Source organism: Bos grunniens, chromosome 15 (assembly GCF_055505025.1).
Source record: "Bos grunniens cultivar Pamir isolate PY7600 chromosome 15, Bosgru_T2T1.0, whole genome shotgun sequence".
In the NCBI taxonomy this organism is placed as follows: domain Eukaryota; kingdom Metazoa; phylum Chordata; class Mammalia; order Artiodactyla; family Bovidae; genus Bos; species Bos grunniens.
In genome coordinates this window covers 29,267,968-29,339,210 of record NC_141179.1, presented here as the reverse complement: position 1 = coordinate 29,339,210, position 71,243 = coordinate 29,267,968, and the positions used below count along the sequence as shown (strand labels likewise).

Sequence of the window (71,243 nt, the reverse complement as noted above, 5' to 3'; positions counted from 1 at the left end):
TAGACAAGAAACACAAAAACGGTATATAAACTCGAACCCAAAACAATAAAGTAAATGGCAACGGGATCATACTTATCAGTAATTACCTTAAACGTAAATGGGTTGAATGCCCCAACCAAAAGACAAAGACTGGCTGAATGGATACAAAAACAAGACCCCTACATATGTTGTCTACAGGAGACCCACCTCAAAACAGGGGACACATACAGACTGAAAGTGAAGGGCTGGAAAAAGATTTTCCATGCAAATAGGGACCAAAAGAAAGCAGGAGTAGCAATACTCATATCAGATAAAATAGACTTTAAAACAAAGGCTGTGAAAAGAGACAAAGAAGGTCACTACATAATGATCAAAGGATCAATCCAAGAAGAAGATATAACAATTATAAATATATATGCACCCAACACGGGAGCACCACAGTATGTAAGACAAATGCTAACAAGTATGAAAGGAGAAATTAACAATAACACAATAATAGTGGGAGACTTTAATACCCCACTCACACCTATGGATAGATCAACTAAACAGAAAATTAACAAGGAAACACAAACTTTAAATGATACAATAGACCAGTTAGACCTAATTGATATATATAGGACATTTCATCCCCAAACAATGAATTTCACCTTTTTCTCAAGCGCACATGGAACCTTCTCCAGGATAGATCACATCCTGGGCCATAAAGCTAGCCTTGGTAAATTCAAAAAAATAGAAATCATCCCAAGCATTTTTTCTGACCACAATGCAGTAAGATTAGATCTCAATTACAGGAGAAAAACTATTAAAAATTCCAACATATGGAGGCTGAACAACACGCTGCTGAATAACCAACAAATCACAGAAGAAATCAAAAAAGAAATCAAAATTTGCATAGAAACGAATGAAAACGAAAACACAACAACCCAAAACCTGTGGGACACGGTAAAAGCAGTCCTAAGGGGAAAGTTCATAGCAATACAGGCACACCTCAAGAAACAAGAAAAAAGTCAAATAAATAACCTAACTCTACACCTAAAGCAACTAGAAAAGGAAGAAATGAAGAACCCCAGGGTTAGTAGAAGGAAAGAAATCTTAAAAATTAGAGCAGAAATAAATGCAAAAGAAACAAAAGAGACCATAGCAAAAATCAACAAAACCAAAAGCTGGTTCTTTGAAAGGATAAATAAAATTGACAAACCATTAGCCAGACTCATCAAGAAACAAAGGGAGAAAAATCAAATCAACAAAATTAGAAACTAAAATGGAGAGATCACAACAGACAACACAGAAATACAAAGGATCATAAGAGACTACTATCAACAATTATATGCCAATAAAATGGACAACGTGGAAGAAATGGACAAATTCTTAGAAAAGTACAACTTTCCAAAACTAGACCAGGAAGAAATAGAAAATCTTAACAGACCCATCACAAGCATGGAAATTGAAACTGTAATCAAAAATCTTCCAGCAAACAAAAGCCCCGGTCCAGACGGCTTCACAGCTGAATTCTACCAAAAATTTAGAGAAGAGCTGACACCTATCCTGCTCAAACTCTTCCAAAAAATTGCAGAGGAAGGTAAACTTCCAAACTCATTCTATGAGGCCACCATCACCCTAATACCAAAACCTGACAAAGATGCCACAAAAAAAGAAAACTACAGGCCAATATCACTGATGAACATAGATGCAAAAATCCTTAACAAAATTCTAGCAATCAGAATCCAACAACACATTAAAAAGATCATACACCATGATCAAGTGGGCTTTATCCCAGGGATGCAAGGATTCTTCAATATCCGCAAATCAATCAATGTAATACACCACATTAACAAATTGAAAAATAAAAACCATATGATTATCTCAATAGATGCAGAGAAAGCCTTTGACAAAATTCAACATCCATTTATGATAAAAACTCTCTAGAAAGCAGGAATAGAAGGAACATACCTCAACATAATAAAAGCTATATATGACAAACCCACAGCAAACATTATCCTCAATGGTGAAAAATTGAAAGCATTTCCTCTAAAGTCAGGAACAAGACAAGGGTGCCCACTTTCACCATTACTATTCAACATAGTTTTGGAAGTTTTGGCCACAGCAATCAGAGCAGAAAAAGAAATAAAAGGAATCCAAATTGGAAAAGAAGAAGTAAAACTCTCACTATTTGCAGATGACATGATCCTCTACATAGAAAACCCTAAAGATTCCACCAGAAAATTACTAGAACTAATCAATGACTATAGTAAAGTTGCAGGATATAAAATCAACACACAGAAATCCCTTGCATTCCTATACACTAATAATGAGAAAACAGAGAGAGAAATTAAGGAAACAATTCCATTCACCATTGCAACGGAAAGAATAAAATACTTAGGAATATATCTACCTAAAGAAACTAAAGACCTATATATAAAAAACTATAAAACACTGGTGAAAGAAATCAAAGAGGACACTAATAGATGGAGAAATATACCATGTTCATGGATTGGAAGAATCAATATAGTGAAAATGAGTATACTACCCAAAGCAATTTATAGATTCAACGCAATCCCTATCAAGCTACCAACAGTATTCTTCACAGAGCTGGAACAAATAATTTCACAATTTGTATGGAAAAACAAAAAATCTCGAATAGCCAAAGCGATCTTGAGAAAGAAGAATGGACCTGGAGGAATCAACCTACCTGACTTCAGGCTCTACTACAAAGCCACAGTTATCAAGACAGTATGGTACTGGCATAAAGACAGATATATAGATCAATGGAATAAAATAGAAAGCCCAGAGATAAATCCACGCACATATGGACACCTTATCTTTGACAAAGGAGGCAAGAATATACAATGGATTAAAGACAATCTCTTTAACAAGTGGTGCTGGGAAATCTGGTCAACCACGTGTAAAAGAATGAAACTAGACCACTTTCTAACACCATACACAAAAATAAACTCAAAATGGATTAAAGATCTAAACGTAAGACCAGAAACTATAAAACTCCTAGAGGAGAACATAGGCAAAACACTCTCTGACATACATCACAGCAGGATCCTCTATGACCCACCTCCCAGAATATTGGAAATAAAAGCAAAAATAAACAAATGGGACCTAATTAACCTTAAAAGCTTCTGCACATCAAAGGAAACTATTAGCAAGGTGAAAAGACAGCCTTCAGAATGGGAGAAAATAATAGCAAATGAAGCAACTGACAAACAACTCATCTCAAAAATATACAAGCAACTCCTACAGCTCAACTCCAGAAAAATAAATGACCCAATCAAAAAATGGGCCAAAGAACTAAATAGACATTTCTCCAAAGAAGACATACAGATGGCTAACAAACACATGAAAAGATGCTCAACATCACTCATTATCAGAGAAATGCAAATCAAAACCACTATGAGGTACCATTTCACACCAGTCAGAATGGCTGCGATCCAAAAGTCTACAAATAATAAGTGCTGGAGAGGGTGTGGAGAAAAGGGAACCCTCTTACACTGTTGGTGGGAATGCAAACTAGTACAACCACTATGGAGAACAGTGTGGAGATTCCTTAAAAAACTGGAAATAGAACTGCCTTATGATCCAGCAATCGCACTGCTGGGCATACACACTGAGGAAACCAGAAGGGAAAGAGACACATGTACCCCAATGTTCATCGCAGCACTGTTTATAATAGCCAGGACATGGAAGCAACCTAGATGTCCATCAGCAGATGAATGGATAAGAAAGCTGTGGTACATATACACAATGGAGTATTACTCAGCCATTAAAAAGAATACATTTGAATCAGTTCTAATGAGGTGGATGAAACTGGAGCCTATTATACAGAGTGAAGTAAGCCAGAAGGAAAAACAGAAATACAGTATACTAACGCATATATATGGAATTTAGAAAGATGGTAACAATAACCTGGTGTACGAGACAGCAAAAGAGACACTGATGTATAGAACAGTCTTATGGACTCTGTGGGAGAGGGAGAGGGTGGGAAGATTTGGGAGAGTGACATTGAAACATGTAGAATATTATGTAAGAAACGAGTTGCCAGTCCAGGTTCGATGCGTGATACTGGATGCTTGGGGCTGGTGCACTGGGACGACCCAGAGGGATGGTGTGGGGAGGGAGGAGGGAGGAGGGTTCAGGATGGGGAACACATGTATGCCTGTGGCAGATTCATTTTGATATTTGGCAAAACTAATACAATTATGTAAAGTTTAAAAATAAAATAAAATTAAAAAAAAAAAAAGTAAAGCAACTATACCCCAATAAAAATTCAAAAATATGCTATAAAATTATATTTTTATTGAAATATAGTTGATTTGCGATGTTGTGGTACAGTGAAGGGATTCGGTTATGTATATATGCACTCTTTTTTAAATTTTAATTTTTTAGTTGAATGGTAATTGCTTTACAGAATTTTGTTGTTTTCAGTCAAACAGCAGCAAGAATCAGTCCTAGGTACACCCATGTTCCCTCCCTCCTGAACCCCCCTCCCATCCCCCTCCCACTCCCATCCCTCTGGATCGTCACAGAGCCCCCGTTTGAGTTCCCTGAATCATTCAGCAAATTCCCACTGGCTGTCTATTTTACATATGGTATTGTAAGTTTCCATGTTACTCTCTCCATGCATCTTACCCTCTCCCTCCTCCCCTCCTGCTATGTCCATAGGTCTGTTCTCTGTGTCTATTTCTCCATTGCTGCCCTGAAAATAATCAGTACCATTTTTCTAGATTCCATATATATGTGTGTTAGTATACGATATTTATATTTCTCTTTCTGATTTACTTCACTCTGTATAATAGGCTCTAGGTTCATCCACCTCATTAGGATTGACTCAAATGCATTCCTTTTTATGGCTGAATAATATTCCATTGTATATATGCACCACAGCTTCTTTATCCATTCACCTGTCGATGGACATCTAGACTGCTTCCGTGTCTAACTAGTGTAAATAGTGCTGCAGCGAACACTGGGGTACATGTGTCTTCTTCAGTTTTGGTTTCCTCAGGGTATATGCCTAGTTGTGCAATTGCTGGGTCATATGGTGGTTTTCTTCCTAGTATTTTAAGGAATCTCCATACCTTCTTCCACAGTGGCTGTATCAGTTTACATTCCCACCAGCAATGCAAGAGGGTTCCCTTTGCTCCACACCCTCTCCAGCATTTATTGTTTGTGGACTTTTTGATGATGGCCATTCTGACTGGTTTGAGGTGGTATCTCACTGTAGTTTTGATTATATATGCACTGTTTTTAGTATTCTTTTCTGTGATGGTTTATCACAGGATATTGAATACAGTTGCCTGTGCTATACAGTAGGACTTCGTTGTTTATCTATTCTATATATAATGGTTTGCATCTGCTAACCCCAACCTCCCACTCCATCCCTCCTCCACCCGCCCCCTGCCTTGGCAACCGCAATTCTATTTTCTATGACTGTGCTTAACTCTTTACTTTAAACCTTTGGTGTTGGAGTTTTTTATAACTATGTAATACATTCTTGAGAGTCCCTTGGTTTGCAAGGAGATCCAACCAGTCCATCCTAAAGGAGATCAGTCCTGGGTGTTCATTGGAAGGACTGATGCTAAAGCTGAAACTCCAGTACTTTGGCCACCTCATGCAAAGAGTTGACTCATTGGAAAAGACCCTGATGCTGGGAGGGGTTGGGGGCAGGAGGAGAAGGGGACGACAGAGGATGAGATGGCTGGATGGCATCACCGACTCGATGGACATGAGTTTGAGTGAACTCCGGGAGTTGGTGATGGACAGCGAGGCCTAGTGTGCTGTGATTCATGGGGTGGCAAAGAGTCGGACACGATTGAGCGACCGAACTGAACTGAACTGAATACGTTCATAATAAACACACACTTACACACAGAGTTTTGAGTCAGATGTACTTGCCTCTAAAATCCTTTCTCTTCACTATGGTGTCATCCACATCTCTCCTTTCTACTTCCCATTCTGTCCCCGCTCATACTGTTCTCTAAACACAGGGCTTCTTCCTACCCCTTCCTTTGTGCTTGCTGTTCCCTCTAGCCATGCTCTCCTCCTGGGCTGGGTACAGCCTATGGTCTCCAGCTCTATTTCAGACGTCACTGTCTCATGGCATTTGTACACACTTGTATTGTGCTGTTTCCCATGCCATCCTTAAATTCTCTCCTGAGTTCCCCTAAGGGGCTGGGCTGCCTCTTTACCCTCTCCCTCTGCCTTTTCTAGTTCCTGACCCACATTCACACTCAGGGCTCCATCATGGTCTCTGTAACGACTTGCTTTTAGGTGGGGAGTTTCTAGTGTAGATGGCCCTGGACAGAAGCTGAGAGCACCACAGAGCCAGGCTCATCTTTCTGGGGTTCAGGTCCCATCCTTCTTAGTGGGAAGGGGACAGGGGTCTTCTCTCCACCAACCCGCTCACCACACCCTCCCTTCCAGAGATGGTGAGGGTCACCTTTGTGAGTCTCAGTGCTAGTCACTTTATAGCTTCCTGTTGTTTCTCTCTTGATTCCTCTCCCCTTGTCTAGTGGAACCACTTATACTCTGAGTGTCAAGTGCAAATATTGGTCCATCTCCAAACAAATCCAGATCAGTATGAGCACAAAGACTTTCAGGTTAGCTGCTGAATGTCACTCTAAAACAATCTATGCATATGTGCTTGTGTCTGTGTACATCTTTACATATATTCTATATCTTTCATTATCATTCTAAGTAAATTTTTTTCTTACAATTTCTGCTTTGACCTATGAATTATTTAGAAGTGCTGTTAAACATCACATACATTTTATATTTAAAAATTACTGCTTGCTGTTGTCTTGTAACTTAATGGGGTTGCAATCAGAGTTTCATCGGCTTGATAGTCAGACCAGGTTTCTTAGAAAACTTAAGTTGTATAAATTAAAGTTAATCTTAATGCTTTTTTATGGGGTTCAGTCTCAGGGAAGTAGCATTTCGGGGGAAAGGACAGAATGGCAGATAAAGAGAGAAAGGAAACACAAAGCAATGCAGCCCTGAGCTGACACAGCTCTATCAGCAACACGCCACTGGTTGCTGAATCACAGGACTGTCTCTGGAGAACTAGGGCTTCTCTGAATAGTTTCATTCTGGGGAAGAAGGTAGAATAATTTATCTTCTGGCTCCTTCCTGTCTACTGTTTTCCATTATTAAACATTTATACCATAGACAATACCTTCCATATTTTACCCAGTCCTTCCAGACAGCCCTGGGGAAGCAGAGCCTTGTGGGTATAGTCTGCTGGTGCTGAGTGCTGGTGGGTATGATGAAGACCCTTCAAGCCACACACCATCCCTGGCTCCAGGGGAGGTGGAGACCAACGTGGTGTTAGGAGAAGAGGCGGTGACAGTTGAAAGGGCTTTAGAACCAAGGGAATGAAAGGAACCAGAGCTGGGGCAGGAAGCCAGGCCAGTGACTTCATCCAAGTGGTGAGAGGATGGGGGATGCAGACAAGGCTGAGTAGAAATTGATGGATGTGGTGGGTGCCCATACTGCCTTTGAAACAGGTTGAAACTTACCTTATGAACCAGTATGGAGTTAATTTTTTTTTTTTTTTAACAAATGTGCTTGAGAAGGATGTTTACTTTCTAAGCATTGAGTGCAAGGTCCTACACATGTGTATTAATCAAGTATGCTAAGTATATTGTTTACACATCTATGTGTGTATGTGTGTGTGTGTGTGTGTGTGTGTGTGCACACACTCAGTGGTGTCTGACTTTTTGCAACCCCATGGACTATAGCTTGTCAGGTTCCTCTGTTCATGGGATTTCCCAGGCAAGAACACTGGAGCAGGTTGCCATTTCCCACTCTAGGGATCTTCCCGACCCAGGGATTGAACCCATGTCTCTTGCATCTCCTGCATTTGTAGGCGGATTCTTTACTACTGAGTCACCTGGGAAGCCTTTAGCATCTATACTTCACTAATATTTTACCTGTTTGACCTAATAATCATTGAGAGAAGTATGCTTCAAGTTTGCTTTATGATGGTGGATTTATCCATATCTCCTTGAAGTTCTTTCAGTTTTGAGATGGATTTAAAACTGTGCTTATATGGTTTTTTTTAATCTATTTACTGAGAAAAAATTCAGATATACAGAAAAGTAGGAAGAATAATAAATATCCATCACCTAGATTCCACACTTGTTGACACTTTTCTATCTTGTTTCAACTCTTTTTTAAATGAATTACAACATTGTGTCATTTTATCCCAGACACTTCTATATGAATCTCTAAAAATTAAAGGTATTTTAAAGTAGAATATTATAATGAAATTAACAATTCCTTGTTATCATCCAATATCCGGATGGTATTCATATTTCCCCAGTTAGCCCTTAGCTCAGATGTCTTTTGGGATTCCCAGGTGGCTCAATGGTGAAGAATCCACCTGCCAGTGCAGGAGACGAGACACAGGAGACCCAGGTTTGATCCTGGGTTGGGAAGATCCCCTGGAGGAGGGTATGGCAACCCACTCCAGTATTCTTGCCTGAAGAACCCTATGGACAGAGGAGCCTGGCGGACTACAGTCCATGGGGTTGCAAAGAGTCGGACATGACTGAGCGACTGAGCAAATGCTCAGGGAGGATCCAGTCGAGGTCCACACTTTCTATTTGGTTGTTACTCTCTTAAGTCTTTTTTACTTTTTACATTGTTATTATTATTATTTTTACTGTTTACACTGGCTGTGCTGGGTCTTCGCTGTGGTGCATGGGATCAGCAGTTGCAGCCCATGGGCTTAGTTGTAGTATGTGGGATCTGTGTTCCCTGACCAGGTCTCTTGGTCTTTAGAATGTCCCACCTTCTGGATTTGTCGGTTAGGTCCCAAGAGTGTCATTTAACTTATTCCTCTAATTCTTATATTTCCTATAAACTGGAAATTAGATGTAAAGGTTTGACTTAAGCATATTTGATAAGTCACCTTTAGGTGACAAAACATGAGGTATATGTTATCTTCATGTTGGGAGGCATATAATCTGGTTGTTTCACTGTTAGTGAGTAGATGATGATCTTTTGATTATATTTTAGCTTTTAAATTTGAAATATTTTTCTGTTCAGAATTTTCTCATTTTTATTTTTTGTCAATTTATATTTTATTTATTAATTTTTGGCTGTACCGTGTGGCTTGTGGGATCTTTGTTACCTGACCAGGGATTGAACCTGTGCCCCCTGCATTGGGAGCATGGAGTCTTAATTACTGGACCACCAGGGAAGTCCCCTCTTGATTTTAAAACTAGGTTTTACTCTTGAGATTAGCAGGGAATCTGTGAGGGTTATACTTGGGCTTTATGCAAATATCCTGTTCTCTTTCAACCTTTCATTTAATGGTTTTAGCATGTGTTGATGATACTTGCCTGAATCAATTATTTCATTGACGATGCAAAAAATGATTTTTTATCATTCATCTATATCAATTTGCTATATTTTTTCTTTAAAGAAGAGCTTTCCCTTACCACCTTGAGTCATCTTGTTAACTGCAAGTAGATTTTTATGGCAAAACAGAATGATGCTCCCTTTTTTCTCTCTAAATACAATTTCCAAATAAAGACTTGGTGTGATAGCTAACTCCTGTGGTGACAAAGAGATGGCATTTTTTCATTTCTTTTTTCTTCTCTTTGTTTACAAGTTTTTCTTTTTAATTTATTTTTTTATTGAAGGATAATTGCTTTCTAGAATTTTGTTGTTTTCTGTCAAACCTCAGCATGAACCAGCCATAGGTATACACATATCCCCTTCCTTTTGAACCTCCCTCCATCTCCTACACCATCCCACCCCTCTAGATTGATACAGATCCCCTGTTTGAGTTTCCTGAGCCATACAACAAATTCCTGTTGGCTATCTATTTTACATATGGTTATGTAAGTTTCCGTGTTACTCTTTCCATACATCTCACTCTCTCCTTCCCTCTTCCCAGGTCCATAAGTCTGTTCTCTATGTCTGTTTCTTCATTGCTGCCCTATAAATAAATTCTTCAGTATCATTTTTCTAGATTCTGTATATATGTGTTAGAATATGATATTTGTCTTTCTCTTTCTGACTCACTTCACTTTGTATAATAGGTTCTAGGTTCATCCGCCTCATCAGAACTGACTCAAATGTGTTCCGTTTTATGGCTGATATTCCACTGTGTATATGTATCACAACTTCTTTATCCATTCATCTGTCAATGGACATCTAGATTGCTTCCATGTTCTAGCTATTGTAAATAGTACTACAATGAAAAATGGGATACATGTGTCTTTTTCAATTTTGGTTTCCTCAGGGTATATGCCTAAGAGTGGGGTTGCTGGGTCATACGGTGGTTTTATTCCTAAGTTTTAAAGAATCTCCATACTGTCTTTCATAGTGGCTGTATCAGTGTACATTCCCACCAATAGTGCAAGAACGTTCCCTTTTCTCCACTCGCTTTCCAGCATTTATTGTTTGTAGCATTTTTGATGATGGCCATTCTGACCAGTGTCAGGTGATATCTCATTGCAGTTTCGATTTGCAGCTCTCTAATAATGAGCGCTGTTGAGCATCTTTTCACGTGTTTGTTAGCCATCTGGGTGTCTTCTTTGGAGAAATGTCTGTTTAGGTCTTTTCCCCACTTTTTGATTGGGTTGTTTTTCTGGCATTGAGTTGTACGAGCTTCTTGTATATTTTGGAAATGAATCCTTTGTCAGTTGTTTTATTTGCTATTATTTTCTCCTATTCTGACAGTTGTCTTTTCACCTTGCTTATAGTTTCCTTTGCTGTGCAAAAGCTTTTAAGTTTAATCAGGTCCCCCTTGTTTACTTTTGTTTTTATTTCTGTTACTCTAGGAGGTGTGTCATAGAGGATCTTGCTTTGATTTATGTCATCGAGTATTCTGCCTATGCTTTCCTCTAAGAGCTTTATAGTTTCTGGTCTTATGTTTAGGTCTTTAATCCATTTTGAGTTAATCTTTGTGTATGGTGTTAGGAAGTGTTCTAATTTCATTCTTTAACATGTAGCTGTTGAGTTTTCCCAGCACCATTTATTGAAGAGGCTGTCTTTGCCCCATTGTAGATTCTTCCCTTCTTTGTCAAAAATAAGGTTCCCATAGGTGCATGGGTTTATTTCTGGGCTTCCTATCTTGTTCCATTGGTCTATATTTCTGTTTCTGTGCCAGAACTATATTGTCTTGATGACCATAGCTTTATAGTATAATCTGAAGTCAGGAAGCTTGATTCCTCCAGCTCCATTCTTCTTTCTCAAGACTGCTTTGGCTATTCGGGGTCTTTTGTGTTCCCATATGAATTGTGAAATTTTGTGTTCTAGTTCTGTGAAAAATGGCATTGGTAATTTGATAGGGATTGCATTGAATCTGTAGACTGTATTTGGTAGCACAGTCATTTTCACAATATTGATTCTTTCTACCCAGGAACATGGAATATCTCTCCATCTGTTTGTGTCATCTTTGATTTCTTTCATTAGTGTCTTATAATTTTCTGTGTTCTTTTGTCTCCTTAGGTAAGTTTATTCCTACATATTTAATTCTTTTTGTTGCAATGGTGAATGGGATTGACTCCTTAATTTCTCTTTCTGATTTTTCATTGTTAGTATATAGAATTGCAAGTGATTTCTGTGTATTGATTTTGTATCCTGCAACTTTACTAAATTCACTGATTAGCTCTAGTAATTTTCTGATATTATCTTTAGGGTTTTCTATGTACAGTATCATGCCATCTGCAAACAGTGAGAGCTTTACTTCTTTTTCTCCAATCTGGATTTCTTTTATTTCTTTTTCTTCTCTGATTGCTGTAGCTAGGACTTCCAGAACTATGTTGAATAGTAGTGGGGAAAGTGGACACTCTTGTCTTGTTCTTGATCTTAGGGGAAATACTTTCAGATTTTTACCATTGAGAATAATGTTTGCTATAGGCTTATAATATATGGCCTTTACTATGTTGAGGTAGGTTCCTTCTATGCCCATTTTTTTGAAGAGTTTTAATCATAAATGGGTGTTGAATTTTGTCAAAGGCTTTTTCTGCATCTATTGAGATTCTCATATGGTTTTCATCTTTCAATTTGTTAATATGGTGTATCATTGATTGATTTGCATATACTGAAGAATCCTTGCATTCCTGGAATAAACCCAACTTGATCATGGTGTATGAGCTTTTTGACGTGTTGCTGAATTCTGTTTGCTAAACTTTTATTGAGGATTTTTGGATCTATGTTCATCAGTGATATTGACCTGTAGTTTTCTTTTTTAGTGTTGTCTTTGTCTGGTTTCCTGGTAGCTCAGACGGTAAAGCGTCTGTCTGCAATGCGGGAGACCTGGGTTCGATCTCTGGGTCGGGAAGGTCCTCTGGAGAAGGAAGTGGCAACCCACTCCAGTATTCTTGCCTGGAAAATCTCATGGATGGAGCCTGGTAGGCTACAGTCCATGAGGTCGCAAAGAGTCAGACACGACGGAGCAACTTCACTTCACTTTGTCTGGTTTTGATATCAGGGTGATGGTGGCCTCGTAGAATGAGTTTGGAAGTGTTCCTTCCTTTGCAGTTTTTTGAAAGAGCTTTAGAAGGATAGGCATTAGCTCTTCTCTAAATATTTGCTAGAATTCTCCTGTGAAGCCATCTGGTCCTGGGCTTTTGTATTTTGGGAAATTTTTGATCACAGCTTCAATTTCAGTGCTTGTAATTGGGTTGTTCATAGTTTCTATTTCTTCCTGGTTCAGTCTTGGAAGATTGAGCTTTTCTAAGAATCTGTCCATTTCTTCCAGGTTATCCATTTTATTTCCATATAGTTGTTCATATTAGTCTCTTATAATCCTTCGTATTTCTGCATTGTCTGTTGTAACCTCTCCTTTTTTATTTCTAATTTTGTTGATTTGATTCTTCTCTCTTTTTCTTGATGAGTCTGACTAAAGGCTTGTCAATTTTGTTTATCTTCTCAAAGAACCAGCGTTTAGTTTTATTGATCTTTACTATTGTTTCTTTCATTTCTTTTTCATTTATTTCTGCTTGGATCTTTATAATTTATTTCCTTCTACTAATTTTGGGGGGTTTTTTGTTCATCTTTTTCCAGTTGTTTTAGGTGTAAAGTTAGGTTGTCTATTCGATGTTTTTCTTGTTTGTTGAGGTAAGTATGGCTATAAACTTCCCTCTTAGAACTGCTTTTGCTACATCCCATAGATTTTGAGTTGTCGTGTTTTCATTGAAATTTTTGATTTCCCTTTTGATTTCTTCAGTAACTTGTTGATTATTTAGAAACATGTTGTTTAATCTCCACGTGTTTGTGTTTCTTACAGTTTTTTTTTTTTTCTTGTAATTGATATCTAGTCTTATAACATTGTGGTCGGAGAAGATGCTTGACATGATTTTGATTTTCTTAAATTTACTGAGGTTTGATTTGTGACCCAAGATGTGGTCTATCCTGGAGAACGTTCCATGTGCACTTGAGAAGAAGGTGTATTCTTCTACATTTGGATGAAATGTCCTGAAAATATCAATGAGATCCATCTCATCTAATGTATTATTTAAGACTTGTGTTTCCTTATTAATTTTCTGTTTTGATGATTTGTCCATTGGTGTGAGTGGGGTGTTAGAGTCTCCTACTATTATTGTGTTACTGTCAATTTCTCCTTTTACGTTTGTTAGTGTTTGTCTTGTGTGTTGAGGTGCTCCTATGTTGGGTGCATAGATATTTACAATTGCTATGTCTTCCTCTTGGATTGATCCCTTGATCTTTATGTAGTGTCCTTCCTTATCTCTTGCAATCTTCTTTATTTTAAGGTCTGTTTTGTCTGATATGAGGATTGCTACCCCAGCTTTCTTTTGCTTCCCATTTGCATGGAATATATTTTTCCATCTTCTCACTTTCAGTCTATCTGTGCCTTGAGGTCTGAAGTGGGTTTCCTGTAGACAGCATATATATGGGTCTTGTTTTTGTATCCATTCAGCTAGTCTGTGTCCTTTGGTTGGAGCATTTAATTATTTACATTTAAAGAAATTATTGATATATATTTTCCTATTGCCATTTTTTAATTGTTTGGGGTCGATTTTGTAGATCTTTTTTCTTCTTTTGTATTTCTTGACTATATAAGTCCCTTTAACATTTGTTGTAAAGCTGGTTTGGTGGTACTGAATTCTCTTAACTTTTGCTTGTTTGAAAAGCTTTATATTTCTCCATCAATTTTGAATGAGATCCTTGCCAGGTACAGTAATCTTGGTTGTATATTTTTCCCTTTCAGTACTTTAAATATATTCTGCCATTCCCTTCTGGCTTGCAGTTTCTGCTGAAAGATCAGCTGTTAAGCATGTGGGGTTTCCCTTGTATGTTACTTGTTGTTTCTCCCTTGTTGCTTTTAATATTCTTTCTTTGTGTTTAGTCTTTGTTAGTTTGATTAATATGTGTCTTGGTGTGTTTCTCTTTGGGTTTATCCTGTATGGGACTCTTTGTGCCTCTTGGACTTGATTGACTATTGCCTTTTCCATGTTGGGGAAATTTTCAACTATAATCTCTTCAAAAGTTTTCTCATACCCTTTCTTTTTACCTTCTTCTTCTGGGACCCCTATAACTCGAATGTTGGTGCATTTGATATTGTCCCAGAGGTCTCTGAGACTGTCTCCAGTTCTTTTCATTCTTTTTACTTTATTTTGCTCTTCAGAAGTTATTTCCACCATTTTATCTTCCAGCTCACTGATTTGTTCTTTTGCTTCAGATATTCTGCTATTGATTCCTTCTAGAGTATTTTTAATTTCAGTAATTGTGTTGTTTGTCTCTATATGTTTATTCTTTATTTCTTCTAGGTCTTTGTTAATTGAGTCTTGCATTTTCTCCATTTTGTTTTCAAGGTTTTAATCATCTTTACTATCATTATTCTGATTTCTTTTTCAGGTAGTTTGCCTATTTCCTCTTCATTTATTTGGACTTCTGTGTTTCTAGTTTGTGTAGTATTTATTTGCCTTTTCATTATTATTTTTTTAACTTATTGTGTTTGAGGTCTCCTTTTCCCAGGCTTCAAGATTGAATTCCTTCTTCCTTTTGGTTTCTGCCCTCCTACGGTTGGTCTAGTGATTTGTGTAAGCTTTGTATAGGGTGTGATTTGTGCTGAGTTTTTGTTTATTTGTTTTCCTCTGATGGGCAAGGCTGAGTGAGGTGGTAATCCTGTCTGCTGATGATTTGGTTTGTATTTTTTTTTGTTTGTTGTTTAGATGAGGCGTCCTGCACAGGCTGCTACTGGTGGTAAGGGGATGCAGGTCTTGTCTTCAAGTGGTTTCCTTTGTGTGAGTTCTGACCATCTGATACTCCCAAGGGTTAGTTCTCTGGTAGTCTAGGGTCTTGGAGTCAGTGATCCCACTCCAAAGGCTCAGAGCTTGATCTCTCTGCATCTAAGAGAAGATGAGGGAAGGCTGAAGTCAGTTAGAAGCTGTTTTCTGATGGAAGAGGAGGAAAACCTGCAGTGACTTAGATGCTCCTGGAAGCCCTCCGTGGGGCAGCCATTTGGTTCCGGGACTGGAAGGAAAACAGCAGCAGCCGCTTTTACAAGTTTTAACTTACTGTGTCTTCCTGGTGAATTGAAGCTTTTATGATTGTGTAGTAACTCTCTTTATCCTTAAGTATTTTTTCCTTTTTTTGTCCTAAATCCCTATTTTAAAAAAATATTTAGCTTCTCCAGCTTACATTTTGTGATGTGCTTGCTTTTTGTACTTTTTTTCATCTTCTTGGTTTTAACAGTCTGTAACCTAACATTCTGGTATGTCTCTTATAAATAACATGTAGCTTAATTGTACATTTTTATCCATTTTGCCTATCTCTATGTATTAGTTGATGAATTTAACATTTATTGTAATTATTGATATTTTATCCTATCTTTGTATATTTTATTTATTCCGTGTTCTATACTTTTTTAATTTTAGCTCTCATCCTTCTTTTGAGATTGCTTGATATTTAGTTTGTTTTTCCTTAATCTACTGGAAAATGTCAGTTTTCATTTCGATCCCAAAGAAAGGCAATGCCAAAGAATGCTCAAACTACTGCACAATTGCACTCATCTCACATGCTAGTAAAGTCATGCTCAAAATTCTCCAAGCCAGGCTTCAGCAATATGTGAACCGTGAACTTCCTGATGTTCAAGCTGGTTTTACAAAAGGCAGAGGAACCAGAGATCAAATTGCTAACATCCGCTGGATCATGGAAAAAGCAAGAGAGTTCCAGAAAAACATCTATTTCTGCTTTACTGACTATGCCAAAGCCTTTGACTGTGTGGATCACAATAAACTGTGGAAAATTCTGAGAGATGGGAATACCAGACCACCTGATCTGCCTCTTGAGAAATCTGTATGCAGGTCAGGAAGCAACAGTTCGAACTGGACATGGAACAACAGACTGGTTCCAAATAGGAAAAGGAGTGCGTCAAGGCTATATATTGTCACCCTGCTTATTTAACTTCTATGCAGAGTACATCATGAGAAACGCTGGGCTGGAAGAAACACAAGCTGGAATCAAGATTGCTGGGAGAAATATCAATAACCTCAGATATGCAGATGACACCACCCTTATGGCAGAAAGTGAAGAGGAACAAAAAAGCCTCTTGATGAAAGTGAAAGAGGAGAGTGAAAAAGTTGGCTTAAAGCTCAACATTCAGAAAACGAAGATCATGGCATCTGGTCCCAGCACTTCATGGGAAATAGATGGGGAAACAGTGGAAACAGTGTCAGACTTTATTTTTCTGGGCTCCAAAATCACTACAGATGGTGACTGCAGCCATGAAATTAAAAGACGCTTACTCCTTGGAAGGAAAGTTATGACCAACCTAGATAGCATATTCAAAAGCAGAGACATTACTTTGCCAACAAAGGTCCATCTAGTCAAGGCTATGGTTTTTCCTGTGGTCATGTATGGATGTGAGAGTTGGACTGTGAAGAAGGCTGAGCGCCGAAGAATTGATGCTTTTGAACTGTGTTGTTGGAGAAGACTCTTGAGAGTCCCTTGGACTGCAAGGAGATCCAACCAGTCCATTCTGAAGGAGATCAGCCCTGGGATTTCTTTGGAAGGAATGATGCTAAAGCTGAAACTCCAGTACTTTGGCTACCTCATGCAAAGAGTTGACTCATTGGAAAAGACTCTGATGCTGGGAGGGATTGGGGGCAGGAGGAGAAGGGGACGACAGAGGATGAGATGGCTGGATGGCATCACTGACTCGATGGACGTGAGTCTGAGTGAACTCCGGGAGTTGGTGATGGACAGGGAGGCCTGGCATGCTGTGATTCATGGGGTCGCAAAGAGTCGGACACAACTGAGCAACTGAACTGAATCTATTTCTTGTTTTTATTGTTTTGAAGTTAAAAACTTTATTTCCATTCTTTTGGTGGTTACTTTTTTTGACCACTTAGAATATGTATGGCCCAATATTTTGGTAGTTTGTACCATGAACTCTGGAGTGAGAATGCTTATGTTCAACTTGCCAGTATGCAACCTCAGGCAAGGTATCTACTCTGATTATGCTTAGTTTTCTTATCTATAAAATGGGGATAAGAATAGAACCAATTTCATAGATTTGTGTGAGTATTAAGTGACTACCTACATGATGAAGCCATTAAAGAGTAGTGTCCATCACACAGACATACTCTATCATATATATATGATATATGATACAGTATATATATATACTATATGTATATATATATATACATTCTATGTCTATATGTATAATAAAATATAATAATTATTATAATTATCTATAATTCTAACATCTAAAGTTCTTGAGGTTTTATTTTTAAACTCTTCGCCAATCTTTGATTGTGAACTCATATTTGGAGGATCTTCCTCTGGGAATCCTGAGGCCCTAAATCTAATGGAATCTTTCCTCCTCCATTATATTTGCCACATGGGATCTACCCCATTCAGTTGTCTCTGTTTTATGTGAGAATCCCAGTTTCAGCTTCCCTGCCTACAGTGGGTCTGGGGTTAGTTCTGATCTCAGCTTTCATGTAAGTCTTTGTCTGAGGGCAACCCAAGACTTTAGTAAGCTATTGTTCCCAGATCTCCCCCATAGTTTCAGCTCATGATTCTGATGGCTTTGCTTTATTTTTACTTTTTTGGCCTTTGAGGATTTCTGTTGTTTACTAAGACCCTAAGAAGACATTAACAAGTATATTTTATCAAGGATTTGACACAACTATAGCAAGAGGGTCCTCAAAACACCTAGGCTCCCTACAGCTGCCAGAAAAGTTCATGGGGCTTACTTCTCTGATTATTTTGAGTGCAGGAACTTATTCATGCTAATATCCTCAGATCCCAGCTTGGAGACCATCTCATTCCTGTGCAGGATTGTGCTCAGTTGCTCAGTCATGTCCGACTCTTTGTGGCCCCATGAACTGTAGCCCACCAGGCTCCTCTGCCCATGGAATTTTCCAGGCAAGAATACTGGAGTGGGGTGCCATTTCCTATTCCAGGGGATCTTCCAGACCCAGGGATCGAACCTGCATTTCCTGCATTGGCAGGCGGATCTTTACCACTAGTGCCGCCAGGGAAGCAGGTGATAAATGACTGCTTAAAACTGAATGATAGGGACTTCCCTGGTGGTCCAGTGGTTAAGACTCTGCACTTCTGTGCAGGGGTGTGGGTTTGATCCTGGTGGGGAACTAAGATCTCACATGCCATGTGGCTAAAAAAAAAAAGAAAAGAATGGTTAAAAATCACACCTAGAGTTCTTAAGGTAGATGTTAGGACCTAGAGTTGCAATACCTTTTCCCAGCCTCTTGGGGAGCCATGATTCAAAGTCAGCCTTGAAAGCCCAGATCCTCTCCCTGCTTGTGGCTGATATCAGGGCAGAGAGGAAGGGGAGGAAGGCAGTGGGACAAGTCCCCTGTGTAGAAAGCACACTTAATGACCCCTGGCTTCCCCAGTCGGTTGTTCACTGTTGCCCCCTGAGTGGGGTGCCCCCACCCATCAGCTCTGGTACCCATGCCTTCTTTTCTTCTACTTTGAAAATCAATCATTTCCCATAGATCTTTTCCTACCCAGGACAAGGAATAAAGATCATAGTTTGGTAGTCTTTAGCTCAACACTTTTCAAGCAGCCCAGTCAGCCTATGTCAAAGACTTCACGCACCAGTTTAATAAACAGTGGCCACAATACGAAACAGTAAGAAACAGTACTTGAGCCAAGAGCAGGACAGCACATTTTCCATTATAAACGGTTTCTTGTTCAGGTGGGCTTGGGGATGGGTGGGGAGGCAGAGGGCTGGCTCAGACCCTCTCCTCCCTCCACTCCAGCCCTTGGTGATCTAGGCTCTTAGAAGAGCGTCTGTTTCCATTCAATAGAGTAGAAAGTTCTTGGCTTAGCAATGCCTTCTGAGACCTCAGTCTTGGAGGCTGGCTTGTTCGGTGGGCTGTGTCTCTCCCTCCTTGGGATGCCGAGAGCATCATGGGCAGCTGAACTGGAGCTGCTGATTTCCTGCGTGCCTGTGAGCTGTGGGGTGACTTACAGGATTGCAGGTCCTTTGCTGCACCTAGAAATGCTGAGAGTGTGGGCAGAGAGGTGTGCCCCAGGGGGCTCTTGGTCTGTGTCTGACTTCTGGGGGATTCCCATGTGGGCAGGGCAGGGGGAAGCAGTTTCCAGCACTTCAAGGGCAGGAGCATCATGGATCAGACTAGAATAAAAGAGACCAACAAATAAACTAGGTAATTTGAAATTGAACAAAATGGTGGCATGCAAAATTAATCTTCCTTTTCTGAAGCTCTTTGCGCCTCTCTCTACTCTCTAGAGCTCAGGAAGTCTTATAAGCCTTTCCATCCTCCTTTTTTTTTTTTAATTGGAGGATAATCACTTTATAGCATTGTGGTGGTCTCTGCTGTACATTAATGGAATCAGTCATGATTATACATATCACCTCCCTTTTGAGCCTCGCTCCCCCCATCCATTCCACCCCCTAGGTCATCACAAAGCACCAGGCTGAGCTCCCTGTGTTATATAGCAGCTTCCCACTACTTATCTGTTTTACACATGATAGTGTATATATATCAATGCTCCTTTCTCAATTTGTCCCACCCTCTCCTTCTCCAAATGCATCCACAAGTCTGTTCGCTATGTCTATATCTCCATTTCTTCTCTGTAAATAGGTTCATCAGTACTATTTTTTTCTAGATTCCTATATATGCATTAATATCTGATGTTTGTTTTTCTCTTTCTGATCAACTTCACTCTGTATAAAAGGCTCTAGGTTCATCCACCTCACTACAACTGACTCAAATTCATTCCTTTTTATGACTGAGTAATATTTCCATCCTCCTTCTTATCAGAATCTGGTCTCTGGAAAGTGTCTGATAGCTGCATTTGATCAGAGAACAAGAGAATGGTAAAACTGGGTGTGTTCCATACAGTAAGGTATTTGGATTTAATGGGAGTCTCTGATCTAAGGAATTTCAGCTCTTAATGGTGGAATTCCAGGTTGTCACTTGCTGGAAATGAAGACTATTGGGGGTTTAAAGGGGAATCTCAGAGCCATTAAGTCACTAAGGGTGGCTTGGAACCCACAGAGGAGAGGAAGGGAGGGAGGGTACCACAGGGAGGGCAAACACGCTTACCTTCCGGACATTGTAGATCCAGTTGAGATAGGCTGTGACCTTAGTGTATACTCCTGGGGTAGTAGGCCCCCCACAGCCATGGCCCCAGCTCACGATGCCCACCACTTGCCACCAGTCAGAGTGATACATCAGAGGGCCACCACTGTCACCCTGTGAGAGAGGCCAGAGCAGAGGCTGCTGGGGAGGGTGGGCAGGGCTGGGGTGGAGAGGTGGGCTTCTCCACCCTCCCCTCACTGCATTGGCCCATCTGGTCCCTGCTCTCCAGCGCCCTCTGCTGTTCTACCTTCACTTCCCCTGCTCATGCTGTTCCTGCAGCCTGGAATGCCCTTCCCTTTCGGGGTGAAAGGGTTTTGTCTGCGGTCAAGCAAGTTGTGGGTGTGCTGTTAGCCCTTTCTTGGAGATCTACAACTCACACTAGCACAGTGAGGGCTCTAAGGGCCTGTAGTAAAGAAGCCTGGTTATCTTTGTCTAACTCAGTGTGTGCTGGAGAACGCAATGGCAACCCACTCCAGTGTTCTTGCCTTGAGAATCCCAGGGATGGGGGAGCCTGGTGGGCTGCCGTCTATGGGGTCGCACAGAGTCGGACATGACTGAAGCGACTTAGCAGCAGCAGCAGCAGTGCATGCTAAGTCGCTTCAGTCATGTCCGACTCTATGTGACCATATGGACTGCAGCGCGCCAGGCTTCTCTGTCCGTGGGATTCTCCAAGCAAGAATATTGAAGTGGGTAGCCATTCCCTTCTCCAGGGGATCTTCCCGATCCAGGGATAGAACCCGCACTTCCTGCATTTCAGGCGAATTCTTTACCAACCGAGCCCCCTGGAAAGCCCATCTAACCTAGTAGTTTCCAGATTTATTGAACCATTACAGGGGGGCTTATTTCATGCTAGTCACTGTTCTAGATAACTGGGATCAATTAATGAAAAGAGAAAAGATCCTTGCCCTAAGGGAGCTTAGAATTAAATGGAGAGAGAGAGAGAGAACAAGCAAACTACAAAATGACATTTTCTTGTACAAAAAATGAGAGAGAGTGAAAAGTTCACTTATTTGGGTGTCCTTCTTACCAGCTCTTATAGCCTCTGGGGTTTCATCCCTCAGAACCCAATAACTCTGTAGCTGAACTGCCTGTGGAGTTATTCACCCCCGCCCCCATTACTGTGAACTCCCTGAGGGAAGACACTGTCCTCAAAGTTCTGCATCTACCTGATATCAAGTCATCAAGAGATGACTAAGAGATGCCTCTTGAGTGAAGGAATTTAATGACTGAGAATGGGGGTGGGAGAAGGGTTTGGGGTTTTAACGAAAATAGTTGAGAAGATCCTCTGGGTGGGGATGTGAGAATATATTCATGGACTGGCCAGTAGGATGGGTGAGGGACAGTGCACTAGGGCTTATCCAGCACGAGATGGGTTTTCTCTAGTGTAGTTCAGCAGCTTGAGGACAGTTGTAGAGAAAACAGACCTGGGGTTCCTGCCTGCTAGGGGCTCATACTGTTTTAAATGACGGGAAGTAAGAGCAGGTGGGGAGGGAAACATCATCTTTATATGTAAAATATACATTTGAAATCTCTTTGCTTCTATCTGTCTATCCATGCATCCATGCATCCATCCATCCTTATATCTTTTTCCCTCTCCCCCTTCCTCCCTTCATCACACACCGAGTGCCCACCATGTGCAAGCCTTCATGTGGGGGCATTCATCCTCTGAACTTTTTCATCTCTTCAGAGCAGACTTCCCCTATCTCTGTAATTCCCTCATGATCCTTGGAGGCCGCACCTGGCAGGTGTCCACGCCGCCCTCCGGGAGGCCTGCGCACATCATCGTCTTGGTGACCTCCCCCTGGTACGCATCCTCTGCATTGCACCGAGTTCTGTTGATGAGCTGGACGGATCCCTGCTGCAGTATGTCAGACATCTTCCCTGGAGGTTGAAAACACACTTGCATTCCCATTCTTGCCTTCAAATCCCAGCCCAGGACAGTTCTCTGGGTTTCCTGGTACCTTGGTGCTTGGACCTCCAGGATGGGTTTTTCTAAAGGATGGTCCTCCTTCCCATCACTTTTGGGAGCTGCTCACTTAGTCCTGTAATCCTGAGCCTGGCACTTACCTCCGTTCTCTTCTGTAAAGCCCCATCCGATGACCCAGAGTGGGGTGCCTGGAGTGAGCTCCTCATCAGAGAAGGGCAGGCAGATGGGCCTGATTGTGCCTACCAGGAGCAGAGAGGAAGAGGGGACCCAAAGTTCAGGAGAGCCTGGTGGCTAATCCTCTGTTAGGGTTAACACCAGGGTTTCCATAGCACATGTTCCATGGGATGTTAATAGAAGTAGCATGGAAAAAAAAAAAAAGATTCTGTGGTCAAATAAGTTTAGAAAATGTGTTGGACTTCCCTGGTGGTGTAGTGAATGAGAGTCCACCTGCCAATGCAGGAGACATGAGTTTGGTCCCTGGTCCAGGAAGATTCCACATGCCACAGAGCAACTGAGTCCAGGAGACACAACTGCTGAGCCCATGTGCTGCAACTACTGAAGCCGTGTGCCTAGAGCCCTTGCTCTGCAACAGGAGAAGCCATAGTAGTGAGAAGCCCGAGCACCGCGAGGAAGAGTAGCCCCTGCTTGCCACAACTGGAGAAAATCCTATGCAGCAATCAAGACCCAGCACAGCCAAAAACAAATAAATAATTTTAAATAAAGAAAATGTGAATTAAACACAACAAAACAAATTGCTAAAAAAACCCAAACCCTCTTAATGTCATTAATATACTAACGTGTTCTAGGAAGAGAGCTATGGTATAAAAATATTTTCCAAACTTATTTGAGAAAGGAACCCTCTTGTACCCAAGGGACCCGTGTTCTATGGAACCAACCATTGGAGATGCTGATCTAAATACTACCCAGTGTAAGCCTGAGTCATTGAACAGAGCTGGTCAAAGATGCTATGGGTTGCCTTAACAGTAATGAGTTGCTGTCCCTGGAGGAGAGCAAATGAGCTCAATGACCCTTTGGCAGGGAGATTGTGCAGGCTTTTGCATTGGTTGGGGTGGAGGATGGGCCAGGAGATCTTTTAGGTCCCTCACAACTCCAAGATTGGATGAATCTGTGATTCTCACTTGGGGTGCTCTATGTAGAGAAAACAGACATCAGAAGAATCTGGCAGGGGTAAGGTGTCAGCTGAGAGCTCGAGGAGGCCTCATGGCTTTCATGACAATAGGCTGATATACTTGCCAGAAACAATGGGCCAACTGAGATCTTGAGAGGAGTAGTGATGTGCCCAAGGCCACTTAGTGAAAGAGCTAGTGGCGGAATGGGAGTTCTGTCCCCAGGCGCCGGCTCTCACCGGAGAACGTGAGTGGGAGCTGCAGCTTCACGAGGGCAATGTCATGCTCTCTGGGATATGTGGCGTTAGGCTCAAGGATGAAGATCTTGGCCACAGGCAGGGATGGGAAGCTGCCCAATCTGTCTGAGCCAGCCCTCACCTTCCAGTTGGGCACATCGAGATGCTTCCTGGGGGCAGAGACAGTGAAGTTCAGGTCCGAGTCAAGCATGAGGAGGTTTTGCTAAAGGCTGGGTCTCCGGGGCCCTGGGGAGTGGGTGCTGCATGTCCCTGCCTTGGCGGGTAATGATGATAAGGGCAGGGGTGCTGGAGAAGGGCCATCTGAGGAATCACCTACTGCAGGTCAGATTCTAAAGGGGATTCGATTCTTCTCCCTGGTGAAACCTGCTGGAAGAAACTTAAAACTGGAGGGCTGGGGAATGGGCTATGCTCAGTGCCTGTGCTCTGGGTCCTGACACTCTAGTGCATTTTACTGGTCTTGTTACTCATGTGGTACTTGCATTGTGGTCAGTTCTATTGTATACAGTAAGTCCCCTACGTATGAACCTTCAAGTTGAAGACTCTCAAAGATGTGAATGTGTGTTTGCATCTCCAATCATGTAAGTTAGTTAATGTGTCTGGCGCTATTTGTAAAAGTTGGGTACCTAGGCTAACTTTGTTGAAGTTAATGAACAAATTGGACTTACAAACGTATTCTTGGAATGGAACACATTCATATGTAGGGAATTTACTGTACTTTTCTTCTTCCTGACACCAGACACAGCTGAGTGCACAGGGGAAATATAGCTTTTATCAGATTCTCCAAAAAAGTTAAAAATCACTGGCCTACACGGTGTGCTCCTCTGAGGCACTTCTGGCGTCTGCTGCTCGAAGGCACGTGGTACCTAGTAGGTACTCATAGATGGTGAATGAATGAACAGATGGATGAATGAAGGTGAAGAGGACCTGGAATGGTCCTTCTCCAGAGGTATGGGCAGGCCTGTCTCTGCTGGCTGGTAACAGAATACTTTTTTCTGTTTTAACTTCTGGATATAATGAAGGAGTGGCATGGACCTGGGATTTGGAACCACTTCTTGAAAGACTAGCAGAAAGGGAGAGAGTTCTCAAGCCTCCCTTGGAGTCCTCAGAGGCGGATGGGAAGTGCTTTTGTGCAGTGAGTGATGTAGGGGAGAGTGAGGACACGGGGTCTTTGCTGGCTTCCCCCCTGAAAGGGAAGGGCCTGGTGACTGGTACCAGTCAGGCCTGGTGACTGGTACCCTCTGCTAAGACCCCCCAAGGCCTAACAAAGGATGTCATGTCCAGTGTCTCATTAGGCAGCCACACCCTTCTTTAGGGGGAAGGGAAGGGCTGGAGGGCATCAGACAACAGATTGGAGACAGAGGATCCAGGTGCTCAGGTTCCTCTGCAGCTCTGACCCCAGGAGCTCCCCGAATGCGCCTTACCAGAAGCAGTGGGCAGCCGTGAGGATCCAGTGTGGGTCTAGGATGCTCCCTCCACAGATGTGTTGTTTGTCATACTGGATGCTGACCTGCCAAGGCCAAGAATCCACAGAGGCCTCCTTCCCACCCACCACCCGAGGGGCCTTCACACTCTGTCCGCAGGCTGGACTCAGAGGGAAGGAGAAAGAAAAGAAGGAGTCAGGCTCTTGGGGACTGGGGTTGTCCCCCTTAGAGCCCCCAGCCAGCCTATCCTGAGCAGGGTCCTTAGGACTGGAAACAAGGGTGGGGGTAGAGAACCAGGCCAATTTTGAATTATTCACCAGGAGACGCTGAGTATCCCAGACTCCCCCAATCTCTGTCTCCTGTTTTTAGCTTCGGATGGAGTTTATACTGGGAATATAGATGTGTCCATTGTGCTGGAATTCATGACCTTGAAGCTAAACGTGGACCCAGAATTATGAAAGTCCTGCCCAGGGGGTGTCCCCAGCTGCTCCCACTGAGTAACAGTGAACAGACGCCCACAGGCTGCTTCGGGATTGGAGAGTGGGAAGAAAGTTCCAGAAATGGATCTTCCCATCCTAAACACACCTTTCTCCAAGTCCCTTCCCCCTGCTCAGAGAGTCTCCCGATTTGACATCCTGTTCCCTCTTTCACATCCCACTCTCCTGGCTCTCACGTCTGACTTGTGAACTCTTGTAAAAAATCTCCGGTTCCACCTCTCCGCCCTGTTCCCAGCCTCTCCGCCCTGTTCCCAGCCTCTCCAATCCTTCTGGCAGTCACTGCCACAGTGATGGTTCTAAGGGGGAAAGGCCACCACCCTCTCTGGGTTTGTGCCTGGAAGGGGCTTGTGAAACACTTTCTAATTCCAAACACTGCTTTCTACACATCCCTCACTCCCTCACTCAAAGCTCCTTAGCATCCCTCTCTGTCTGTAGGGGAAGAGTTTAAACTCCTGCTCCTGGCAGCCTCCTGATAGAAAATTGCTGTCTAGCCAAATCGATCTGCTGGTAGCTCCCTGAAAAGTCTTTCTGTTTTTGCTCCAGGAAGTCCCTGTCCCTGAGATGCTGTCTCCTCTCATGTTCATCTAAATCACTGTTCATTCGGCTGGGAAGAGAGCACTGGCCAAGACAGAGAGACAGACCTGGTTCCTGCCCTCTTAGAGCCTACAGTTCATTCTGTGATGTTTAGCCTGAGAATTTTCTCCACGTTGCCTGATCCCTGGGAATTTCCCTCTCCTGGCATTTTCACAGCATGCCTGGATGTTAGCCAGCTTTCCTTGTTGTCATTGTTCAGTCTTGTCTTCTCAATGAGACTGAAGCCTCCTGTAGGGAGGATCTGTGGCTTAAGCCTCGTTCTGACTTCAGTGCTGCTTAGCTCAGCACATCAGGTGCTCAGATCCCATCAGTAACTTGAGATCACATGAGAATGGGTAAAAGTCTTAACATCCAACAGGGATGCATCAGTCAGTTCAGTTGCTCAGTCATGTCCGACTCTCTGCGACCCCATGGACTGCAGCACGCCAGGCTTCCCTGTCCATCACCAACTCCCAGAACTTGCTCAAACTCATGTCCATCGAGTCAGTGATGCCATCCAGCCATCTCATCCTCTGTCGTCCCCTTCTCCTCCTGCCTTCAATCTTTCCCAGCATCAGGGTCTTTTCCAATGAGTCAGTTCTTCACATCAGGTGGCCAAAGTGTTGAGTTTCACCTTCAGCATCAGCCCTTCCAATGAATATTCAGGACTGATTTCCTTTAGGATTGACTGGTTGGATCTCCTTGCAGTCCAAGGGACTCCCAAGAGTCTTCTCCAACAACACAGTTCAAAAGCACCAATTCTTCGGCACTCAGCTTTCTTCATAGTCCAACTCTCACATCCATACATGACTACTGGAAAAACCATAGCTTTGACTAGATGGACCTTTGTTGGTAAAGTAATGTCTCTGCTTTTTAACATGCTGTCTAGGTTGGTCATAGCTTTTCTTCTAAGGAGCAAGCATCTTCCAATTTCATGGCTGCAGTCACCATCTGCAGTGATTTTGGAGCCCGAGAAAATAAAGTCTGTCACTGTTACTATTGTTTCCCCATCTATTTGCCACGAAGTGATGGGACCAGACGCCATAATTTTGGTTTTTTGAAGGTTGAGATTTAAGTCAGCTTTTTCACTCCCCTCTTTCACTTTCATCAAAAGGCTCTTCAGTTCCTCTTCACTTTCTGCCATAAGGGTGGTGTCATCTGCGTATCTGAGGTGATTGATATTTCTCCTGGCAATCTTGATTCCAGCTTGTGCTTCATCCAGCCCAGCGTTTCTCATGATGTACTCTGCATAGAAGTTAAATAAGAAGGGTGACAATATACAGCCTTGAATTACTCCTTTCCCAGTTTGGAACCAGTCCGTTGTTCCATGCACACACACTACTAAGCTGCAGGGATGCATCCTCACTGCTCAACTGCAAAGGCAGCAAGGATGACCTTCCTCCTCTCAGGCGATCCAGTTTCTGGCCATCTGCCAGGCTCAGCCTGGTTCTCCCACGAGGCTGGTGGGATGAGTGGGATCTCAGAGCTTGTTTTTCCTTCTGATCTTCTCTCAGAACTAGGGGCTCTCCCAGGATTCTGTTGGGCTGTTGGACTAAAGGGCTTCTTGGGAAAATGAACTTCCGAGAGATCAAGTGAATTACCCAAGGTCACACTGGAAGCCAGTGGGACAGGTGCTGTCCAGATCTCCTGATGTCCCCCCTGCCCTCCCGGCCCCATGCCATCACTCTGGAACATGTTAGTCAGGACTACTGGTCAGTTTGGCACTTCCTCCATGTGGCCTCACACCTCTCCCTTTGGTCAGCCATTAGCTCCTGAGGACAGAGGCCAATTCTCTTGCTTGTCTGGTATCTTCTACTTCCAGCTAGCATCTGACAGTGATGATGCATCTTAACTGTTCCATGAATCTTTGCTAAACGGAATGAGCAGATGAGATTACGTGGGCCCTGGCCAGGGGTGAGAGCGGGTAGAGGCTCTGGTTTTCCTACTCTCTCTTGGATCTCTGCCCACAACAAGTGTGGAGATATGGGTGGGCAGTGGGAGGGAGTTCTTAACATCAACTACTTGAAGGAGTGTTCACCTACAAGCCCAAGGTCCAGGGAGTAATGTCTGGACAGAATAGAGTGACACTTGGAGTCTGAGTGATTTAAGAATGAGGATGAAGGTCTTCTTTCCTGCTTATTGCTGGCCCAGGACCCAAACCCTCAGAGATGGGGCGTACTCACCAAGGCACTGCAGGGAAACCAGGGAACCTGAGAGACAGGGGCTGGAAAGGAGACACAGGCATCCTGTGGCTTTTGCTTGTCTTTTGGCTGGGGGGCAGGGACTCGGGTCTCCTGGCACTATTGACTCCAGTCCCCTCCCAGCACCCGGGAAATATGAAGCCTTGCTGGGTGGGGGCTGTACAGACACCGTGCTGTGCTGTACTTAGCTGTTCAATCGTGTCTGACTCTGACCCCATGGTCTATAGCCTTCCAGCCTCCTCTGTCCATCAGATTCTCCAGGCAAGAACACTGAGGTGGGTTGCCATGCCCTCCTCCAGGGGATCTTCCCAACCTAGGGATCGAACACAAGTCTCCTGCATTGCAGGTGGATTCTTTACTGTCTGAGCCACCAGAGAAGCCCAAGAATACTGGAGTGGGTAGCCTATCCTTTCTCCATGGGATTTTCCCAACCCAGGAAACTCACCAGGGTCTCCTGCCTTGCAGGTGGATTCTTTACCAGTTGAGCCACCAGGGAAGCCCCATATAGACACCGTACTTCCACCCAATTCAGTGCGACTGAATGCAGTTGGATTCCACACCCCTACTGATAAGCATCTGCTATGTGCTGGGCCCTGCCTGAGTCACAGCCCACCCTGGGGTTCTTGGCAGCCTGAGATGGAAGAGAGCAGAGGCTGGACCAGTGTCTGCGGCACTGCAGGTTCTTCAAACAGAAGAGGAATGGGATTTTAGTGAAACTCCAGGCAAACAATCATTCTGCTCCTAGTCCTCTCCTTTTCAAGATTTACTCTTTGATGAATAAGCAGCTCTCAGCAACCTCCCTGCATCCTAAGGAGACATCATTCTCTCTGTGGGGTGACAGTGTTCCTGTAGATGCTGGGCTCTGGCACGGGTGGTGGGCATGAGAACAGGACAGCGGCCATACAGCTGCTCCCCTGGAGAGTTAGAAATGCAGAGGGGGGTACTACTCTGGCCTGGGTGAGTGGCAGGAAGGACAAAGTGGCCTTTGGAATCCTGCCTCTGGGGCTCAAAGAGAGCATAAGGCCATAGGAAACCAATTTGGTTTTCTTCTTTGACTGATGAAAGGCCGCCAGCGTGTGGACAGCACACTTTGTCCAGCTGCCCCTTGTATTAAGCCAAAGAGTCAACACAGAAAACCGCTCAGAAATGTGATGCTCTAGCTTTTGATATCGGACTGTCTGCCTGGCCAGGAGTTCTTGTTGTCTGGCTTATGTTCCCCTTGCTGCATCCGTTCGGGGCAGTCTGGCTGCAATCCCAACGACAGCGAGCGTGGCTGAGCTTTCTGGGCCAGAGGCGTCCTCTCACTTACCCACTTGAGTTTTGCACCTGAAGCTCCTGCAGGTTCTCTGTGACTTTGACAATGTCCAGATCTTGGGCTGGGCCAACGTCCACAGCTCTGAAGGTGGGTTTGCTGCTAGTGTTGGGAGGGAAAGGGAGAGAGCGAGAGATGTGAGCTGAGGCAGGAGCTCAGACCAAGATGGTGGGAGTAGCCCCTACTCCCAGGAGAGGGGGCAGCGGAGGGTGCTGGGTGGGGTGTGGCAGGGGAGTGGAGGTGGTAAGCGAGGGTAGTGCCTGCTTTGCTAGAGGACAAGGGATGTTTCTTGACATCCAGGACTCAGCCCTGAGCACAGCGCTGATGTGGACTTGCTTTCTTGGGCAGGGAAGACTTGTTCAGAGCCCAGAGCTCTGAAGAAATCCTATGGACGCTCTTTTGTAACTCCCAGCTCTGTCCTTATTCCAAATGTCCCAGCTGTTTCTCCTGGTTCACAAGGAGGCAGAGGAAACAATTTAGCACCCATCCCTACCTTGGAGGGAACTAGATGTGGACATTTGGTTCTCCAAACGAGGCATCTGGTCTGAACGTGGTAGTGGGGTACATTTATGGTCCCTTTGAAGGTGGGACAGGCCAAGATCAGGCTTCACGTGCATTCAGACAAACATCTCTCTCATTTGGATCACTATCTCTCTTTCTCTCCACAAATCCATGTTTGTTTTCTTTCAGACCTTGAGTATAAGTCTTCCCTCCTCCAAGAAGTCTTCCCTGATTAATCTCATCTTTCTGATTGTTGCTGTACTGAATGTACCTCTTTTCCATCTCTCCTGTCCTTGCCTATCCTTTATACCAGTCATGCTAGCGTAAGCTCTGTATGCAGGTTTGGGTCAACCCAAGACACTGGCTGACTGGCACACTCTCACATGCCCACCCAGGAATCTGGCACTACTTGGATGACCCAGCCATGGCACCTGAAAGGCTGAAGTCTAGCAGTGCTGGGTTTTGTGCTGAGAGCCCTCAAGCCTGAGATTCTTGTCCTGGCTCTGACACTAGCTTGATTTGTGACCCTTGGCAGGTCACATTTTCTCTCTGGGTCTCTCTAAGCCTCAGTTTCCCCCTCTATTAATGATGGGTAGACCAGATGATCTTCAGAGTCCTTCCCATCTTGAGGCATCTAGAGTTTTGTGGTCCTGGGACAAGAAGGCCCTCCTAGCCAGGGAAATCTGAGATACAAAAAGAAGGATCATGGTGGAAGTGGACATTCCCAGGAGAGTTAGCCTCTATTCACCAGTTACATCATGATGAATAATTCTGATCAGCTTTGATCTTGCAGAGCCCAAGAGCTAGATGGCTTGATGCCTTAAAGAGCTTAGAAGGACAGAAAATCTAGGAGCCTTTTACCTTAAGAACCCCTGGAGACATCCTGGTTTCATAATCAGGCTGCAGCCTGCTCTGCTAGTACAGCTGACACTGCAGTTGGCTGGCCTGCAGTAGGAGGGGGGTGCTGCAGCCAGGAGGCCAGGCTGGGGTTGCTGTTGGGGGAGGGGTGACGCAGGGGCAGGGCTTGCCTTCCTAGCTCTCCTTGGAAATGAAGGGGGCAGGGTGTCCTTTCCGGAGGGTACTGCAAGTTGCACACTGTGGAGGGCAGAGAGCAGGAGAAACCTGACAACCAGAGAGCAGAAGACGCAAATAGTTCTGATGGATCGGTGATGTCTGTCTAGAGTACTTACTGAAAAATGAGCTTGAGGCTGCTCTAGGATTTGATGGAAGAGGATTCTGTGATTGATTGATGGACTATGTCTGCCTAGGATGTATCATTTACACCTAGTCTCCGGGTCCAGTTTCTTAGAATCCTATAATTTGGGGCCTGCCAGGAAGAGATTACCCCCTGTGCAGCTGAATGCATGGGTCCTTTTTTATCCTCTCCAGTTAGGCTCTGAGTGATCAACTGTCTCCCCTCTCCTCCCTTTATAGATGAAACCTCCACAAAAGAGAGAATTACCCAACCTAGAAACAGATATAATTCTGACACCCAGGAATTAGGGGGTCTTGGGCACACATTCCAGCCCTCTTGCTCCCAGCTACTATCCGATCAAGTTATTTACCTTCTTTGAACCTACTTATAGAACAGATAGAATAGTAACTACCATTTTGGTTTTTGCCAAGATCAAATGAATATAAATATGCAATGTTAATTACCCTTCTTAAAACTGTATATTTTTTCATCCACTAAAGATTTAAAACTGCCTTTGAAATTTGCTGAGAGCTGAGATTGCCCATGAAACCCCAGTGAGATCAGGTTCATTTAAACTAAATTTTAACCAATAGGACTTTGAATAAATAAATAAGATTTTTTTTTGTATTCTGGGGCAGGGATGGCAGCTTGCCAAACCAAGAAGAAATGAGGGTAGAGGAGTAAAGGAAAGGAGGGGATTATAAGGAGCCTGAACTGTGTGTGGGGGTGGGGATGGGGGTGAGGGGGGATGGGGGGGCAGATATTCTTTTTTCCTTTTTTTCTTTTGAGGGCAGATATTCTCTCTCTCATAACCATCCTATGAGGTTGGCATTGCTTCTCCCATTAATTCTTTTTTAAAATTAATTAATTAATTTGTCTGTAGGCTTCCCAGGTGGCTCAGTGGTAAAACAATCTGCCTGCCAATGCAGGAGACATGGGTTCGATCCCTGAGTTGGGAATATCCCCTGGAGGAGGAAATGGCAACCCACTCCAGAGTTCTTGCCTAGGAAATCCCATGGACAAAGGAGCCTGGTGGGCTATCCATGGGGGTCACAAAAGGGTCGGACATGACTGAGCCACTAAACAACAACCAGGTCTCAGCTGTGGCACGCAGGATCTTCAGTCTTCATTATGGCATGCAGGGTCTAGTTCACCCACGAGAGGTCAGACCTGGGCCTTTGCATTGGGAGCACAGAATCTTAGCCACTGGACCACCAGGGAAGCCTCACCACCTCCCCCCACCACACACACACATCTCCATTAACTCTTCAACAAACTGAGCCTTACAAGATTTAACTTCATGCTGCTTGTAAGGAAAAGTGTTTCAAAAGCAGTTGTCTGACTCCAATACCTACAATTTTTAGGAAAGAGAGAGGAAGGAGGAAGGAAAGAGGGAAAGGGGAAAAGAGGAGGGAAGGAAGAGAGGGAGAGAGGTCATGGGGTGAGGTGACAGCCACCGGACCTTGGGCTGGGTACCTGTTATAGCCCATCTGCCGACAGGCGGTCTTGGCCAGAGCTTCTGTGAAGCTGTCAAAACAGGCGGAGGCCCAGTTCTTCGTGGCGGGGTTCAGCACCTGCAGGGTGGATCGGTCCCTGGAGAGGCGGACTGGGAGGGAAGGAACCCGGGTCAGCTCAGGGCAGGGGCTCATCTGGCTCATCTCCCAAAGAATTTATCATGTGACCAGCCCAAACTGGTGGTCCAAACCCTCCTGGGAACCGGGGAGCCTCACAGAACACCAAACCTTTCCACCTCAAGAGGAGTTCCTCCTTTTGGCTTTGTCTGATTGAGTCTCATTCTGACAGGAGCTAGGGTGACCAGGAGAAGGCAATGGCACCCCACTCCAGTACTCTTGCCTGGAAAATCCCATGGATGGAGGAGCCTGGTAGGCTGAAGTCCATGGGGTCGCTGAGGGTTGGACATGACTGAGAGACTTCACTTTCACTTTTCACTTGCATGCATTGGAGAAGGAAATGGCAACCCACTCCAGTGTTCTTGCCTGGAGAATCCCAGGGATGGGGAGCCTGGTGGGCTGCCGTCTATGGGGTCACACAGAGTCGGACACGACTGAAGCGACTTAGCAGCAGCAGCAGCAGGGTGACCAGATGTCCTGGGAATAATCTCCATTTTGACTTTTGCCCTGGCATAATTATTAATAGCTCCCCTTCCACTTTTGGGCTTCCCCTGTAGCTCAGCTGGTAAAGAATCTGTGCAATGTGGGAGACCTGGGATCAATCCCTGAGTTGGGAAGGTCCCCTGGAGAAGGGAAAGGCTACCCACTCCAGTATTCTGGCTTGGAGAATTTCCTGGACTGTGTAGTCCATAGGGTCGCAAAGAATTGGACAAAACTGAGTGACTTTCACTTTTTAGATGTATTTGCATATATGTATTTGATGGTTGTATTATAAGGCCTTCCTACCCGTGGTTCACACAAGTTCTCTTGTCTGGGAAAACTTCTCAAAGAGGAACCTTGCTCTTTTTTCCATGTAAGGTCAGAGAGGGGTAGGCGAGTGAGAATTGCTATTGGCAGTAGGGTGGCAAGGCTCACAGGCATTTGATTTCTGATTAAAAAAAGGATCAAATACACAGGATGTCACTCAGCCTTGCCCTATAAAAGCCCCCATCACCCATGCCCTGGGCTGTCTTTTCTTTGCAGAGCCCAAGTACTAGGTGGATCAAGCTGGAGTAACCCAATCCAAGGAAGAACATGGGTTTTTATGTAAAAACCATCCTTTGAAGGACCTAGCTCAGTCTTGTTCCATAACATGTTACAATAAACACTTCTATAATGAATAGCCACCCCTGGTGGCTCAGATGGTAAATAAACTATCTGTAATTCAAGAGACTGGGTTCGATCCCTGGGTCAGGAAGATCCCCTGGAGAAGGAAATGGCAACCCACTCCAGTATTCTTGCCTGGAGAATCCCATGGACAGGGGAGCCTGGGGGACCACAGTCCATGGGGTTGCAAAGAGTAGATACGATTGAGCAACTAAGCACACACGCAAAATAAATAGAAGAATCAATAGCTGGCTAGTGGCCATATGGTCTCTTTGCAGTCCTCTTGAAATAATAGGTGTCAGAGAAAAAAGGGAACTCCCCAAGGTCATTCAATTCAGCGTCCAGGTGCAGCAGGAATGGGGCAGGCTCAGTTACAACTCCCTGTCCCCTCTGGTCCACATTTGTTCATCAAAATGTACTGAGTGTTTGCTACATGTTAAGTATTGGGGATCCAGTAGATAAGACATGATCCTGTTTTTAAGACTCTTACAATAGGGAAGGAAGCTGACTTGTCAGGTAGCAGATGCTATGCAGTGGACCAAGAGGACCTGAGCCAACTTCCTGCTCTGTCCACTCCCCTGGCCCCTTGGCCCCTGGACTCACCTGCCACTGGAGGTCCGTCGGGGAGTTTCTTGACGCAGTACTTCTCATCCTCCCCCGAGGCACAGTCCTGGTGGCCATCACACACCTGCTCCCTTGGGATGAAGAGGAGGGGCTGCCCACAGAAGAAGAAGTAACTGTCCAGAATGACCTTGACTGGAAGGCAAGGGCAGGGAAGGGCAGAGAGGGCTGATGGTCAGGCAGGCAGCCCAGGGGTAGGAGAGGCTGTGTTTACCTGAAAACCTGCTGGGCCTGGAGACAGGCAGATATGGGTTCCAGGCCCACTTCTGCCACTTAATTACTGGTGTCCTCAGTCTTCTCATCTGTAAAGTGTTGATAATAACACCAGTCCCCAGAGTCTATCAAGATCATGTGTGAGGAGCAACTCAGAAATAGCCCCCACTCGCTTCTCAACCCCAAGTATTGGCCAGGGCCTCTGTGGATGGGGGAGATAGCACTGGGCCCAGAGTCTGAAGACCTGAGCACTGGCTCTGCCACCTCCTGGGTGACTTTAGACCAATCGCTGCCCTTTCTGGGCCTGGAGTCTGAAGACCTGAGCACTGGCTCTGCCACCTCCTGGGTGACTTTAGACCAATCGCTGCCCTTTCTGGGCCTGGAGTCTGAAGACCTGAGCACTGGCTCTGCCACCTCCTGGGTGACTTTAGACCAATCGCTGCCCTTTCTGGGCCTGGAGTCTGAAGACCTGAGCACTGGCTCTGCCACCTCCTGGGTGACTTTAGACCAATCGCTGCCCTTTCTGGGCTCGGAGTCTGAAGACCTGAGCACTGGCTCTGCCACCTCCTGGGTGACTTTAGACCAGTCGCTGCCCTTTCTGGGCCTGGAGTCTGAAGACCTGAGCACTGGCTCTGCCACCTCCTGGGTGACTTTAGACCAATCCCTTGCGCTTTCTGGGCTTCACAGGGTTGTGGAAAATGAACACGTAGTGGGCTGGTGGTTGTGAAAGTGTCTCTTCGCTATCAAGCGCAGTTCTAGGACAAGGTGCTTTTACCTGGGGTTGAAAGAGGCTGGCATTTTGCTTGCTTTGTCTTCTGCCTCCTGCCTTCAGAGTCTATTGCTCCTTCTCTGTCTTGGATGATGGGAAGGAGTCTGGTGTTTTTAAGTCCTCAGGAAACAGATATTTCAATACTTTTCCAAACTCTCCCAGCTCCTCCTGTCTAACCGAACTCTCCTTTGGCCTGAAGCTCCCCTGGGCAGCCTAGCATCACCCTTGAGTGGCCCTCAGAGTGATGGAAACAAGTGTCATGATGGGGCTGCTTATCACTGCTAACAGCTTTCCAGGCATTGTCACCCGGAGTCCTGACAATAACTTTAGGAGGTAGGTGCTATCATTAACTCATGTTACAAACAATGATATGGAAGTTTAGAGAGTTAGGGTTTACTTCCCAAGCCACATGCAGTTAGGTGGAGCCAGGATTTCAATTAGTCCGTCCAGCTCCAAAGCTCTTTGCTGCTTCTCCCAGCCTTCCCTACAGGAGCTTAAAATGTGACTTCTTGGTCCTGATGCTCCTGCTTTGAGAAGTAAGGGAAAAGGAGCAGATCAGCTATTTCCTCAACTTTCAGGGTTTGGTTCATGGTCAGGAGCCAGGGTCAGAAAGGGTCAGTCCTGCCTCCTGGGGGAAGCCAGGATACAGTGTCACCAGTTGAGTCCCCAGAAACCAAATGTTGGAGCCCAGCCCAGGAAGGAAGTTCAGGTTACTGCTTCTAGTTGCAGAACCTGGGGGCCCCGGGCTGGAAGTCACTCAGGACCTTCTGGGACAAGGAAAGCCTGACTCTAAATCATGTATTAGTACCTGCCCTGGCTCACCCTGAACCTGGCCCTGACTGCTCTCTCCACTATGGCGGGGCACATGGTCAGAGAAGGTAAGCTCATCTTACTATTAGTTTGAGCCAAACAGGCTTAGGACAACAAATCTGCTGATGCCCACCACCACTCTTGGGTCAGCCAAGGTCTAAAGGGTTTGGGTTTATCTGCATCTCATGTCCCCGTGGGCACCCAGGATGGGTGATGTTTATGTTTTGGATCTGCATTTCCACCGCCATGAGGTGGAAATGGACATGCTCATTTGGGGGCCTGATTGTCTGTCCAGGCCCCTCAACTGCCATATCCCCTTTCTCTGCCTCAGTGCCCAAGTGGAGACTGAGGGGTTGGATCAGATGAGCTCTGAATGTCCTCCGATGGGGCGGAGGCCGCCCCAGGCTCCTGGAAAGCCGTCCTGGCCTGGTGAGCAAACACATGCCCTTGGCCTCAGCCCTACATACGCATGATGACTTCCACTTTTGCACAGCCTAGTTTTTAATCCAAGCACTTTACACATATTACCTCATTGGTTCTCTGATATCCCTCTGATGAAGATAGGGTATTTTACAGGCGAGGTAACTGAGGTTAAGAGAGGTTGGGAGACTTACTCAAGGTCACACAGCACCAAGAAGGGGCAGCACCGGGATCCCCATCCCAGGTGTCTTGAGTCCTAGTCAGGTCCTCTTGGCCCTACTTCCTGGGTGAAATCTGTGGTCAGTACCCTGCTTGGCTATGGTGGGGGGTGGAGGTGAGGGCTCAGTCGTAGGATGGGGTGTGGGGGAGGCTGAGAGGGACAGGCTCTGGGAATCAGGGCTTGCTTGATTCACTCATTTTTTGCCTGCTTGGATCACACTGGGTCTTAGGCTCCAGCCATGGTGAAACCAAAGCTCAAGATGGGGTGAGGTGCTACCCTCCTGGGCATCTTCCCTAATGCCTCTTCCTTCTTCCCCTCCTCACAAGCAGACATGCTCTGCTTCTCCAGCCCCAGAGCTGCCAGAATTCACTCAGCTCTCAGTCTGCAGACCTGGAAAGGAGGAGGCTGGGGGCGCGGCTGCTGCGCAAATTGCCTGAGTAGCTTTGTAACTGGTGCAAACTGTGCTTTCCTGGCAGAAGGAATCATCGGGGACAGAATCCATCTGGGATAGACGGGGGAGGAGTTCATCTCCCCTCCACTCCAAGAGGAAGACTTCGTTCAAAGCAGGGGTGGATTCAAAGCTATATGCACATCTCCTCCCCTCGACTCTGCTGGGGTGGGAGGGGTAAGGATGGGTAGTGCTGGGAGGTGAGGGCAGGGGAGGGGTGGGTGGGAGCTACCCCTTGCTGGGGTGAGGTTGGACACTGGGTGGGGGCTGGGACTTACTGAGGACGGCCACCACAATGATGGTTGCCAGGATCAGCACTGCTGCGATGATCGGGATCCCTACTTTTTTGAAGATCTCCAACGGGGTGTGGGATTTGCGCAGGGGGGTGACATCTGTAGGGGGAGGGAAAGAGCAGTCAGCTCTCAGAGGCTGCCCCTGCCAAGGGCTACAGCCTCCCCACCCTCTGGCCCTGGGAAAACTTTGGGTACAGTTTTGTTTGGTGCTGGGGTTATTCCTGCAGACTAGGCTCAGCTTCCTCAGCGCGTGGACCCCCACCTCCTTTCACTTTCCCGGGCTTGTCCATCTTTCCCGGTGCTCCTCCCGCCGTGGTACCTGTCCTAGGATGTTTTACTCTGTCCAGTCTGACCTGCGTCTGCCCCAGGAGAGGCCCATCCCCTTTCCTTTTATATCACGTGACCTCTTTCCTGGGCTTCCCAAGTGGCGCCAGTGGTAACGAACCTGCCTGTCAATGCAGGAGACGTTAAGAGACAGGATCCGATCCCTGGGTTGGGAAGATTCCCTGGAGAAGGGCATGGCAACCCACTCCAGTATTCTTGCCTGGAGAATCCCATGGTCAGAGGAGCCTGGCAGGCTATAGTCCACAGGGTTGTTAAGAGTCGGACACGACTGAGCACGTGTGCAGGCATCCTCTTTCCCGGGTTAACTTTTGACCAGACTTTGAGCTCCAGGTGTGCAGGGGCTGCCAGCACAGTACGTGCTTATCCAGTCCAGTGTGCTTCGTAGCTCAGTTGTGTCTGAGTCTTTGTGATCCTACGGACTGTAGCCCTCCAGGCTCCTCTGTCCATGGGATTCTCCAGGCAAGAATACTGGAGTAGGTTGCCATGCCCTCCTGCAGGGGATCTTCCTGACCCAGGGATTGAACCTGCATCTATTATTGTCTCCTGCACTGGCAGGCGGATTCTTTACCACTAATGCCGCCTGGCAACATTAATAATGTTATTAATAATGTTATTAATAATGTTAGTGGGTGTTGTTTTTCAAGTTCCAGCAGTGAGTGTTCAAAACTATCCTCTTTCCTGGGGCCGTGGACATGGAGACATTTTGCTCCTTCATTCATGTGCAATTTCTTCATTGAGCACTTACCTCCGGGGATACAAGGTTGGCTGGTTTTCCCAGACGTACTTACTGGGAATTCTTTGATGAGTTCTCTTGTCCAGGGCCCAGAGTCTCTGCCTCCCTGATGTTCTCATGGAGAACATCATCATGAAGGGAAGGGTTTTCTTGGTTTATTGTCTATAAAGTTTACTGTTTATAAAGTTAACCAACCCTCTGACCTGTGAACAGCGTCCCTGCCTGCCTCAGTTCCTTCAGCCTGTCCAGCCATCTGCTGCTAGACAGAGCTTCCTAATACTTTGCTTTCATCCTGTCATGTCCCTGCTCCAGAACCCACAAGGGCTCCCCACGACTTCCATAACTGGACCACACTCTTCTCTGGGCTTTCAAACCCAGTGTAATTTGGCCTCCTTCTCCCAGTCAGATGGATTCCCACTGCTAGTCCTCACCAGCCCTGGTTCCACACAAACAGATTCACTCCCTGGTCCTTGCACAACCTGTAATCACTCTTAACTTCAGGATTGTCACTTGGCACTGATTTCTCCCTCCCGGGCTCCCTTAATTGTTTTCTCGTTTGGCAGTTCCCAGGCTTACTCAGGTGATGGAGCGCTTGTACGTCTGGTGTTCTTTGGGGATACCAGGGAATACTGATATGTTAAATCGCAAAGTAGAAACTAGGCATCATTTTACCTGCTGAAGATTGTATTGTTTGTGATCTTTATTAACCCATGACCCTGAAATAATAAGCTATCAAAGTAAGTGGGTTTGGTCATTTCCTTATGAACCTGTCATATTAATATTTGTTCTCTGCTCACTTTTTTTTTTTTTTTGCTGATCCAGGCTATAAGACATAGGTATCAAAAATTTAAGGAAATGGAACGAGAGGAAAAACAATCCCTCTATATTTGGGAAGACTTTATCTATTAACTCCTTTTTTCTGCTGTAAGTCAGGCAAATACTGCTATTTTCATTTTATATGCTATTTTTTGCTTTTATTTTTTACAATTTAATTAAACTAATTTTTGGCATGTGGGATCTTAGTTCCCGGACCAGGGATCAAACTGGCATCCTCTGCAGTGGAAGTTTGGAGATTTAACCACTGGACCGCCAGGGAAGTCCCTCCCATTTTCTGTTTTACTAGTGAAAGCACTTTTGTTCAGGCTGTTCCTCGGCAGCATGGTCAGACTGTAAACTTCACGAGGGCAGGGACATTAGCTCTTGTATTTATGCTGTAGCTCAGCGTCCAGTCCAGGGCCTGGCCCATGCAGGCTCTCATAGTATTGTTGAAGGAATGAGAGAATGAGGAACTGAACGAGTGAATTAGAGAGTCACTGCCACTAGGGTTTTAGGTTTGTTGATCCTATTTCTCCAGAGACTGTGCCTCTTTCTTATAACGAATCCTGGAGATTACACTCGCTCAATAAATGTTTGTTGAATGATGGATGGGTGTCTCCCGTAGCATTTACCACTTGGAGGTGGTGGTGAGGGTCCTGCAAGAGGGGTTTAGTATCTACTTGGTAACTGATTGAGGCCGAGGTAGACAAATGAAAGCTAGATCTGAGCTTACCGAGGCTGTTCAGGGGTCGATTGATCTCAGGATCCTGTAATTGAAGGAAAAATAGTGAGTTAAGTGAGGGAGCCTTTTAAGCTGGGGCTCTGAACTGAGGGAAGGGCTTTTATCTACATTCTCTTTTCCCTGTTAAGTCTAAGTTGGAGGTCTCCATGATATCTAAATAATTGGTTCAAAATATATAAATCAGTTATGCATTCAAATGACCTGGTACAGCAGATTTACTAGTTGTAGCTACTAGTTATCAATTATTAGAAGCAATTGGCTGCTGGGCTATTGTGTGTTTTACTGAGTTTCTAAGATGATTTTGCTTTCTTTTATGTTTTTGTCCATCATTTGTCTACTTTTATGGATGATATAATTCTTTAGAAACTTGAACAAACACTTCACAAAAGGAGATGCTTCCATGGCCAGTTAAGTGCCAAAAGATGCTTGATATCATCATTCATCAGCCTAATGTAAATTATTATTATTATTTTTACCATGCCACACGGCTTGTGGGATCTTAGTTCTCTGACCGGAAGTTGAACCTAGGCCTTCAGCAGTGAAAGTGTGGAGTCCTAACCACTGGACCACCAGGAAATTCCAGGCCAAAGTAAATTCAAACCACAATGAGCCATGTCTACACAGACACCAGAGTGGCTAAAATTAAAAAGCCTGACAATAACAAGTGTTGATGAGAATGTGGAGCAGTTGGAAATCTCAGACACTGCTGCTGTGAGTGTAAATTGGTATAAATATTTTGGAAAAAGGTTTAGCTGAGTTTACTAAAGCTAAACAAATGACTCTTCTCGGATTCTATGACCAAGAATTAGGGCCAAGAGAAATGAGTACATCTGTTCAGCAAAACACCTGTATAGAAGTCTTCCTACTATATCCAAAAGTCAATCACTGGTGGAATAGATATGTAAATTGTGGTATATTCATATAATGGAATATAATTCAGCAGTAGACAAGAATCAGATCAGATAAAATCAGTTGCTCAGTCGTGTCCAACTCTTTGCGTCCCCATGAATCGCAGCACTCCAGGCCTCCCTGTCCATCACCAACTCCTGGAGTTCACTGAGACTCACATCCATCGAGTCAGTGATGCTATCCAGCCATCTCATCCTCTGTCGTCCCCTTCTCCTCTTGCCCCCAATCCCTCCCAGCATCAGAGTCTTTTCCAATGAGTCAACTCTTCGCATGAGGTGGCCAAAGTACTGGAGTTTCAGCACTAGTGCAAATGCAATGACACATGGAGTAATCTCAAAGACATAATAATAATAAAAAAGAAACTATAGACACGAATATCATTTCATATATATGACCAAAAGGTAAAGGTAATCCATGGTGATAGAAATCATAACAGTGATTATAATGAGGGTTATTGGAAGGAGCACAATGGAGCCTTTTGGAATGTTGGAAAACTGGATCTTGATCTAAGCATTGATTACATGGGGGTATATTGTTGTTCAGCCGCTAAGTTGTGTCCAACTCTTTTGCAGCCCCATGGACTGTAGCCTGTCAGGCTCTCTGTCCATGGGATTTCACAGGCAAGAATACTGGAGTGGGTTGCCAGTTCCTTTTCCAGGGCATCTTTCTGACCCAGAGATTGAACCTGAGTCTCTTGCATAGCAGGCAAATTCTTTACCACTGAGCCCCTACGGGTAAAAATTCATTGAGTTGTACATTTTAGATTTGAGTAATTTACTGAACATATATTATACTCAACAGAATAGACAGAAAAAAAAAAGCAACCAGGACACTAAAGTATTTCTTCAAGTGTAGTCTTGTCAACACACATACAAAAATATATACACAATGACTCTCATGCAAAGTACTTGCACCCTTTCCTGCAATGCAGAGGTTAGGGGAGGGTGCTGCCTAAGTTCATGCTTTCCTGCCACTTGTGAACTCTCTTTTCTTTCTTCCTTTTCCTTGTCTAGCACATGACCGGGAGCCCCTGGGCAGGGCGAGGTCTAGGTCTCCACCCCGGGGCTCACCTGCGCGCTGGCTGAGGTCACAGCCATTCCAGAGCAGGTGGGGAAGCTGCAGGTCCCTGGACATTTCCAGCTGGAATTTCCTGAGTCCCATTGGGGATTGAGAGGGACTCTTCTAATGCCTGGAGGGGAGGGTGGTGATCTAGATTATAAATTGTGGGGTCCCTGGGAGCTACCTGCTCTCATGGCAGACACAGTCACTGGGAGAAGGAGCTTCTTCCTTTCTTCCTCAACTCTGTGGTCTGCTCTGGGGACGTGCCTGGCTTTGCCCTATGGGGGCACTAGGCCATGGGTAGCTGGGGGATGCAGCAGAGATGGCCAAGGCTCTGCAGGGACCAAGTTGGAACATGGGCTCTGCCTCCTATTAACTGTGAGCCTTTGGGCAAGATACTTAACCTCTCTGAGCTTTAGGCGTCCCCTCGGCAGAGCGGGGAAAATGACACCTGCATCATAGTGCTGCCGTGAAATATCTAGTGGGAAGCGCCTGGTTCACAAAGCAGCTTCCTTCCGGGCCCTTCCTCCCTGTGCCCCCAGACGCTTGGCCCAGGACTCTACCCCAGGAACTCTCCAGTCAGGCGATCTCTATTTCTTATTGCCTTTGCCTTCGGTGCTTTGCATCTGGCTTTTACCTAGTAGAGGCCCAGTAAATGACAGCTAGAATTCTGGGCTCTGTACTGTAGCTCCTCTGGGCCATCTCTCCTCCACCATCACCAGGGCCTGCATCAGCAGCTACTTCCAGGATGAAGATGAGAACAAATCTGGTGACTCCCTCCATTTCGGTAGCTACAGAGTCAGGTGATGTTACCAACAGTAATCTACACACAATCAGCAAGTAACAGTCCACAAAGCTCTTTTGTCTAATTCAGTCAAATACAAAGGTGAAAAGAAATAACACTTGTCTGATAACCAGAGTGGTTCAATAGCTAAGTATTAAACAACTATTTGTTGAGGGTCAGTGTTGTACCAGGCACTGCTCTGGGAGCTACGGATTTAAAGACAAGTGAGAAATAATTACAGCAAGGATGGGAGAAGTGCCAAACAAGGTATGCGGGACCCTGGTCTTGAGAAGCTTGTATCCTGAGGTGAGGTGGGGGTGGGGGAGTCAGGGGGAGAGTAGGGGAAGGTGGGGGAGAGTAGGAGAAGTTAGGGGAGAGCCGACCATCAGCAGATAAACCCAGAGAGAGCTGGGTGCTATGCGGAGAGTAATGTGGGTGATGGGAGACAGTGCCTGGCTGTGTGCTGAGAATGGGAGATGTAGGGAAGGGATCATCTTAGAGAGCACCTCTGGTCTGAGGCTTGAATGACCGGAAGTTGCCAGGCAGGCAGGAATAAGCTTGGTGCTGGAGGAACAGAATGGAGATCAGTGTGGCTACAGCAAGGAGGGATAAACAGACAGCTGGTGAAAGATTCAGCTGTGCTTCAAAGATAAAGGCAATGTGTGTGTGTGTGTTCAGTCGCTCCGTCAAGTCTGACTTTTTGCAACCCCCTGGACTGTAGCCTGTCAGGCTCCACTGTTTATGGAATTTTCCAGGCAAGAATACTGGAGCGGGTTGCAGTTTCCTCCTCCAGGGTATCTTCCTGACCCAGGGATGAACCCAAGTTGACCTCAGTTTCTTGTGTCTCCTGTGTCGGCAGGCAGATTCTTTACCAGTGCGCCACCTGGGAAGCCCCTGAAGGCAATGTGTGCTTAGTCGCTCAGTCATGTCTGACTCTTTGAGACCTCATGACCTGTATCCCACCAAGCTCCTCTGTCCATGGGGATTCTCCAGGCAAGAATATGGAGTGGATTGCCATGCCCTCCTCCAGGGCCTAAAGGCAATCGGCCTTCCTAATAGATTGAATGCTTTTGGGTTTTTAGTGAACAGGCAAGAGGGTGGAAGGCTATGGGAGGGGCAGTTTGGAGGGGTATCAAGAACATCCAGTTAGTGGCCAGTCCCCTGTCAAGTCCTTCTTCTTCACAGAGTCTGCCTGCACATAAGTGTCTGCATTGGTTGAAGCAGGTAGGTCGAGTCTCTTTTGTTTATTATTTCAACAAATATTGACTGTTTTCCTTTGGTGGGTCCAGAGTTGCTCTAGAAGCTGAGAGCAGGAACCAAAGAGGCTTTCAGCCTGTTCTTGCTGGGACCTTGAATTCCTCATCTCTGAACTGAAGTGACCTCAGCACCCCGGGCTAATATGCTTTCTGTTGCTATCAACTGAATAGTGGTCATTATACAGAAAAGCCTTACCTTTTAGAATACAAAAGAAAAATGGGGAGAAAAGCCTGCAAACTAGAAGGATAGGGGCTGCGGGTGTTTTGGTCATGACTGCACCCCTGGTGTCTCCTACAATGCCTGACACATTATGGGTAGTTAATAAATCTTTGCTGAATGAAAAAATTAAGGAAAAGATTGCAGTTTTAGGGCTCAGTCCCAAGCTAGCCTTGAAGAAGCTGGCTGTTAATTCGCACAATAGAATATTATGCTGCAGTCAAAACACACAGAGTATACTGCCGCGAAGTACTACGAATGGCTTGAGCAATTTCATATTAAAGGAAAAATTAACTCCCAGAAGACTTCATAGAACACAGAATCTTTTCCGGAAAAAGGCAAGGAAATTATGAACATGGCATTCAGGTTGATTCTAGCACTCTTTCTGGCCTATCAAATATGTACAACTAAGATTTGTTGAATTAATAAACAAAAGAGACTTGCCCACGTCCCTCAGCAAGGAGATCGCCTGGTTAGATATAGGTTATTGCTAAATCCTAGCTTTTGTTTTGGGTGGTAGGTTTATGGAGACTTATTATGTTACTGAAACTAGGGGGTGAGCTCCATACAGTGAGACCTGCATGGGCCAACAGTGAAAAACGCCATGAATCAAGGATTATGATTTATCCAGGGCCATGTATCTGAGGGTCAAAGAGAAAACAAAAATGCAGCCACCTGGCTCTGCTGAGGGGTTCAAGGTGTTAAACTCTCATCCTCCCGATGTTCTGCTCTGATTCCCTCCAGGCCAGGGTAATGTCTTGCCTTGGAGCTGATAGAGTGAAGGGGGCTATGAGGCCACCAAAGACCAGCTGTGTCTCCTTCCGCTTTGCTGGAGGCGTCTCTGTTTATCCTCAGCTTGAACTCAGCCTCTGGCCACAACTGCCACAGCCCAGGCCCAGCCCTGCCCATGCAAAGGCGTTGGCCCTCCTCTTTTGGTTGGGGCTGCTGGTGGGGTCACCTGCCTTATTGACTCAGTCTGCCAGTAGAGCCCTGACTCACAGGGCCAGCCAAACCGGTGTCTGACCCAGGGCTTATCCTGGAATAAGGCTCCTGCTGTCTGGAGTAAAACAAAAGGGCAAGAATCCCTAGGGCCCCGGAGACCCCAGAGCTGGAGGGATGTGGGAGGTGGGTGGAAGTTATTTGACTGGAAAACATTACATTAGTGCCTACTGCCTGATTCTCTCAGAGAATCTTCTTACCTTGCTTCTCAATTGGTGGCAGAAAGACATTAACCCAAGACCTAAATATGGAGGCAGAACAACTTATTCTGCAATTGGGTATTGTTACATATCTTTCATAAATGCCACGAGGATTAAATATTTTCACAACAACCCTGAGAAATTATCCCCACTTTATACAAGAGAAAACCCAGACTCCTATAGATTGAGTGGTCGCTATGGCCCCAGAGTAAGTAACAGATCCAGCCCTTGAGGCCAGCCTCTTGGGCTTGGTGGACTGTTGTTTTCATTTCCCCACTGTTTCAGGAACCTGTTTGGCTGTTGTCAACCGGTACTGGATCCTTCTGATTCTCCACTCCCCTGCAACGAGGTCTTCAGTTCAGTTCAGTTCAGTTCAGTCGCTCAGTCGTGTCCGACTCTTTGCGACCCCATGAATGTCTAGTTGCATATAATTAGCATGCAGTCAACATGTAGAACTTAACTCCCAGCATCTCCCCAGCCCTTCTTCAGTCTGGAGGCAAACCCACCTCTGCATGATTCTTGACTCTGCTAAATCGTCCGTGAGCAGGGCTGAGAAAACCTTCCTCCCAGGCTGAGTTAAGGAAAGGCCTACTACAGTGCTTGGTACCTGGCAGGAGCTTTATTGATTTACTACCCCTTCTTCCCTCTGTTCTTTTAGCTTTGCACCTTTATCACCTGCTCTCCTTCCTTTATTTACCTTTATTTTATTTACTTTCTTTCCTTTATTTACCTCAGCCACTGCTGTTTTGCTATTTTTTTAACTTTTAGTTTTGCACCGGGGTACAGCCGATAAACAATGTTCTGATAGTTTTAGGTGGACAGCAAAGGGACTCAGCCGTGCATATACATGTATCCATCCTCTCCCACACTCTGCTCCCATCCAGGCTGCCACATAACACTGAGCAGAGTTTCCTGTGCTAGACAGTAGGTCCTTGTTGGTTATCTGTTTTAAATACAGCATGTGTGCATGTCCATCCCAAACTCCCTAACTATCCCTTCCCCTCAAGTCCCTGCTGTTTTAGATCCCAAGAAATTCCTGGTTGTATTTAGCTCAGCTCCAAATCACAGATAACTATCTCAGCTGTTTCCCCTCCTGCACAGAGGTGATGAATCAAACAGAAGGCAGCTCTTGTTTTTAAATGGGGGCGAGGATTAAGTGTACTGTAGGAAAGACGAAGACCCAGTTGGGGGAGTATGAGTTCTCATCTTGCCCTGTCTTCTGACTTGCTGGGTGAGCTTGGGCATGCTCCTCGACCTCTCTGAACCTCAAGATGCCTTCAGTAATTGGGAGCTCTCTTTCAGAGATGATGAAGCAGAGAAGAGGGTAACTAACTGCACAATGAAATGGGCACCACCAGGCTAATAATGAGGCAAAGAAGAAGCAACTGCTCACAGAGGCCAGAAAGCCTGGTCAGCTCCTTGGTGTGCTTTCTTTGCCAAGTAGCCTGCTCTTGGACCTCATTTCTCTCTTCTTTTCTGTAATGCTATCTCTTCATTCCTTATTCCAGAAAGAAGTTGGTAGGGGCGCAGAGCTGGCTGATTGGGGTGTAGAAGAATGGAGAAAAGCAGGGGTCTACAGAAAGGAGGTTTCTGGCCCTGATCTGGTCTGTGGCAGCTTCAAGCTCCCATGGGGTCTGAAGCCCTGGCTTCCCATAGTCTCCCTGGGAAAACTTAGAGAAGGGATGCTGCTGTTGCTAGGTGACGGGATATACAGGTCCTCTGGGGCTCTGGCAGGTGGCAGCTAGGTTGCTAAGGCTGGTGATATGGTAGGGAGGGGGGAAACCCAGGGGAGGAGGTGGGGGAAGTTCTCTGGGTGAGCCAGGGGACCCAGAGGCTGCTCCCAGTTAGCCTGCAGAGTGGGGCTCGGCCATCGGCTGGCTCAGGGGCTGCTCTGAGGGGCCTCACACAATTCTGACCCATGAACCTGCATCTCACTCCCAACCTGACGGCAAGCAGTTACATACTGTCCATCCGCAGTCTGATGCCTTTGGCAGGCTGAAGCGAGTACCCTCTCTCTAGGGTGCCTCAGCCATGACAGGTAAGGTAAGGAGGGTGGCTGTGAGTGGGGCTGAGGGATCACGAGTCAAGAGAGGAGAGTGTGAGTGTCCTGAGACGAGCCTGGATGGGAAGCAGCAGCCCTGAGTACATGGAAGGTTCTCAGAGATGACAGATCATGCTGGCTTTCAAGTATCTTCTGAACTATTAGAGCCCATGGCCAGGCAGACCCCTCAGCCATGGCCACGCACAGGTGGGTATCCCCACCCTGGCAAGGAGGGGCCTCTGGATATGCCCTTGCTCACTTTGCTTTGGGCAGAGATGTCCTTATGGCAGCTTGCTTTCCTTTGGACCAACCTCAGTCTCAGTTGCTACATTCAAAACCATTTTGTCTTGTTCTAAGCCCATAGATGCTGACCTGTTGGCAACTTGAGCTGAGCACCTTGGCCCCATCCCAGCTTATAATGGCTCCAGGGCAGGGCCTGGGGCGGAAGGGAGGTGTCGGGTGACCTGCCATTATCCTGTGGCCAGCCTGCTGTTCACTGCCATCAATTAAGAATCAGCCTTTGTGTTCAGGCACAGCTCTCAACTCCAGGTAGGGCCAGGGCAGAGAGCAAAGGTGGCTTACAAGTGAGGAAACTGAGGTCCAGAGGCACTGTGCTGTCTCGCCCCAGGTCACATGGCTGAACATTGTGAAGGGCTGGCGGGAGGTATTAGTACATGCCTGTTGGGTTGAGTCAAACTGAAGGAAGCTGGGGTTCCCCAGTGCAGAGCCCTTGCCTCCAGCTGATTTTGCTGTTACCTGTCGCTCCTACAAATCCCACCTGAGGGCCATCCTTCGGCCTCAGGAGGAGCAGCCCCTTCTCTGCAGCCTCTCTGAGTTCTCCTAGCAATTCTACTTTATTCAGTTTGCTTTCTGACAGTGGCTCCATCCAGCCCACTTTCCCTTCCCTGCACGGTGTGATGGGAAGGAAGGTGTCCCCACCTCTGCACACCCGAGGGCTATGCCTGCGCAGAGCCTGAAGGGGACAGGAAAGCCGCCAGGAGGCAGGCCACCCAGACTGACAGGGACCCTTAGGGGTTTGCCTTTGGAACTGCCTTTTAAGCTAATGGATCTCAAAGCTTGGCAGGGTTCTCTAAACCTTGTAATTTACCTGAACTAAGGAACAGCCATCCGTGATTCAGGCTGAGGTTGATAAAGAACCCCACAAAGTTTATATTGCCTTGGAAAAATCATACTCCCTTGGCTTGTCCTGAATTGTCCTTTAAACTTTAACAGGGAGAGAAATGGTGGGGAGGGAAGAGGGACTTTGGTGTTGTAAAATCTGACTATTTACCTGCGGAGCTCTTTTTTAGCTACTATTTACCTTAGGTAAATCATTTAACATCTTCTGGACCGAGTTTTTTCCTTCGGAACTCAGGTGTGATAAACCTTACTGTGATAAAACCTGACAGTGAGAAAGTTTCCATCAGGTACTTTACGTCCTAGTTTCGATGCACCTTTTCAAGCTCACAGAAAGCCGCATCTGGTCTTCTCCTGGTCAAACAGACCTGCTCATGGTCCCGCTCACTTGGTGTTTGTGGTCTGAGGAGGGGTGTCTCTGCTCTTGTACCCTCTGAACTCTGAGTCAGGAGCACTGGCCTGAACCTAGTTCCGCCCCTTATCGACAGTGTGATCCTGAGCAAGTTACTCAGTTTTTCTGTTTCCTTATCTGTAAAATGGGGAGAATACGATCTACTTCACAGGGTTGTTGGTGAGGATTAACTGAGGTGACGTACACAGTGCTTTGATGTACAGAGGAACTGTTGATGTTGTTCAGTCACTCAGTCATGTCTGACTCTTTGCGACCCCATGGACTGTAGCCCACCAGGCCTCTCTGTCCGTGGAATTCTCCAGGCAAGAATACTGGAGTGGGTAGCCATTCCCTTCTTCAGGGATCTTCCTGACATGAAAATTCACCCCTCCAACATGCCCCGGAGGCTTGGGGAGCAGGACTCCCCGCAGCAGTGGAGGAGGGTCTGAAGGTGGCTTCACAGGGAGGACTTCACAGGGAGGACTGAGCGGAACTGATTCTCAGTTCCCAGCGGAACTGAGAACTGATTCTCCCTGTTCCGCATGAGGCCAGAGAACCAGCTTCTAGTGGGCTGGTTTGGCTGCTGCAGCAAAGAGCTGCCATCTCCTGGCTGAAGTTTGTAGTCATTCCGGGATCTCTGCCTGTGAACCCTGAACTCATGATCCTGCAAACGGTGCTTCAGCGCTGCTTCCGTGGCTGCTCCTCATCTATTACTTTGGAGTTGTACAACGTGAAGCTCCTTTCCCGCATTCCCATTGTTATTGTTCAGTCACTCAGTCGTGTCTGACTCTTTTGTGACCCCATGGACTGTAGCCTGCCAGGCTCCTCTGTCCATGAGATTCCCCAGGCAAGAATACTGGAGTGGGTTACCATTTCCTTCTCCAGGGGATCTTCCTGACTCAGAGATTGAATCCAAGTCTTGTGCATTAGCAGGTGGATTCTTTACCACTGAACCACCAAGGAAGCCCCCTGCTTTCCTGCCCACTCAGATGACACTGGGAGCGCTTGGTGAAGTTTCTCCTTTCTGGGCTGCCGTTTTCTAGAGGAGACTGTGCTTCATGCTGGATGGATGGAGCACGGGCCTCAATCAAGTTATTTAGCCCCTGGTGGCCTCAAGGATGTGTGTGTGTGTGTGTGTGTGTGTGTGTGTGTGAGAGAGAGAGAGAGAGAGTGAAAGAGAGAGACAGAGACACAGATAGAGCTAGACAGAGATTCAGTGTCTTCCTTTTAATGAGACCAAAATATGCATAGCATATAGCACATTGCCTATTACATAGTAGGAATGCAATAAATATTAACAACAACAACAACAACAATAATACTAATACTTTGTCCATTCAGTAAGACACTGTTCTGGGACTGGAGATATAGCAATGAACAAGTAGGCAAAGTCCTTGTGCCCATGGGGTATATATTGTATTACTTAAATTAATAATTCACAATATTAATATAGAACCTAGGAAGGGCTTGACATAATAGATACTAAAATATCATTAATTATTAATGAGAAAGCCTAGTAGAGGGTCTAGCATGTGTGTAATAGGAGCAGAGCAAATGGTAACTATTTTATGGTTTCATTAGGTCAACGGTTCTGACTTTAGGAAAGGAATTGAAGGATGAGGATGCCCTGGTGGGGAGAATGACCAGGGCAGTTAGGGGACCTGAAGTGATGTCATGGGACGTGTGTGATCTTTCCATGAACAAAGATTGGAGGATGCAGGAGCCAGAGAAGTGAAGATTTCAGGTGGCACAGATGTGGTCCTTTAAAATATGTAGGGCTGGACTTCCCCAGTGGCTAAGAATCTTCCTGCCAATGCAGGGGACATGAACTCCATCCTTGGTCTGGGAAGATTCCACATGCCATAGGGAAACTAAGCCTGTGTTTCTCTATTGAACCCGTGCTCTAGAGCCCAAGAGCTGCAACTACTGAAGCCCGTGCACCCTAGAGCCCGTGCTCTGCAGGAGAGAGAAGCCACCGCCATAAGGAGCTCACCTACCACAACGAAAGTGTAGCCCCTGCTCACCACCACTAGAGAAAGCCTGCAAAATCAAGACCCAGGGCAGCCAAGAATAAAACATAAATAAAAGGTTAAAACACGTGTAGGGCCATCTCAAGGTGGAGGCAAAAAGGATGCTGAGGACAAATGGGGCCAGTCACATAAAGATGGCTTTCTCTTGGCAAAGGGAAGATTGTTATGAACCACGGAAGGACTATGAGTAGAAGCTGAATCGTGAAGGAAATTTCCGTTCTAGACAAAGGCAAGGCCAGTGAAGCGCTCTGGGGAATTCTGGGGGGATTTGGCGGAGCCCCAGAGGTTGCTGCAGCAGGAGGGAGGCAGGAGAGGAGTGGATGGGGGTCACAGTTCTTTCAAATACTGCAGCTCTGGCTTTTTCTCTGTTTTCCACGTGGGGTTCTATATTAGATTTCAGAGGGGCCAAGGGCTCTGAGGCTGAACCAAATTTCGGGAAACCACTTATCTGGAAGACCTCTAAAGTCCTTTCCTTAGGGCCTATGATTCTGAAGAGCTTGCTGTTAATAAGGAACTTCTGTTACCTCCTTGCCAGATAAGATAGTCCTAGTGCTGATTTACTCATAACATTCTCTCTTTAAATCAATTTTCTGTCCTTAGTGATCTCATTGTAACTTGCTTTTCTCCTAGGTAGCATCAGGCATGAACCTTGTCCTAGGCCTTCTTGAAAGTCTGAGTTAATCGTGCCCACTGGCTTCTTGTGTCCCTGTATTTTATTTCTTCCTTAGTGACCTTTAGTAGCTTAGCAAGGAATGCAGTCTCCTTGCAGAAATGACATTGTCTTTATTCCATTTGGTTGTACCAGCTGATGCAGTCTTCCCTAAATGCATACTTTATTATAAAATTTATCAGCTTCTAGATAGGAAACTGGGGCCCTCTGGTCTTACAGTTTCTAGTTTAAGTTCAGGTCTTATGGGTCCACATCTTCGAGGAGATAGGACGGCAGGACGGAAAAGCAGGGGACTGGATCCCCAAATCCCAGAGCTTAGGGTCCCAGCCCTGACTCCTCTTGGCTAAGTGATCCTGCTCAAGTCACTTGAGCTCTTTGAGCCTCGGTCTCCTCATCTGTACAAGGAGGATCACTACATCTCAGAGAGCCGGGGTAAGAGGCAGAGAGATTCTTGGGACTTCCCTGGCGATCCAGTGGCTAAGACTTCATGCTCCCAATGCAGGGGGCCTTTTCGATTCCTGGTCAGGGAACCAGAGCCCACATGCTGCAACTGAGAGTTCACATGTTGCAACTAAGCCCTGGTGCAGCCAAATAAATACATATTGAAAAAAGGATTCAGGGTGATTCTGGATATGAATGTGCTTCTCAAGCCAGAAAATGCTGCTCTTGCTGTGTTCAGGTGGAGATGAGATGCAGCTGCTATTGTTACTATTCTCTTTAGAGTGTCAGTGATTCTTTCTCACCAGGGTAGGTCCTCTGACACCCTGGCAGGACCCTCTTCTCTGGGGATCAGAGGCATGATCATGCATGTAGTCCTCAGTGTCAGGGTGGGAATGGAACGAAGGTGAGGTGGGGTGGCCTCAGCTACGTTGTTCCCTTTCTGTTTCATGTCCGTGGGTGAACAGATGCTCTGCTCTGCCTGAGGTGGGGGGAAGTAGTTTTCCTTGCTTCTTGGAGAAGGAAATGGCAACCCACTCCAGCATTCTTGCCTGGAGAATCCCAGGGACAGAGGAGCCTGGTGGGCTGCCGTCTATGGGGTCGCACAGAGTCTGACACGACTGAGGCGACTTAGCAGCAGCAGCATTCCATCCATAGAGAGCATATGGAGCACATGAGCTTAGATTTTGGGTGTTCTCTGAGTCTCCCACCGTGTCCTGCCCGTGCATAGTACATACTGTATGCTCAAGGAAGCACATGCTGAATGCATGCATGCATGTTATATAGGCAGAGACTGACTGCAGGAAATGCCTAAAGCATCAGCCACACCAGCAGGCAGAGCCCCTGCCAGCCCGGTGTGCTGCACGTTTCGTGACGGAAGACGCTGCTGACACCCCTGGACGTGGGTCCACCCCTGAAGGGGTGCCAAAGCAGCCTCTTGCTCTCTTCCTCAAGTGTTTCTTTCTCCTGCTACCCTGTGAGAGTTTCCAGTTGCGTGTGGATTATGCGAGGAAGCTGGAAGCTGCTCTGGGAAGGAGGAGTGGAGAGAGGTGTTGCGGTTTTGAGTCTCAACTCTTGTTTACGAATTTCCCTGCTGTGATCATGACAGAGCTGCAGGCTGTGAGGTGGATTTAATCACGTCGCACGGCGATTGCCACATTGGCTGTGCTCAAACTCTCTCTTTCTTATCACTGGGGTTTCCAGGTGGGCTCAGGCCTCATCCCAGCCCCATCTGGGATGAAAACAGCTGGGGAACACCTCTGGTGGCATCTGGGATCTTTCCATTCAGACTTGGATAATCTTGTTTTCAGTGTCAAATAAATCAAACTGCTAGGTACAGGGGTTCCAGTCTTTGGTCATTTGTTTGTCCTTTGTTAGCAAACATTTATCAGGTGCCTATTCCGTGCTAGGTCCTATGGTAGGTTTGGGGCTAAAAAGATGGAAAAGACACAGACCTGGGCTTCTATATACAGGGGTAAAGAATCCACTTGCCAACGCAGGAGACAAGACAGGTTTGATCCCTGGTCCAGGAAGACCCCACATGCTGTGGAGCAACTAATTCCATGTACCACAACTCTGGAGCCTGTGCTCTGGAGCCTAGGAATCACAACTACTAAGCCCACGAGCCTTACTGAAGCCCATGAGCCCTAGAGCCTGTGCTCCGCAGTAAGTAAAGCAACGAGAAGCCTGCACACCAAAACTAGAGGGTAGCCCCTGCTCGCTACAACTAGAGAAAAGCCGCGCAGCAGTGAAGACCCAGCACAGCCAACAACAAATAAATAAGTAAAAATAACAATAGAGACACAGACCCTCCTCTCAAAGCTCACAGTCTGGTAGTAACTCTGATGTTTATAAAATAATGTGGCAGATGAATGCATTTCAGGTTTTGGGGAATCACTGTTGGGGTGGATCATTGCTTGGGCATTTGAGGTACTTTTTAGAGGCAGATGTTTTTATTTGAGCAAGAAGGAAGAGAGAGGGGAGGTGAGCTGTGGAAATCTGAGAGGCCTGCCAAGATTTTCAGGCCTGAGAACACCTGTCTCCAGCTATCCTGGGTTAGTTCTGGGCTTCAGAAAAGTTTGTCCAGAGTTCTTGAGCCCTGTTTTTGGTTTCTTCCATGTTCCCCCTCTGTCCTGAACTAATCTCGCCTCACTTCCCATATTTAGCTCCTCAGTTTCTCAGTCTTTGTCAAGGGCACAGATGTTTGCTGCAGATGGCCGCTGGGGTCTCAGTGGCACAGAGCGGCAGCAGGGAGGGTGAGGGAGAGGCCGGGGGCAGGACCAGGCCTGACTTCTAAACCACTTCTCCAGGTCCTCAAACCCAGGCACAGAGCTCTACCCCCAGGGCTGGAGGGAAGAGCCCTGGGAGACAGAAGAGGGCCTGGGGCTGTACATCCACCTTCTAGCCCACTGTTCCCTCCACCCGGCATGGCCCATCTCCCTGCAATCCAGCTCCTATGCAGCCCTTGGCCTCTGCTGACCTCTAGCCAGGCTCACACCCTGGTCTGGCTCTGACAGCTCCTGTGTGTCTCATCGCACCTGTGATACTCAGTTGTTTGGTAAAACTCCTGTTTCAGGAGTGAAACAGATTGTTGATAACCATCAACCCCTTCCTACCCTCCATGTGCTCTAGACGCTGAGCTCCGTGAGTGCATGGCCCACGTCTGCTCTGTCACCAGCGAGTCTAGTGTGGGTACAGAGAAGGCACAGCACCCATTTCTTGGGACGAGTTGGGGCTGTGCCAGGTTCTAGGGGTGGCTCAACCTGAAGCATGAGCACCCAGCAGTTGCTGGGACTTCACCCTGGCCCAGCCCCCCTGAACTCCAGGGCAGGGTGGGGACCCCGAACCTAATCTCCATGGAGAGCCTGCATGACACCCCGAGGGGCCCAGACCCCAGCTTCGCCCTCTGTGCTTGCTGCGCCTGTGCCCTTTGCTCCAGCCACTGCCCCCGCCCCCTTGCCACTGCACTGCCATGCTTTCTGCTATTCACATGCACTTCTTCTTGCCTGGAGAGAGCCTGCTTCAAGGTCAAGTGCAAGTACTGTCTCTTCTGGGACGACTCCCCGGCTACCCCTAGAGAGAATCTGCTGCCTTCTCTGCTCCACCGGTACCTCGCACCTTCTCTGGTTATTGGATTGCTCACACTGCCTTAGGATCCTTTGCTTAAGGAGCCGCCCTTCCTCTGGATTTGAGCACCTCCAGGACAGAACCCAGGCATTGTACCCTCTTGTTCCACTTCCAGCCGTCTGGAGGCTGGCCAGTAGGAGGGGCTGATTAAATGGCAGTTGGAAGGGTGCAGCTACTTTGGGGGTCACAGCAGGTGGGGGGCCTGGAGAACAGGAGGGCGCCTAGCCCTTCTTTGCCTGTCTTGCTCTCTTGGGTCTTTGCATGGCCCAACTCTTCTGTCTACCAGCCAGGAAGGCACCACGAGGACTGAGTGGGCTCCTGGACTCAGCCTCTCTTTGAAGTGGACACCACTCATGCTCCCTGACCCCCGCTGCCAGCAGGCTGCCCGCTGACTGGCCACTTTCCTGAGTCCCACCAAGCCCAGTAACCTCTGGGCCTGTATCAGTAGCAAGTTAAGGAGGAGAGGCAAGGAGGACCTGCTTTCTCCAGGGTAGCCCGAGGGTTGGACTGACCTCAAGTGTTGAGCCCTCTACTCCTGTGACTCATAGTGTATTGGGGCCTCTTGGGCAGTAACCAGTTAAGACCAGGACGGCTAGTCCTCCCATCCCAGGCTTCCCTCCAGGGCTCAGCTGTAGGTATCAGATACCAAGGGACATGTTCCCCTTGAGGGCCGAGGCTCAGACCTCTTCCCAGGGCCCTCTTCCTCCCTAGCTCCTGTCTCACTGGCACATCTGGTTGAATAGGTTTGAGGGAGAACCAGTATGAAGACAAAGCCACAGTGCAGGACCTGGTCCAGGGAGAGGCCCTGGGGTGTGGGAGGAAGAGGGAAGGCTGTCTCATCTCTCCCAGGGCTGGGAGCTATAGTTGTCTGGGCCTCATTAGAGGAAATAGCAGGTTATGAGGCACAGTGGTTTAATGGTTAGCTCGGGGACTGGAAGCTCGCTGGGTGCCATCCTGATTTATGGCCTCACTGTTGCCTGGCCTTTGGGGACCCAGGCTTGGCCCCTCCTCCCCAGTGTGTTCACCTGCCCCAACTTGTTCACACAGCAGTGAGCACCCAGCTCCTGCCCAGGGCAGCGGAGGGTCAGTGTAGGTCATGCCCCCCGATCTGCCATTCCCTGGAGCAAGTTCTATTTAGTCATAAAGTCCTGACTTCTGCACAGGGTTCCCTGGTTTACAGAGGCTATTCTCATATATCACTAGGCTAACCTGTGTGTATGCCTAGGGGGTGGTGTGGATATTTCTGTTTTATAGAAGGAGACGGTGAGTTTCAAAGTCTCGAGACTGATAAGCTCACAAAGGAGCTGGCCATGCGACCTTTGACTCTGCAGGTAGTGCCCCAGCAATCTGCCATCAAAACTGCCTCCTGGGACTTTCCTGGTGGCTCAGTGGTAAAGAATCCACCTGCCAATGCAGGTTTGATCCCTGGTCTGAGAAGATCCCACATGCCATGGAGCAACTAAGCCCGTGTGCCACAACTGTTGAACCTGTACTCTAGAGCCCAGGAACCGCAACTTCAGAGCCCACAGGCCCTGGAGCCCATGTTCCACAAGAGAAGCCAGTGCATTGAGAAACCTGTGCACGGCAATGAAGAGTAGTTCCCGCTCACCATAGTAGAAAAAAGCACAAACATCAATGATGACCTGGCGCAGCCAAAGTAAATAAATAAAACTATAAATCAAAAAACTGCCTCCTATGTGGCTCCAAGTGACACCAGAAAGCTGCCAACACTCAGGCAGGCTGGTACCGCTCCCTCCTCCATTCTGAGAGCCCCGCAGGATGGAGCTTCTCGGCACACAGGCTGGGCGTCTAGGGATGGGACACGGGAGGGTGTGCTTCGATCCTGGCTGAATTACAGAGTAAAGCGGTGAGCCCTTCCTGGCCCCGGCTACCCCAGCCCTGGGGCCGGAGTGTTGCCAGACAGTCCAGAGGAGTGTCACGGGAAGTGCTCGAGAGTCAGGAGACCAGCACCTGAGGGGCCCCAGCAGATCATCCCTTTCTCCCTGGACATAGTGCTCCCCCCTCCCCTCCCCTTCATTTTCATGCTGGTTGTTGGCAACTGTGGCATCTTGTCCAACAATCGGAGAAGGAAGGTTCCCTGGGTTCCACCTCCTCCCCTCCTTGTCCTCAGTTATCCTCCCTGAAAAATGGGATTGATTCTCTTCACCCCAAGACCGTGGAGAAGCTCTCAGTGTTCAGAGGAGAAGGAGAGCAGGCAGAGCCAACAAAAGAGACAAGTAGATCTCCATGGCACCCTAGATTGTTCTAAGTCAGTGCTCTACTGTTTTCTTTAAAAAGAAATGAGTCAGTTTCCCCACAGAGGGGGCAGAGGGCCACCATTGTGTCAAGACAGTCCCTCGCCATTGGCAAGGTGGTGCCAGTCTCCAGCCAACAAGCCAGGAGACCTTGGGTAAGAGAGAGGCAGGATTTAGGAGGGCTGAGCTGAAAGGATAGCCTCGGCTTGGCTGTTGGAGGGAGGGGAGGGCAGGTGGGGACCAGGGTGACTTAGGTGGGACCTCTTTTTTCACCTGGAAGGTGCTGCAAAGTTGTGAGCTGATGACCTCTTAGGCTGCCTGAAGAGGGGAGACCCTCCCTCTCCCAGTCCTTGGAGCCCCCACACTTACCACCCTGGCTCTTCGATCTTCTGAATTTTCCATGGCCTGGAGCTGAGGTCGCCAACCCAAGTCAGGATGAGGGTCTCTCGGGACCGGGCCCTGGCTGGCCAGCAGGTCAGCGATCCCCAGGCAACATTGGCTGGAGGAGCCCTAAGTGCAGGGCAGGCCTTGGTGGTTCCCGGCGTCCAGCATCTCTATCCCCTGGCGTAGCTGGCGCGTGCCTCCCACTGCCGTCTTCCAGGAGTGATTTGGGGAGTGTGGGGCAGGTCAATTAAAGCAATCCTCCAGGTAAAGTTGCCAAACTGGAATGATTATGTTTTGTAACCTGACACCTGTCTTAGTTAGGGGCTGGAACAACACCTGGAGTCATTCCTGGGACCTTCAGCCTCAGAACAGGCGACACACCTAGATGTCGTAAAGGCCTTCCCGCCTGAGTGGCTTCCACCCAACTGGGTGTTGGCTGCCGGTGATGTTAGAAGGCCCTCTCTCTCTCTATCTCTTCTAGATGAGTGACTTCTCCCTGTGTGGGTGCTGTGTTTGGGGTTGTGGGGAGTTAGGATGACAGAGTTTACTGCTCAGTGGAACCAGATTGTTGCCATGAGTGGAGCAACCGGATTGGAAAGTCCATGGAGAAGAGATTCCCTCCTTTTTCCCTGGACTGTGGGGTGACGCTGTCCTGGGTAGGCTTATATATGGGGTTCCAGTCAGCAGCCCTTCTAAGCATTTCTTAGCCCCACCAAACCAGTTATTACTTTTGGGTTGGCCAAAAAGGTTTTTTTTTTTTCTTCTGATTTTTCTGTAACATCCTATGGAAAAACCCAAAGGAACATTTTAGTCAACTCAATATTTTGGCTATTACTCTTGGTGCTCTGGCTTGAACACGGGTCCCGCTCCTCACAGCGTCCCTGCTGATTCACATCTTGCCATATTCTCAGGGTTGGAGTCACCCCTTGGCCAGTGGGGTGTGCAGAGAGACCTTGGGACTGCAGAACCACACAGCTGGAAGGGATTTGGGCAACCGTCATTTCCCATCGTTTTTATGGGTCAGGAAACTAAGTTCCAAGTTCCCAAGGTCACACAGTAAATTAGTGTTGGTTTCTGAACAAATCCAGATCTTCGTCCATTTCTCAGCCTGGACCCTCCCCAGGGACCAGCCCAGGTTAGATCTGTGTATTGGGCCATCCATTGATAACATGCATTTATGTATCATCTCTTTAGTTCTCACCACAACCCTGTCAAAACTCCCATTTGACACTGAGGAAATAGTAGCTCATGGAGACAAGGGACTGGCCCCCGAGTCGTACTGGGCTCTTGGCAGTTTTGAGTCTGGCTCAGGATTGAATGTAGCACAGGTGTCTGGAAGCCCTGGGTAATGGCCTGGGGAGATATGGCCCGTGGAAGACCCTGGTGAGCTCTGAGCAGGAGGAGGAGTATGGGCTAGATTGAACAGTTTACTGGCCTAATTTTGGCTGCTCCGTGAGGTATGGCCTTGGACTTGCCTCTGAGCAGCAGAGATCTGAGCTGGTCTGAAGTGTCTCTTGAGCCAACCACTTTCCCCCAGTCAAGGGTGGTGCCTTTAGAATCAGAAGTTTTGGGCAATGTGAACAGCCCGTGATCTTAGAACAGGCGACATCAAGGGACAGGCTATGAAGACACAGGCAGGCATGTCCCTTTCAAGGAGGACCCAGCAATCAGGCAGTGGGAGGCCAGTGGGTTACCCTGAACCAAGCTTTTCATGCTTCTTATATGTATCGAGCTAAACATCGGGCCCCAGGCTTGCATCTTCTCACTGGGTTCTCAGGTGATGAACCAGGAAAGAGGTAGCTGCCTGGGCAAGAATGCTGCTGGGCGAGGCTGGCTGGAGGGCTGATTACTCAGGCCTCCTGGCTGCAGCTCTAGGGCAGCTCCCAGGGTCTGGGAGCCGGAGGAGAGGCTGGAGAAGGAGATACGTGGACAGGATGAGGCAGGGTCCTTGCAGGGAGGAGGCTCACAGTGTGCAGGTGGAGGTGTCATGGCCTGCAGAGAGTAGAGGGCCCATCCTTCCAGGTGCCTGGGGCGGGGGTGCGGGACCAGCTGGCTGGATGTTCCCCGCTCCCCCACCTCCGTTCATCCAGAGGCAGCTTCATCTCTCCCTCAATCCCTTCCTGTCCTGCTCTTTCTGTTTTCTAACCATCTCTTTATATGTGTGTGTGTGTCTGTGCTCACTCAGTCATGTGACTCTACGACCCCATGGACTGCAGCCCACCAGGCTCCCTAGTCTATAGGATTTTCTAGGCAAGAATACTGGAGTGGGTTGCCATTTCCTTTTCCCAACCAAGCTTTTCATGCTTCTTATATGTATCGAGCTAAACATCGGGCCCCAGGCTTGCATCTCCTCACTGGGTTCTCATCCAGTTGGTTCGATCCCAACCCAGGGATCGAACTTGTGTCTCTTATGTCTCCTGCATTGGCAGATAGTTTCTTTACCACTGTGCCACCTGGGAAAAGATGTATATGTATATACATCAGTTCAGTTCAGTCGCTCAGTTGTGTCCAGCGACCCCATGGACTGCAGCATGCCAGGCTTCCCTGTCCATCACCAATTCCCAGAGCTTATTCAAACTCATGTCCATCGAGTTGGTGATGCCATCCAACCATCTCTTCCCCTGTCATCCCCTTCTCCTCCTGCCTTCAATCTTTCCCAGCATCAGGGTCTTTTCCAATGAATCAGTTCTTCACATCAGGTGGCCAAAGTACTGGAGTTTCAGCTTCACCGTCAGTCCTTCTAATGAATTTTCAGGACTGATTTCCTTTAGGATGGACTGGTTGGATCTCCTTGCAGTCCAAGGGACTCTCAAGAGTCTTCAACACCACAGTTCAAAAGCATCAATTCTTCAGCGCTCAGCTTTCTTTATAGTCCAACTCTCATATCTGTACATGACTACTGGGAAAACCATAGCTTTGACTAGACAGACCGTTGTTGGCAAAGTAACGTCTCTGCTTTTTAATAGGCTGTCTAGGTTGGTCATAGCTTTTCTTCCAAGGAGCAAGCGTCTTTTAATTTCATGGCTGCAGTCACCATCTGCAGTGATTTTGGAGCCTTCACTGTTTCCAGTCTCTCACTGTTTCCATTGTTTCCCCATCTATTTGCCATGAAGTGATGGGACCAGATATACATAGTGTTTATTTATGTTTGACTGTGCTCTTTGTTGCTATGCATGGACTTCTCATTGCAGTGGCTTCCCCTGTGTGGCTCTAGAGCACAGGCTCTGTAGTTGTGACACACTGGCTTAGTTGCTCCACAGCACTCGGGATCTTCCTAGACCAGGGATTGAACCAGTGTCTCCTGCACTGGCATGTGGATTCTTCACCACTGAGCCACCAAGGAAGTCCCCCAGCCATCTCTTTAGAGTCCCCTCCTTTTTCCTTCCTCCTCCCTTTCCTTTTGTTCCTTTTTTATCACTTCATCTCTTTTTCTGACATTTTTCTCTCTTCCTTCTTCCTTTTGCTTCTGGTTCCAGTCCGTGGGTCAAGATCAGAGGACGTTTTGCCATGGCACTCATATGGTCCAAGCTTCAGAGCCCCTCCCTGCATGGCCCCTGTCAGGAGCCCTGTCTTGGTTCTGTGTTCACATGGTCATACTATTCTGTAAATTTTGCAGCAGATTTTTGGGGTATTCTTTTCCGTAAAGTGAGTCCCTCGAAATATATCAGCTTCAGGCCTCACAAAATCTGGCTATCACTTGGTCAAGACTGTGGGCTCTGGTCCAACCGCTGATTATGTAGACTATGGGCATTTTATTTAATCCTGCTACATTTCACCATCCTCATCTGTAAAGTGTGGATAATCAGACTGGCCTCATAAGACTGTTACAGGATTAAATGAGATATCCATGTCTGGTACCTAAAAAGGATTTCTTGAATGGAGCTATTATCGCTATTGATTTCACAAAATGTATGTTCCTCTAGCAGAGTTCCTGCTAGAGCCAGGCACTGGGGATTAGGAGATAAAAGACGCAGTCTCGCATGCACATACCTCATAGTTTACGGGAGGGGATGTGACGCATCCATAAATCATTCTAAATTAGTAAGATGTTCCAGTAAAGGGATAAAGAAAACTCTTTGGGGGTTTGGAGAGTTTTTCCTCTTTCACTACCTTCTTTCCTTCCCCTCCTCCCTCTGTCTCTCTGCCCCTCCCTGTCTTCCTCCCACCCTTCTTCCTTCCTTCTCCCTTCCCCCATTTCCCCCCAGGACTATTTTGCCTCTATATATAATAGGTAAATACATATGTAAATATTCAATAGTATGGTCTATCACTTTCTTTCTTTCTATAGTTCCTTTTGGAGAAGGAAATGGCAACCCATTCCAGTGTTCTTGCCTGGAGAGTCCCATGGACAGAGGGGCCTGGTGGGCTACAGTCTATGGGGTTGCCAGGAGTTGGACATGACTGAGCAACTAACACACACACACACACACACACACACACACAGAGTCTATCAATTGCTGACTGTTTCTGATTGATTTGATTTTCACATCAGCACCCATCCACCCATCCATTCACATGTGCCCACCCAATCATACAACCATCCAACAAATATTTTCTATAGTTACAGGTTATGATATTAAAGGTACTGTGATGTTAGACTATGTGACTGGAGAAAATATAAAGCTCTTGCCCTGGAGGGCTCAGCCTGCCCAGAGACTGCACTTCCCCCACTAAAACAGGAGCTTTTGAGGGCAGCAAGGTGTATTGATCGATTTACTCAATCAGTAAATCTGCATTACAAGGATCCTGGGTGATTTGAATGTTCCCTTAAGTTTGAAAAATGCTGGGCTAGATCTCTTCTCACTCTGGAGAGTAGGTTCTTGTGCGGTTGTTTAGTTGCTAAGTCAGGTCCGACTCTTTTGCGACCCTATGGGCTGTAGGTCACCAGGCTCCTCTGCCTATGAGATTTCCCAGGCAAGAATATACTCGAGTGGGTTGCCATTTCCTTCTCCAGGGGATCTTCCTGACTCAGGGATTAAACCTACATCTTTGCATCTCCTGTACTGGCAGGCAGATTCTTGACCACTAGTGCCACCAGGGAAGCCCTGGGGAGAGGATAGAGGCTGTCATTTCTGGAGCAAGCTGAATTCAGAGACTGAGGCTTGACATCCATGAGTCCTTGGGGTTTCTTCCAAGCAGCAGAGTCTATGATTCCTTCCTCTGAGCCCAAGTAATTTGAGATCAGTGTCAAGAACAGACCCTTTTGTTTGAGCCTTTCCTAGGAAATTAAGTGAGGAAGGGTGCAGCCTGTGGGCACGTGCTGGCAGCGGCTCCTGTCACCAGAGCCCGGTGACTCTGAAATACAGCACACGGGGAATGCAGTACCTGTACCCTAGGGACAGCAAGGGGCAGCCCGGCTCGCTGTGAGGGATGCTTCAGGTGTGGCTCTCTGTTCAGTCTCTTTGCAGAGGAAATGTCTCTTTTCACTGCTTGCCAACCCTTCTTCCAAGACCTGGATTAGGCCCCAAGGCTGTAGAATTGAGTCTTAAATATCTGCACCGAAGAAGCACGGGGGAAACCCTGGCTGATCTCTGATGGGTGGGAGCTGACCTTTCTCTGGCCGGGATGAACGTCCCTGGGTTGGGGAACTAAGGTTGGGGGCAGGAGGGGAAATGACAGGACTCATTTGCTCCACAAAAGGGGCAAAAGGCCAGCACATAAATTGTGCTCCCATGTGCCAGGCTTTTACACCTGTGCAAAGAAAGAACATCACCTTATTTAGTCCCTGTGGCCACCGTAAGGTGTGGATGCTGCTCTTCCTCTATTTTACAAAGAAGGAGATGCAGGCTCAGATCGGGCTGGGATCCAGGTCTGTGTGACCCGGCACACCCAGGTCTCTTCCACTGTGCATGGGTAGGCCTTGCATGGGTCAGGGAGAGAATCTGCAATGGCCTCTGCTGTCCTCCAGGGACCTCTGGAAAGCCACTTGGGCCCCCGAGCAAGCTACCAGGTGAGCCTGCCTGGGTTCCAGGGGGCAGTTTCTACATTGCCAGTGTAACTTGAAATCAGTTTCAGAAAAAACATTTTCATTCAGGCCTCTCCCCCCACAGTAGGCAAATAATGAGTTTCCGATCATTTCAGAGGCAGCCTCTTTCTTTTCTTCTGTCTCTAGAGGCTACTCATAGCTTCACCCTGGAGAAGCCCAGTGGTTTAGAAGAAGGGGGAGCAGTGGGGCTGGGAGATGCTGCTTTTCCTCTGAACTGTGCTGTAGATTTGAGACTCTGAACATACAGTACTTTGATAACTTTTTTAAAAAAAGGAATCTGGTTAGAAATTAAATAGTATAGATGGAAACTTCATTACATTTATTTTCTCAGGGTCAAATAATGAACGGCTTCTACATGGGATTAACTCCATGAACAGGTTTAAATTTTAACTATAACGGTTCTGTCTACCTACTACCTTGGGCATGTTAGTTAGCCTCTCTGTGCCTCACTTTCCTCATCTGTAAAATGGATTGTTACAGAGTCCAAGCTCCCTCTGCTCACAGCATGACAGGCCAATGAATCAGAGACAAGGCATTGAGACAAGGAATATGACTTTATTTGGAGAGCCATCTGACTGAGAAGATGGCAGACTAACGTCTTGAAGTAACCATCTTACCAGGTTCTGGATGCAGGTTTTTTCATAGAGCAGAGATGGGGGGAGGTGGTGCGTGTGCACATGCGTGCTGGGTTGTGTCTGACTCTGCGACCCGGTGGACTGTAGCCCTCCAGGCTTCTCTGTCCATGGGATTCTCTAGGCAAGAATACTGGAGTGGATTGCCATTTTCTACTCCAGGGGATCTTCCCAACCCAGGGATCAAACCCACATCTCTTGTGTATCCTGCATTGGCAGGTGGCTTCTTTACCACTGCACCAGCTGGGAAGCCAGGAAACAAAGTAAAAAGGCCACTAATCTTGCAACTATCTCTTAGAATGGCAAGTCTCAAGCAGGGGATATGTTAATTTCTTCCTTCTTGTCATCTACATGTGGACCGAGTTCTGAACAAAGGCACTTTAACATTCAGGCAAAGGCACAGGATAGTCTCAGAGGCAGGACATTATGTATGATTATAATAACAAAAGCAATGAACAGCAAGTCAAAGAAACTGTTCCAACATAGAGTCAGAATTGGCTTTTCCCTGCAACAGGATGACAATAATATATATCATCTAGGACTGTTGCAGGGATTAGGTGACTTAATATTTGTAAAGTGCTTGCAATGCTACCATAAAAATATTGTCAGTGATTATTTTTTTAGCCACAGGTTAAATAAATCACCACGTTTGGAATGTGTTGGGTTTTTTTTTTTTTTACTCCCCCATGGAGTACATGGCATGTTGGATCTGTCACGCGAGTGTATGTTCCTTGGTTCTTTGTTTTGTCACAACAAAGATTTGGAGTGACGGACATTAAAGCCCCCTCGGCCTGTCACAGCTCTCAGGTCTTGGATAGACCGTGTTATAGCTCTCAGGTCTCGAATGGACCATGTTATAGCTCTTAGACAAATCAGTGTTACAACTCAGTGTTACAGCTCTATTTTATTTAGAAGATAGCAGGAAAATCCATCTTTGAGGCGTGAGGGCACATTGATCCAAAGACTCGAAGAGAAGAGCGCCCCAGCGTGCAGGAGAGGGAGAGAGAGAGAAAGCTAGCTTTGGCTCCTCTATTTATATGTTTATCTCTCCCTGGGCCTGTCCTATGTAAATTGGGCCAGCCAGGAGTGTTGTTTGTTTTACCTGAGGTCCTCACTCCAGTCCTCGGACCTTCTTTTGTTCTATTTTTGTGGGCTTTTCCCTTCCTTGTCTTTTAGCCACCGCCATTTTGGACTCCTTTTCCCTATTCTACCTACCTAACAGATCCTAGTTCTTGAACTGAAGCAGGAGATAGGTGGGACCCAGGCAAGGCATTTACAACTGGCATCCTGTTTACATTTCTTGGGGCAAGAAAAAGATGGGCTTCATGTTAGAGCTTACACCTAGCCTGTTTGCATTTCCTGACTCGGGGGCTAGGTGGGTTCCAGGTTAGATGTTTACAACCAGCCTCCTTCTGTTTGCTCTCCAAAGTGGAAGGAAAAACTGAAACAGGGTAAATAGCCGGGACTTGTCTCCCGTGGACACCACAGGGTGACAGTCAGGGCAGGAACAGAGAGAGGCTAAACTTTGTTTGAGCAAAGGATCAGGAAGTCATGTATTTCCCATCCTTGGGGCAAGGAGACATTTCACATGTGCAGAAAGGCTCCTCTGGGGTCAAAAAGAGGAGACACCACCCTGTAATATATGATGCTAATATGTGATCCCATAGGCCTCTGGGCTGGAATCCATCTTGGAAAATGTTGCGCATGCATGTTGGGGAGGGTCCCAGGGTGGGTCAGGTGAGGAAAAAACTAGATAATTAGCCAAAGGTAAACAAAGACCTGAAAGACCTGTCCTATATAAATGATTTAACTGCTTCTTCGCTGCTCTCTTCCTCACAAGGGGCGATGGCTACACCCTTTCTTTCTGGGTGTGCATCTGCCTTGCTTCTATCTTAACTAAGCAAACAGTTTCTCTGTGTGCTTTCCCACTTGTTGCTGTGCTGTGTCTCTGATAATAACTTCATACGTATTTTTACAGTTTTTACCTCCTTGAGAAATGCATTTTTCAGTGGGGGCAAGATCCAGGGAAAATTTGCTTCTAGCCTCTAGCCCTTGCTGGTCTGGTAGTTAGGATTCCTGGTTTTCATCCAGGCTATCCAAGTTCAGTTCCTGGGCAGGGAATTAAGATCTTGCTTCACGCGACTGCTCACAGCTGCCTCTTCGAGATCACAAACAGGGATCAAACCCGTGTCCCCTGTAGGGGAAGCACACGGAGTCTTAACAATTGGACCACCGGGGAAGTCCCAGAATATGTGTTTTGATGACTGTGTGCTGAGTAGTCTACACCCCATTAGTCTTTTTACTGCTTCATCAACAATGCATGCTTTTTATTCAGATTCCAGCCCCATCTTTTGCCAGTTCTGGGGGTGAGGGCAGGACATTACTTCTTGGCCTCAGTTACCTGTGGGGTAAAAATAGCTGCACAGTCTGGTCCATGATGTGGTTGTGACAGTGGGAGGGGAGGACATTTGTGTAAGGTCTTCTGGCTCAGATGGTAAAGCGTCTGTCTACAATGCAGGAGACCTGGGTTCGCTCCCTGGGTCGGGAAGATTCCCTGGAGAAGGAAATGGCAACCCACTCCAGTACTCTTGCCTAGAAAATCCCATGGACGGAGGAGCCTGGTGCAGGCTACTGCCCATGGGGTCGCAAAGATTCGGGCACGACTGAGTGACTTCACTTTCACTTTCTTTCACCCACTGTGCAGGACTCTGTCAGTGTAAGGGACCCATTCATTATAGATGTGGGACTTGTGAGAATTTTGAAGGCCCAGGTGTAGGCCATGTACCTGCTCCAGGAAGGGCTGGACTGTTCCGCAGATGCGATCTCACCCGAGTTTTGCTTTGTTGTGTGCTTGGCTTATCCTGCATCTCCTTACCTTGTCTTCTTTCCCAACTCTGAGCTTTCACACCCCTATAGGGATGGAATTATAAACAGATCGCTGAAGAGTTCCTAGTGCTGTGTGCAATGAGGAGCCTGGACCAGAGGAGGCAGCTAGTTGGTTGAAGGCTTAATAGGACAATACACCAATTAACTCTGGCAGCTGTTATAGGAGATAATCTGTTTCTTTTACTTTAACCCTTTGCTTCCTATTGCTTTTGTTCACTAAGAGGATATGGTCTAGACATAATTGCCTGCCTGGGGGAACCCTACACCTCTGCTAGAATGTTAATACATCTCTCCCTGGAGGCTGGCCATTCTAGGAGATATTTGGAAGATTAATCAGTTTAGTTCAATTCAGTTGCGTCCAACTCTATGTGACCCAATGAACTGCAGCACGCCAGGCTTCCCTGTCCATCACCAACTCCTGAAATTTACTCAAACTTATGTCCATCGAGTCGGTGATATCATCCAACCATCTCATCCTCTGTTTTCCCCTTCTCCTCCTGCCTTCAATCTTTCCCAGCATCATGGTCTTTTCCAATGAGTCAATTCTTCACATCAGGTGGCCAAAGTATTGGAGCTTTGCATCAGTATTGAAGCTTCAGCATCAGTCCTTCCAATGAACACCCAGGACTGATCTCCTTTAGGATGGACTGGTTGGATCTCCTTGCTGCCCAAGGGACTCTCAAGAATCTTCTCCAACACCACAGTTCAAAAGCATCAATTCTTCGGCTCTCAGCTTTCTTTATAGTCCAACTCTCACATCCATACATGACCACAGGAAAAACCATAGCCTTGACTAGATGAACCTTTGTTGGCAAAGTAATGTCTTTGCTTTTGAATATGCTATCTAGGTTGGTCATAACTTTTCTTCCAAGGAGCAAGCATCTTTTTATTTCATGGCTGCAGTCACCATCTGCAGTGATTTTGGAGCCCAGAAAAATAAAGTCTGCCACTGTTTCCACTGTTTCCCCATCTATTTTCCGTGAAGTGATGTGTCCAGATGCCATGATCTTAGTTTCTGAATGTTGAGTTTTAAGCCAACTTTTCACTCTCCTCTTTCACTTTCATCAAAAGCCTCTTTAGTTCTTCTTTGCTTTCTGCCATAAGGGTGGTGTCATCTGCATATCTGAGGTTATTGATATTTCTCCCAGCAATCTTGATTCCAGCTTGTGTTTCATCCAGCCCAGCATTTCTCAAGATGTACTCTGCATAGAACTTAAATAAGCAGGGTGACAATATACAGCCTTGATGTACTCCTTTTCCTATTTGGAACCAGTCTGTTGTTCCATGTCCAGTTCTAACTGTTGCTTCCTGACCTGCATACAGATTTCTCAAGAGGCAGGTCAGGTGGTCTGGTATTCCCCTCTCTTTAAGAATTTTCCATAGTTTGTTGTGATCCACACAGTCAAAGGCTTTGATGTAGTCAATAAAGCAGAAATAGATGTTTTCTGGAATTCTTTTGCTTGTTCGATGATCCAACAGATGTTGGCAATTTGATCTCTGGTTCCTCTGCCTTTTCTAAAACCAGCTTGAATATCTGGAAGTTCACAGTTCACATATTGCTGAAGCCTGGCTTGGAGAATTTTGAGCATGACTTTACTAGCATGTGAGATGAGTGCAATTGTGCAGTGGTTTGAGCATTCTTTGGCATTGCCTTTCTTTGGGATTGGAACGAAAACTGACCTTTTCCAGTCCTGTGGCCACTGCTGAGTTTTCCAAATTTGCTGGCGTGTTGCATGCAGCACTTTCACAGCATCATCTTCCAGGATTTGAAATAGCTCCACTGGAATTCCATCACCTCCACTAGCTTTGTTTGTAGTGATGTTTCCTACGGCCCACTTGACTTCACTTTTCAGGATGTCGAGCTCTTGGTGAGTGATCACACCATCGTGATTATCTGGGTTGTGAGGATCTTTTTTTGTATAGCTCTTCTGTGTATTCTTGCCACCTCTTCTTAATATCTTCTGCTTCTGTTAGGTCCATACCGTTTCTGTCCTTTATTGAGCCCATCTTTGCATGAAATGTTCCCTTGGAATCTCTAATTTTCTTGAAGAGATCTCTAGTCTTTCCCATTCTATTGTTTTCTTCTATTTCTTTGCACTGACCACTGAGGAAGGCTTTCTTATCTCTCATTGCTATTCTTTGGAACTCTGCATTCAAATGGGGATATCTTTCTTTTCGCCTTTGCCTTTCACTTCTTTTCACAGCGGTTTGTAAGGCCTCTTCAGACAACCATTTGGCCTTTTGGCATTTGTTTTTCTTATGGATGGTCTTGATCCCTGCCTCCTGTGCAATGTCATGAACCTCAGTCCATAGTTCTTCAGGCACTCTCTCTGTCAGATCTAATCCCTTGAATCTATTTGTCACTTCTACCGTATAATCGTAAGGGATTTGATTTAGGTCATATCTGAATGGTCTAGTGGTTCTCCCTACTTTCTTCAATTTAAGTCTGAATTTGGCAATAAGGAGTTCATGATCTGAGCCACAGTCAGCTCCCAGTCTTGTTTTTGCTGACTGTATAGAGCTTCTCCATCTTTGGCTGTGAAGTATATAATCAATCTGATTTCGGTATTGAGCATCTGGTGATGTCCATGTGTAGAATTTTCTCTTGTGTTGTTGGAAGAGGGTGTTTGCATTCTCTTGGGGAAAAAAAAAAGCCTTTGCCTGCTTCATTCTGTACTCCAGGCCAAATTTGCCTGTTATTCCCGGTATCTCTTGACTTCCTCCTTTTGCATTCGAGTCCCCTATAATGAAAAGGACATCTTTTTGGGGTGTTAATTCTAGAAGGTCTTGTAGGTCTTCATAGAACTATTCAACTTCAGCTTCTTCAGGATTACTGCTCAGGGTATAGACTTGGATTACTGTAATATTGAATGGTTTGCTTTGGAAAAGAACAGAGATCATTCTCTCGTTTTTGAGATTGCATCCAATCCAATCCAATCCAACAAGATTACATTTTGGACTCTTTTGTTGACTATGATGGCTTCTCCATTTCTTCTAAGGGATTCTTGCCCACAGTAGTAGATATTATGGTCATTGAGTTAAATTCACCCATTCCAGTCCATTTTAGTTTGCTGAT

The 71,243-nt window shown here is 46.3% G+C and overlaps 1 protein-coding gene across 16 annotated transcripts; it reads right to left on the bottom strand.

Moving 5' to 3' along the window:
- Window positions 1-19,021: 19,021 nt before the first annotated feature.
- TMPRSS4 (transmembrane serine protease 4) lies at window positions 19,022-59,039 on the bottom strand. Of its 16 annotated transcripts, none has more exons than XM_086339450.1 (13): window positions 58,649-59,039; window positions 40,759-40,792; window positions 38,117-38,230; window positions 34,941-35,093; window positions 33,037-33,166; window positions 29,862-29,963; window positions 28,535-28,575; window positions 25,282-25,441; window positions 23,843-24,009; window positions 22,617-22,715; window positions 22,288-22,430; window positions 20,514-20,663; window positions 19,022-19,579 (listed from the first exon to the last, which is right to left on the bottom strand). In XM_086339450.1, exons 1-13 carry the CDS (start codon window positions 58,679-58,681, stop codon window positions 19,568-19,570), a joined length of 1,338 nt encoding a protein of 445 aa, XP_086195576.1. In that variant the 5' UTR covers window positions 58,682-59,039; the 3' UTR covers window positions 19,022-19,567. The 16 variants fall into 16 exon arrangements, 13 of the variants coding, with proteins under 13 accessions (XP_086195576.1, XP_086195575.1, XP_086195579.1 ...); XM_086339449.1 differs by having other exon boundaries at window positions 29,862-29,966; window positions 58,649-59,002; XM_086339453.1 differs by lacking the exon at window positions 38,117-38,230 and having other exon boundaries at window positions 58,649-58,984.
- Window positions 59,040-71,243: the final 12,204 nt, after the last annotated feature.

Bases quoted from the DNA above. Each gene is read 5' to 3' on its own strand.
- TMPRSS4 (XM_086339449.1), bottom strand. From the start codon at position 58,681: ATGGAAAATTCAGAAGATCGAAGAGCCAGGGTG. The intron at 25,442-28,534 runs GTGAGTACGCCC...CTCTGAGTCCAG, and splicing joins GGTTTCCCTGCAGTGCCTTG to CCTGCGGACAGAGTGTGAAG. The intron at 22,716-23,842 runs GTGAGAGCCGGC...TGCTCCTGGTAG, and splicing joins GCTCCCACTCACGTTCTCCG to GCACAATCAGGCCCATCTGC.